A 67,705-nucleotide genomic window follows, 5' to 3' on the forward strand; every position below is an offset into this window, starting at 1 on the left:
ATTTTGTGCTTTTATGTTGTTATTCTTTTCAATTTTGATTTTCTTTGTTTTTTTTTGTCAACTAGATGCTCTCAGAGATGGACTCGAGGTTAGCAAATACTATGTGTTATGTTCTTTTTTCAATTTTTCTCCATATTTCTTTTTTGCTTTTTAGAAAGTCTAATAGTCTGTTTGGCCAAGCTTTTAAAATTAGTTTATTTTGAGAAATGCTTTTTCTCAAAAATATCATTTTTGTAAGAAACAGTTTGTGCTTGGCTAATTAATTTTAAAAATACTTCTGATCAGTAATTAGTGTTTGAACAAGTTTTTAAAAAGTGATTCTAAGAGTATTTTTCTTTAAAGTGCTTTCCAGAAAAGTACTTTTGGAGAGAAACTATTTTTTTCTAGCTTCCCTAAAATTGCTTATGCATCTATACAAAAGTATTTTTTTTATTCTAAAAACTTGGTCAAACACTTTAACTTTGAAAAAAAAAAATCGTTTATGCTTATTAACAAGTTAATTCTATTTTTTGTGTATCTATACTGTAAAATTTCATTTCCTTGGTGGAAAAAAATATTTTAAACTAAATGCAGGGATTAATGTTTATACCTTTATTTTAATAATTTACGACAATCTTTTATTTTTTATTTTTCTTCAGTTAAATATATGATTTTTGTATATATATTTGCCAGGTGATATAGCATATTCCGTAAGAATCCAATATATCTTTTTCCTCTTTTTTGTTTTTGGCTTTTCCTTTTTATTTTTTGCCATGTATCATATTTTGAAATGTCAGTATCTGTTGCACCTCTTTGGAAGCATTGTGACCTTTCAAGTCCATAACCTCCTATTTTGTTTGTTCTTTCTTTATTTCCGTATGTTTTTGCATGTTTATATGTTTTAACAGAAAGAAGATGAGGTATACAAAAAATCAGACTATTCAGTTATCATCACATCAGGTAAGATCCGAGACTCTTAAGTCTTAAGGTCTAGGGGTTTTTCATAAAAGTATGTTTCTTTTAATAATATCACAATTAAATGTTGTACTAAGTGTGACTTTTCATGTACTTATCTCTTGAACAGAAGTTCTATTACAGAACAAATGTTGATTTAGGGGCTATGGCTTTCAATTTTCACTGGTTAATACCGTCCCAATATTTTTAACCTCTTTTTTATATAATCTTTTCTTTCTAGCTAATACTTTGTTATTGTGAGGATGCTGTACTTCTTCCTCTTTCTGTCCATGGACACATATGGTCCTACTTTTCTTTCTTTTTTCTATTGAGGCGATAAAGAAATGTCGTTAAATATTTTTTATGTCCTTGCATGTGCTGAATATTATACTTGCTATCACTAAATATATGATAATTTTTGAAGCTACGTTTCGCCTTTGATGGAAATGTTGAAATTGCAAGAAGCGAACATTTTAGAAAATTTTCAGAGAATTGGAAGAAAAAAATTGAAAGAGGTACGTAGGCATGAAGATGAAAATTAAAGTTTCTAATTTGGGAGTAACCGTAAGAGGGAGAGAGTAAAGGGGGTGAAAGAATAGCTGAAGTAACAGTAGGAGAGAGGGACAAGAAGAGGAAAAAGCAAAAGGAATACGTAGGAGACAGCGGTAGTAATGGATTATCCGCAATGGAAGGTTATTTAGATTTTAAAGGATGAAAAATTGAGAGAGGGATCAAGGGAAAAAAAGAAAGAAAAACGAAATTAAATAAAGAAACACGTGAAAAGAAAACGAATACATACAACAAATATATTATTTTAGGGGGCAGAACAGTTTTGTTTTCTTTGTTTTAGTTTCTTTAATTTTATTATCTCATGCTTTTTATAATTTTTATAGAAGAAATTTTAGGAACATTAAATTCTATGCTATTTAATAAAAGAGTGAAATAAAATACTTCTACTTAATATATACTCAAGCTCAAGTATGAAAATTATGTATCAAAACCACATACATATATTATATAAAAAATAAAGATCTTTTTATATTTTTATGATTTTTAGATAAAATATAATAATGAAAGGTCCACTATTTATAGGCTCTAATTCTAATAATATTTGTTTACAATTGCGACTTCATCAATATTTAGAATTAATATTTTTATGTATATACGTGAATTTTTTTCTCATTTTTTTTGGCAAAATTCATATAAAAAAGTTTCTAAATTGACTAATGTACCGCGCGAAGCGCGGAGATATTCCCTAGTAACCAAATAGAATGAAAGGCTTTAAACTTGAAGCATTCATGAGTCATTTTTATACTCTATATATACTAGTAATATTATATAATATTTAAACAACTACAATGTGCTCTAAATATATAATATTTATACAATAAATATGTGATATATTTTATATAATAAAATTTAATATTATGAATATACGTCGTATATATTTATCATATTGAGAAAAAGAATTATATACTATGTATATCCAAATAAATAATATTTTATACTAATAATATTTAATTTGTACTTCATAATATACTAATTAAATAAATAAATATTAATGTGTTATACAAACTATATAATATGTATAATAGGTAAATATTATAAAGATCACTTATTCATCGGAGATCTTTACAGAAATAACATGTTATATTCATTATTTATTTTTTTCTAGTCATATACATAATGTGGTTAGATAGGCGAATATTTGGGTTAAATCTTTTTCTCTTCCTTAGTACAAGCAACAAAGAACTCTGGAGCTTAGAAATGCTTGGTTCTATTGCTCGTATGAGGTGAATGGGGTCAATATGCTAAATTTGCTCAATATATATTTGGACTTAGGGCCTTAGAGGAGTTTGCAAAGGAAGTGCATAAACAACCATTTATAGGAATACTATTAGGGATTAGCCAGTACTTATTTTATTCAAAAAAATTGAACTAAAAATCATGATTTCAGGACAATTCAGGACATTCGTTTCCTACAAAATTAAGAAGAATTAACCCAAATAGCCGCACACCCAACCATTTAAACTAAAAATAACAGTGAAGGTATAATATATTCATAATTTATGTATTATATATATATATATATATATATGTATGTATGTATGTATGTATAATTGTGTATAATTAATATATAATTTATGTATATGGCTAAAAAAGTAAACAATAAATATGACAGGCTAGTTGTGTAAAAACCCCAAAAAGTAAAACTAAAAAACTGAAATTCAAGACATATTAGCTAACTAACAACCCTTCTACGGGCAAATGCACATATAGCCATTTTCAGAAATGCTATTAAGATATTAGTCAGTGTGAGCACGTGATTTTCGCTCAACTTAAAAATACTCCTACAAAATTCAAAAAGAATAGATTTTTCTAATTATGTTAACTTTATAGAATTTTTAGGAATTCCTTGTCAATTGTTGTTTGCGTTTAGTTGCATATTTAATATATTTAAATCATAAGAAAATGCTGCAAAAATATCAAAAATTAATTCATTGCATTTTAGGTTTTTATTTGCATTTTTAGAATTTAAGTTGTTTATTAATTGCATTATTAAACAAAAATCACAAAAATGGTCATTTTCAATATTTAGTTTTTAGTTTTAAAATTAATATTTTTCTTTCTTGAGTTTTAAGTTAATTAATTATTCTAATATTACAAATAGATAATTAATTTAATTCTACAGATTAGATTTGATTTAGGAGTTGGTTTAGGGTTTTAATTAATTTTATAGGATTTTAAAATCAAGGAAAGAGGGGAAAAAAAGAAAAGGAAAGAAAGATGGTCTTTGGTTCCGGATTTGGGCCAAACAATTGTCTAAGCCCAAAATTCCCTAATTCTCCCAAACCAACCCCAGCCCAATCTCCATATCCTTACCCGATCCGGTTCCTCCACACCCAACCGACCCCATTTTCACTACCAAATGATCCCAGCTGTTGATCAATTATGATCTAACGGCTGGGAACTGAATTCCCTTCTCCCTTCTAATTTTCGGAATACCCTCCCCTAACCCTCAAAACTCTTCACAGACCATTCCCTCTCATCTCTCTCACCCATGGTCGTCTCTGCCGCCGGAAATTTCCCCACGACGGCGAACAGTCCCCAAACTTCCCCAAATTAACACCCTATACTCCTCTGTTCATCCTCAATCCAAATATACCTTCAACTTTTCAAAAGAACCACCCAAAATCCTCGAATTTTAGATCTAAAAAGGGCCAGAAACCCTAGCTTCCTCCCCTTCTGATTTTTCGAGTTTCAAAGACCCGTTTTGACTCGAAACTTATGCTAATCGATTATTTTTGGCAAGAACAGTCGATTAGTGCAATTTTCGTATCATTTCGGAGATGTTCAAACACCATGGTTGGCCAAACATTTTGTCAGAAAATTTTCCTTGCTTTGTTTAGGTAATTTTCCGTTTTCTTTTCTATTGCTTCATGAGTTTTAATTTGTTCTTCTTACTTGTTAGCATATTAGGATTTAATGTCATTTGATTCTATGTGTGCATGATTCAATTAATAGTTAATTGCATGATTTAGGATTAATATCTTTTTTTTTTTTATCATTTTCGCTTGGTTTTTTGTTTTGACCGGATCGATACCTAAATCTGGTCAAACTAATTTTTGCTCGCATGCTTTAATTAGGTGCATAATCAGTTAATTACATGTTGAATTAGTTAATTACGTAAAATAGGTTAAAAGTTGAATATTACTTGTTGTGCTGTAATTTTTAATTTATCTGAGTTTTTGTGATAGTTGTTTGTAATTACTTAAATTCAGGTGTCTAAAAGAAATAGGAAAACGAAGAAATCTGTTTTGTTTGGTTGGAAATACATTAAAATGGGGAAAATGTTTAAAGGCTGGGGTAAGAATAGAAAGTTAAAAAGGTTCTGGAAATAAAAGAAGCTTCTAGAAACAAGGACAACTGTCCCAATCTATTAAGAAAAGAGATGGGAGTGAGAGGAAATATCCAAAAATTGGATAGCTGTCCATTTTTTGTTTAGAAAGATGTCTTTTTCCCTAAAATTTAAGGGCTGGCAGATTCCTTTAAATCTCTCTCATTCCCTATCATGAGGACATGCTCACATTCTATTAAAAAAGGGATTCCTCCTCTCGTTCTCGCACGGATTGTACACAAGAAAACCCTCAGAAATACATAGACTCATTCTCTTGATTGCCTTTCTGTTTTCCTTCAAAGCTAGAAATTGAAAGAAAAAAAAAAAGATTTCCAGGCTGATTTTCCCTTCCATTTTATACTGTTCCACTCCATGCTGCTGGGACTTTTGATTTGAGTTTGAAGCTATTTTGTTTTGGTCTTCTGCTGCTGTTCATTGCTAGTTGGGTCTTCAATTTTCACTTTTGCTTTGTCAAGTCCATTGGTTCCTCTACTAGGTATGTAGGACTATTTCCCTGTAACAACTTGTTGAATATGGAATTGATGAATGAACTGTTGACTTCATGGCTATACCTAAGCATGTGTGTTCATTGTGTTTTAGTTATTAGATCCACTTATCCTTGTTGAAAAGTTGTGTGTTTAAGTTAAAATCTAGATTGGAATCATCTTTTCCTTTGAGAAAACTCAAATTGCTGATCCTGTGTTTACTTGACTGTTAATTGGCTCTGCTTTAAGTATAACTCAGAACTGAAATGTTGTCACCTAGTTTAAGATTCCCTCAGTATTGTTTCTGTTAAGTTATTACTTGATTATGGCCTGCAAAGTATCTATGAGGCTCTTTGAAATCATCAGTCTTCAAAGTTCGACCACCAGTTGGCTAAATTTGACGATTGAGAGGCTTCAGGCAGTATTGAAATGCATCAGTTGATAATCTTGCCTTCCTATGAGCATTGAGGAGGAATCTGTAAATCAAATAGAGGCATTTTCATATTTTTCTTTAACTATTAAGTTTGTATGTGATAGGGATAGCCAATGAGATGTATTAACTGATATTCTGTCTTTTGCTACCATCAGTCTATAATTTTGCAAATATCATTTTTGTTGTGGTTGAGTTTGCACTTTCCACAACCCTTTGTTATATGTTCATTTTTTTTAAAGGCAGCAGTATTTACTGATTTCTAAGAATGTATGAAATTGGACTTTGAACTCTAATGTTGCTATCATTGTTTGATTGCTTTTCTATTGTCGCTGGATTTGTGAAAACTGTGATTGATTATGGACTAGTGGGCCATTTATTCCCAGATACTGAACCCAATAGCAAGATAGCTGTAGTTAAAACAAAAGAGTGCACGTGATCTATAAAGTGGGCTTTAGGCTGGCCCAAATGCACTGGCCTGCTCCAACGCTCTCTTTATTGATTAAAGTAGCAGAAGGCCATTTTCAATCTCAACAATAATGTCTAGGCCTTTTAAGCATAATAACTTTGCATACTAATCATCCAACAATTGACCATAAAAGATGAAAAGGTGCACCAACAGTAGTATCGCCTTTCGCAAACAAAAAGTTTGGTTTCATTAATTTAAAAGAGCAGATTCATATCCTCGCTGTCCCCACCGGTTTTTTTGTTAATATACCTCACAGTAGTCTTGAAATGGTTTGGCTAATTTACAAATTTACGTAGAAATGCTTTTAAGCACGCATTTAATCTGTTTTCATAATTGTGTACACGTTCGCGTGATATGATTGCGATTCCTAAAATAATCTCAAAGTTAGGAAGTATAATGAATACTGTTAGAGTGCTTTAGGCACAATTTTAATTAATCCATTATCGTGATTATGTACACGTTTACAAGACATAGTTATGATTTCCAAAATAAATTAAGGTACGCGTTCGCGATACTTTGGTAAACGATCTTGAAATTAATAAAGTGTGACTAATTGTGTACACGTTTGCGTGACATGATTTTAGCGCCCCAAACAAAGCGGATTTACACATGTAATTTGTTCCAAAGATTAAATCCATAAACACCATATTAAAAGCGATAAAAATGGTAAATATACATAGGTTCTTAAAGCATGTAATCAAACAATTTAATTAAGCCAGGAGCAACCACGCTAAAATCACAAAATTCGGGAATGTCTAACACCTTCTCCTGGGTTAATAGAATTCTTACCCGGTCTTTTGATTTTCGCTGACTTTAAACAGAGTCAAATTTCTTCGATTTGAGATTTAAAATAAACCGGTGACTTGGGACACCATAAAATTATTCCAAGTGGCGACTCTGAATAAATAAGTAATCTCATTTTGACAAATGTCACTTTAATTGGAAAAACTCCCTATCCCTTGGGGAAAAGAGGCATGACAGCTTTGGTGACTCTGCTGGGGATCGAACCCAGAATCCCTGGTTCAGGGTTTAGAATTCGAGCTATGCTTGACTTTATTGTTTGTTGATATTACTGTGTTTGTGGAGCTAATGTGCTAATTGCCGCATATTTACTGCTTTGATATTATTTGAATTATATTAAATTGTCTTCTTACGCCTCCCTTCTGAGTCTTCTAAAAATATGGTGCACACATACGCGTGGCCCACTTTTTTGTTAGAGGTCGTACCAAATAGAACGAGTATGGATCAACAACTAGGCCAGGTAGACTTTCGTGCTCCCGGTACATTGTCCCTACCTCGGCTCGAGTTGTCCGCTCGGTTAAGCCATGTATAGAACACACCCCCAGGTTTAAACCTATAATAGCATAGCCTCATGACGGATCCCTAGTAGGAACTTTTGCTTGCATCACGTGCATTTGACTTAGGGGACTTAACACAGGGATTGAGTCCGTCTAGGATAGTTGTACCCAAAATAAAAGACCATCCTCATACATCTTACGTGCTATTTGTTCATTTATTTGTTTCGCCTTGCATGTTGATCAGCTACGGAAAGAAAAATCAAGAGTGAGGTGAGAGAGAAAAATTCACTCGATTCTGAATACCCCGGTATTTTGAAAATATCCCGAAACTCTGCCGAAATTTTGAGAAAAATGAGTTTTTTTAAAAAATGAGTCATTTCAAAATGAGTTAATGTTTTCTCGGTTATGTCAAAATTGACCGAACTACATAGGTCTGATTCTCATCGGATGTGAGTACGTAGGCAACCTACCTAAAGTTCGGACCCATTTTGCAAAAATAACCAAAAACAAATAAAGTGTGTCCTGGTACTTTGGTCAAAAGAGTAAGCCGACCCAGCTTCGGTTGCGTCTTAAGCCGTTTTTTCCGGAATAGCCTTAGAACATCTTCCAATTGTCGAAGGGCTATTTTTGCAAAAAAACGGACATGTCTGTCTATGAGACGTCACTGTTTTCATAAAGTGTCCTTCCTCGACCTCAAAATTTATTTGAAAGTGTGAAGGGGCTATGGTTGCAAAAATAGCCACCTTTTGCTAATATTGCATAAGTAGCCACCCTCATTTGATTTTTCCTTAGAAAATTTAAAACTTGTTTTACAAAAAGAGTCCACTGGAGTCAACCCTAACCCTAACCATACACAGGTACAAAATGAACACTTTCAAGAATCCGCCGTTAACGGTCGTAGAGTAGGCTCTACTGCAACTTCAAATGTGGTGGTATGACTTAGATAAAGATGTCCAGGATTGGGTAAAAAAAGCATTTGGGCGCCCTTACAGACATTGAGAAAGTCAAACCGGGGAATGATCTAATTAAGGCCTTGGTAACTTTTTGGGATCTTTTCCTATGCCTCTCCGGGAAGTCAAGTACATTTCTGGCACTGAATCAGACTCTGATGCCTCCCGAGAGGGCATATACTCACTTCCCTCAAAATGGGAAGCAGCTTTATCTGCAGCTCAGATGCTCTTCCTCATTTCCCCAATTGATTTCCTAGCTACCGAGGTCAATTTAATCTGTCATCGTCCCCTACCCCGGGAGGACTCTGCTCTACCCTTTTGTTTGTCACTGCCTCCTCTAGATTTAACCATTGCCTGCAAGTAGAATTAGTTGAAAATTATTAGTGCAAATACTAGAATAAGCAATGCAGAATATCAGTTGAAAGTGCAAGAACAAAATAGTAGACCGTGGACCGTGAAAAAAAGGATCACGGCCACGAAGGCTGCACCGCAAAAAATGTATTGCGACCGCGAAGATGTGGGATTCAGAATACCCACTCTCTGATTCAATAGCACCGCGATCACGGAAAAAGGAGCACGGCCGCAGTAGTTGCACCGCGATCACGGAAAAAATCCACCTCGGCCACGGACCCTTGTTTAGACCTCTCTGAACTTAAGCACTACGGACTGTGGAAAAGGCATCGCGGCCGCGAAGAGGTACCGCGGTCCGCGGAAAATGCCACCGCTGACCGCGATTATCAGGACTCAAAAATCTCACATAACACATATGACTACGGACCGCGGAAAATCAACTGTGATCGCGGTAGTCAAATTAGGGCTCAGTAGACCTAGGGTTTCAATTATTCATGCATTTACATAGTTTTAAGCCCCACTAGGTGTTCATCAACCAATTCTAACAATCTAAGTCTAATTTAAATTAACACTAAGGAACCCTAAGTAAAAATTAAAAGAAAAAGGAAGAAGAAAAGATAAAAACTATCAATTAAAAGAAAATAAGTACAAAATTAAAGACAAAGGAATGAGTGGAATTACCAGATGTGAGATGAGTGGTGAAAAATGAAGTCTAGTGCTTGTGTTTGTGCAAACTAGGCGTGGATGAACAATCTTTATGTTGCTTGAGAGTAGAATGATCGAAAAGTGTAAAAGGATTAATGACCGCCTATTTATAGAAATTACCCAGGGGCCCACACAATCTTACGTGCCGCGGCCGCGGTAAATCATAGAGGTCCGCAGTTGTGAAGTTCAGAAGGGCTACACTTTTGAGACCACCGCTGACCGCAAAAAAGGCACCGCAACAACGGTTGAAACTTCAGAGAACCTCCATTTTGGACCTTTTAGCACCGCTGACCGCGATCAAATTTCGCCTCCACGGTAAGGCCACCGCGATCGTGAAAAATAGAGCGCGGTAGCAGTCCAAACTTCAAAGAGTGTCAAATTTTTATTTTCCAGCTTAGTCCTACACTGTATCAAACATCCCTACACACATCTCACAACCAGTTAGTCCAAAAACAAATCCTATACTAAGAAGAAATCCTCCCAAGAAGCGTCTGATTTAACGTCGCGGCATGACGCAGGTTACCATCAATCACTTGAGAGGGATCATTGACACCACGTGGCTGTCATCAAACTTGCCAAGATAGTGCTTGACTCTGTGCCCATTAACCTTGAAGATTTCACCATTTTTGTTTTTCAAATCAAGAGCACCGAACGGAGTCACAAGCACCACCTCCAAAGGTCTACTCCATTTTGACTTAAGCTTTCCCGGAAACAGTCGTAACCGGGAGTTGAACAAGAGAATCAAATCACCCACTTTGAACTCCTTGCCATGAGCATACTTGTCATGTAAGTACTTCATCTTGTCCTTATACAAGGACGAACTGGAGTAGGCATGAAACCGAAACTCATCAAGCTCATTAAGCTGCTCCACCCAGAGATTTTCTGCAATATCCCATTCAAGATTCAACTTTCTCAAGGCCCACATGGACTTGTGCTCTAACTCAACCGGGAGATGGAAAGCTTTTCCAAACACCAACCGGTACGGAGACATACCAATCGGAGTCTTGTAAGAGGTCTTGTAGGCCCACAAAACATCATCCAATTTCTTTGACCAATCGGTCCAATTGTCATTAACCATCTTTGACAATATACTCTTGATCTCCCTGTTGAAGACCTCAACTTGCCCACCAGCTTGAGGATGGTAAGGGGTAGAAACCTTGTGATTGACACCATACTTTGCAAGCAAGGTATCAAATGCCTTATTGCAGAAATGAGACCCTCCATCACTAATGATTGCTCTAGGAGTGCCAAACCGAGTAAAGATACTCTTCTTGAGAAAAGCCACAACACTTCGGGCCTCATTGTTGGGTAAAGCCACGGCCTTAACCCACTTTGAAACATAATCAACGGTCACAAGAATGTATGTGTTGACATAAGAACTTACAAACGGACCCATGAAATCAATGCCCTGCACATCAAAGATGTCAACCTCGAGAATAGTGGTGAGAGGCATCTCATCCTTCTTTGAAATTCCACCTGCTTTTTGACACTCATCACATTTCTTTACAAGCTCACCCACATCCTTGTACAATGTAGGCCAATAAAAACCACAAGTAAGAACCTTTGAAGCTGTCCTCGCCCTACCATGATGACCACCGTAGGGAGAGGAATGACAAGCATCCAGAATACTCATTTGCTCCTCCTCCGGATCACATCTCCGGATCACACCATCATTACAGATTTTGAACAAGTAAGGCTCATCCCAGTAGTAGTCCAAGCTATCCCATTTAAGCTTCTTCCTTTGGTTAGAAGAGAGCTTACACGGAACAATACCGATCACAAGAAAGTTGGCAACATCCGCAAACCAAGGCATGCTATTCACAGATACAGAGAGGAGTTTTTCATCAGGGAATGAATCATTGATTTCGAGGCCATCACAAAGCCTCCCCTCCTCCTCCAAGTGGGACAAGTGGTCTGCCACTTGGTTTTCACACCCTTTCCGGTCCACAATCTCAAGATCAAACTCTTGAAACAATAAGACCCATCTCATCAACCGAGCTTTGGAATCCTTCTTTGTCATCAAGTAGCGAAGTGTTGCATGGTCGGTATGAACTATCACCTTGGCACCCATGAGATAAGGCCTAAATTTCTCCATTGCGAACACAATTGCTAACAACTCTTTGTCCGTCACCGTGTAATTCACTTGAGCATCATTCATTATTTTGCTTGCATAATACACCGGGTGAAACATCTTATTCACTCTTTGACCCAAAATTGCTCCTACCGCAACATCGCTTGCGTCACACATGAGCTCAAAAGGTAATCTCCAATTGGGTGCGGTAATAATGGGAGTGGTTGTCAATTTGCACTTGAGAAGTTCAAAAGCTTTCATACATTCCTCATTGAACACGAAATTGGCATCCTTTTCCAATAACTTGCACAAGGGATTCACTACCTTAGAGAAGTCTTTGATGAATCTTCGGTAGAACCCCACATGCCCAAGAAAACTCCTAACTCCCTTGACTGAAGTAGGAGGTGGAAGCTTTGAGATCACTTCAATTTTAGCCCTGTCCACCTCTATGTCGTTCTTTGAGATCTTATGGCCGATGACAATGCCCTCCTCGACCATAAAGTGGCTTTTTCCCAGTTAAGCACAAGATTGGTCTCTTCAGACCGGGCCAACACCTTGTCAATATTCTTCAAGTATTCATCAAACGATTCACCAACAACACTGAAGTATGAACACCTCCAAAATGTCCTCCACCATGTCGGTGAATATAGCCATCATACACCTCTGTAATGTAGCCAGTGCATTACACAACCCAAATGGCATTTTAGAAAAGGCAAATGTGCCATATAGACACGTGAAGATGGTTTTCTCCTGATCTTCTAGAGCAATCTAAATCTTGTTGTAACATGAGCACCCATCCAGAAAATAGCAGAAGGCATGCCCAGCAAGTCTATCTAGCATCTAGTCAAGAAAGGGCAATGGAAAGTGATCCTTGCGGGTCACTTTATTCAGCTTGCGGGGGTCCATACACACCATCCATCCGGTGATAGTCCTGGTGGGAATTAACTCATTTTGCGCATTGGTAACCACAGTCATACCACCCTTCTTTGGCACATATTACACCAGTGAAGTCCAAGAACTATCCGAGATGGGGTATACAACCCCCATATCCAACCACTTGATCTCCTCCTTTTTGACAACCTCTTGCATAGCCTCATTCAGCCTCCTTTGATGTTCCACAGAGGGCTTGGCATCATCTTCAAGAATAATCTTGTGCATGCAAAAGGCAGGGCTTATCCCCTGGATATCAGCTAGAGTCCATCCAATTGCCTTCTTCCATTTTTGAAGCACTGCATATGTGGCATCTACCTGCACGTTAGTAAGACAAGAGGAAAGAATAACTGGCAAAGTTGAACTAGGGCCTAAGAATTCATACCTAAGGTGTGGAGGCAAAGACTTCAATTCCAACATGGAAGGTTCCTCAATTGAGGGCTTTGTTGGTGGAGTCTTTCTATATTCAAGATCCAAAGAGATTTTAAAGGCTCATAAGAGTAAGAGCCCATTCCATGCAAAGCATTGACACACTCCACCCGACCTTCGTCCTCATTCATATCAAGGTTCAACAACACCGCTTCTAGAGGGCCCTCCACATTGATCATTGCATTAGTATCATCAACTACCACTTCCATGACAAGATCCACAAAAGAGCACACTTCGGTGCTATTTGGCTGCTTCATTGCTTTGCACACATGAAAGACCTCTTTTTCATCACCCACTAGGAAGGTGAGCTCCCTTGCTTCCATATCAACTAAGGCCTTCCCAGTTGCAAGGAAAGGTTTTCCTAATATGATTTGAACCTCATAATCAACCTCGCAGTCCAAGATCATAAAGTCAGCAGGCAAAATGAACTTGTCTACCCGAACAAGAACATCATCGATAATACCCAGCGGCCTCTTCATTGTTCTGTCCTCCATTTGCAACGTCATTGAAGTAGCCCTCGGTTGATTGATACCCAAAGTTTTGAACACGGAGTAAGGCGTCAAATTGATACTTGCTCCTAAATCGCACAATGCCTTAGCAAAATCCGCACTCCCAATGGTACATGGGATGGTGAAAGCGCCGGGATCTTCAAGATTTGGAGCCATCGAGTGCACAATTGCACTTACTTGATGAGTCATTTTGATGGTCTCACAATCTATGGATCTCTTTTTAGTCACCAAGTCTTTCATGAACTTAGCGTAACCCGGCATTTGCTTAAGAGCTTCCACCAAAGGAACATTGATTGATTTGCTCTTCATCATGTCAATAAATTTCCTAAATTGGTTCTCATTCTTTTTCTTCGTAAGAGTTTGAGGGTAAGGTGGATGAGGCCTTGGCAAGGGAGCCTTAGCCTTGGGCACTACCATTTCCTGTATGTCTATTACGTGTTCCCTAGACTGGTTCACGTCATCTTGAGTCTCCACCTCATTATCATGAACATCAATCCTCACTTCTGAATTCACATTCTCTTTACCCACTTGTTCATCAACTAACGGAACATCATCATCTTGTACATCAACCTCATCACTCACAATTTCCTTTTGCTTAGAGGTATTCATATCACCACCTCTACCGCTTCTAGTAATCACCGCCATTACATGCCCGGTGTTGTTCCCACCCTTTGGGTTTACTACCGTATCACTAGGAAGAGCCCCCTTAGGGCGAGTATTCAAAGATTACGAAATCTGGCCAAGTTGAACATCCAAATTTTGGATTAAAGTATTGTGGGATGCCAACTAGGCATCAGAGTCGGTGTTCTTCTTCATCATTTATTCAAACATCATCTCGATTGTCACATCTCCTTTTTACCACCCGAGGGGGATATAAAGGAGTTTTTCCAATTTAAGTGACATTATTCGAAATGGGATTATTTCATTTATTTTTAGAGTTGCCACATGGGATAATTTAGGGTGTCCCAAGTCACCGGTTTATTTTTAAAATCTCAAATCGAGGAAAATTGACTTTATTTAAAAGTCTGCGAAACCAGAAATTCTAAGTAAGGAATTCTGTTAACCCGGGAGAAGGTGTTAGGCATTCCCGGGTTTTGTGCTTCGAGCACGATTGCTTAACTATTAATAATTGGCCTATTATCTGATTTATTACATGTTTTAAACCTATTGTGCATTTTAACTTTATAATCGCTTTTAATTATTTTAACCGCTTCTTAGGATTTATGGAATTATTTCTTGAACAAGTGACGATTGTCATACACTTGTCGTTTTGGAACACACCGCAAACCACGCTACATGAAATGTACCCACAATTCGCGACATGTTTTATTTTATTAAAAGTTCAAAGTTGTTACGGTCGGTTCACATGAAATGCACACCCAGATTTGGGAATTAGGTATCATGACTATGCCACGGAAACCATACCCAGAGTCACGATAATTTATTAAAAATGTGCCAAAAGAAAACTACGAATGTTAAAAAATATTTTTATACTAAGTTATAATACTAATGTGAGGGCCATATGTGATTTAATTGTTGATGGCACACCTCAATTTATTTCTTTTAAAGAATTGTACTCAATTAAAGCAATCTAAAGATGTTCTTATTTAAAACTCATCTGAACTTAATATAAGGCTATATACTCATTGGGTATTTGGTCAAGGCCAAACCAACATTGAAATTGTATTGGGCTCGAAAATCAGCGCATTTGTCCACAACATTGCAACAAACAATTTACATTTTTTATATAGAAGAAACAGAATCCGTAAAGTCTTTAAAAAAAATTCAAACTTTGAAGATTAATATATTTTTTTGCTATTGTGATTTGCAGGATATAAAAAAAGCATGTATTTGCACTATTATTTGCAACGAAACCTTTATAACCGAACTACAATATTGGGTTTGATGCCCAGGCCCAGACTTGTTCAACTAGTTCTAGATTAGCTTTGTTGTAGGTCTTGCCCAAATTATATTCAAAACGTTCTACTGAAATTATACAACGCCAATCATGTGGTTATGACCTTAAGCTAATAATCAAACATAAACGAATTTAAAATTAACGTTCCAACGGTCCATTTTGCTATTTATAGTCCATACATTACAACATGCTCCTAAGTACAACTATGGGTCTAAAAAGAAAAGCAAAAAAGAAAAATTCAATATAAGAAGTAACATTTTTTCCTAACTCTAATTTTTCAGTTGTTGCAAGACCCTTAGAGTCAAACTTTAACTTGTAAGAAATTCAACTATAAAGTTGTTTCCCACAAGCCAAGCCTTCAATTCCAGCTTTGAAATTTCTATGCCTTATTGCCACTCACATACAAAATAACAGAAGTAAAGTACACATTTAAGTATTTGCAGAAATCTATTTACTGGTGTATTTGTAACTAAAGTGACAAAATTAATAGAAGAGGAAGAAGGAAAACCAAATTTCAGCAATCGGAGTTCACATTTTTAGCATAATGTCTTGCCTAAAAATCTCCAAACTTGGACATCTTTTAAAGGAGAAATTACAAATATTAATTACAAAACAAAGGAGTCATGTTGGTGCATTTCCATGTTCAAACAATGAAAACCTACTACATTTATACCAAAGCAGTCAAGTATCACATGGAAGTTCATTCATCACACATATTTTGCAAACTTGCTGATGCTATATTATCTCAAAACAAGTAGTACATGAGAGGAAGTGGGATTAGTACATTGCAGCCGCAAGAAACAAGCACTAAAAGCAAAGATGAAATGCTAATCAAAATTTTGAAGAAAGAGCAGCCAACAAAAACTAAACAGCAACAACGAAAATCAACCCAGAAAAACTCAGAATCAACACTCAAGATGTCCCCAAAATCAGAGTACCAACCTAGAAGTCTAACCAGAAAAAACTGAAGTTTTCAGAGAACCTTTAAGGAATAGAGAATGAGTGAATGCTTTCCTTTTTATAGAGTGTTCAAAGATGGCATCCAAAGGGAATATTCTAACCTAAATTCTGAAATTTCAGAATAGTACAACATCTTTGATAGTTGTATGTCCTTTTTCCCACCCAATTTCAGCATCTTTTGCTAAAAATGAGGGTAGCTGTCATAAATACTAGTACCTTCTGATATTTGCCCTATGTAAAAATTCAGTTTTGCCCTTCAAATTACTAGATATTTCATTTCTAAACCAAATCTGACCTTATTGTAATTTTAGATTACTCATTGACCCCTTCTAGAAGCTTTTGATATCAAAACCCCTATCTCATTTTCCAATTGGCCCCCTTTTAGGTTCTTGTTATTACCTTTTCGGACCCCTAGTTCCCAATTATCAACTAAGGTTTCTACTGAATACTGAATAGCAAACAAGGACATACATCAAACCTCTAAACAAATTAAGACTGCATGGCACATCATGTGGTTACAACCTTAGGGTTAATTAAACAAACTTGTAATCTGGATTAACTAACATGCATTTAAGTAATCTAAGTAGAGAAACTAGTTTAATTAATTTGATTTAACTAGATTAAATGAAGAGAGGTCAACAAAATAACAATACTGTTACCTAGAAAATTATGCAATTAACTTGAACTAAACTTAATTGTAATGCAATAGTCAAGAACAAAGCCAAAAAGGAAAAAAATAAAGATAAACTTGAACCTAAAAATAGTAATGCAGACATAATAACGCATGAGAAGAAACAGAAAAGAAAAGGGAAAAAAGAACAAACGACTCAGTTTATGGGAGATTAAGTAGGTAACTGAGGCGGGTGCATGAGTTGTGCAAGCCTCAGAGCTTTGGCAGGTCAGTAGGTGCTTGGTCGGAGTCCGGCAGGTCTTGAAATAAACCAAAACTAACGCTAATCGATTGTTCTTGTCAAGAACAATCGATTGCCATAAATTTTGGCTCAAATCGAGCCTTTGAAACAGTAAAATCAAAGAGAAATTAATGGTTTAGGGTTTTGGTTTTCTTTCAGAGTTTTAGATCTGAAATTGGAGCAAATGGGTAACGATTTTGGAGAAATCGGTGATAGATATAGGATGAGGAGTTTATGGTGGTTATCTCGTGTTAATTTGGTAGAGTTTAGAGGTGGTCCGCCGCCGTGAGGCGATTTTCGATTGGCGGGCCACGGCGGAGACGGCAGGGGTTAAAGGGGCGGCTAGGGTTTCTCATCTGAAAGTGTTTGAGAGAGGGAATAAACTGGTGTTAGGGGTTTGGGGGTTTGGCTTCAGACAGTTATAAGGGATTTAGGTATGGAGTTGCGAGCCGTTGGATCAAGATAATCCAACGGCTAGGATTAGATAGCGATGAAACAACGCCGTTTTGGTAAGTGGGGAAAATGGACATGGTAAAGGGTATTGGGTTTGGGTCTGAGGCTGTGTCACGACCCTAAACCCAGACCTGGTCGTGATGACGCCTCTCGAGAAGACAAGGCCAGCCGACACACTCCCAATTCATTTTAAGCAATTAAAATAATACAAATTAAGTCTTTAACATAACAATTATCCCAAAAAAAGATGAAATAGTACAGTTGCGGAATAGACATAACCTGACATCGGGGTGTCACCAGTCATGAGCATCTATCATAAGACTACAAGTCTGAAAGAGTCTACACAAACTATTACATAACTAGGACAAAGGAAAGAAATAATGATAAGAAGGAGAGACACTGGGTTGCCAACACCGAGCAGCTACCTAGTGAACTCCGGAGTCTGCTAGAAGCTCTCAACCCTCGCAAGCAGGACCTGAAGTGCCTGAATCTGCACACGGGGTGCAGGGAGTAAAGTGAGTACTCCAACTCAGTGAATAATAATAATAAATGAAGACTGAATGATAAGAAATCACATAAAAGCACATCAACATGCTATAAAAAATCAGTATAAAGCTAGTAAAAACAATGAAACAGTGAAAACATCTAAAGACATCTTAGTTCAGAATAAGCTTCTTTAAAACACCTTTTTAACAGTTAAACAATTAAATGAAAAGCCGCTAAAATAGATAAACACATCAAAACCCGCCCCTTGGGTACAATGTCAATAGAATCCGCCCATCGGGCAATATCATGGAACAACACCAGCCCATCGGGCTATATCTCATATCATAATGGGTACCCGCGCTCACGGGGGGTGTGCAAACTCCGGGATGGGCCCCTTACGGCCCAAGCGTAATATCAAGCCATCTCGTGGCATAATCAGTAGGTTCTCGGCCTCATATCAACAAGCCACCTCGTGGTGTACAATCTCAGACCCTCGGCCTCATAATCATAAATCAGTGTATCTTCACAACACAGGCCCTCGGTCTTACTCAGTCAGAATCTCATAAGCCACTCGGGCAACAGTAAAACATGATGCTCTGCCCAAATTATCATCTAAAATATCATTTAATGGATTAAAAAAGAGTAAACATGGCTGAGTTATGAAAACAGTAGAATATAGCATGACTGAATACAAGTAAAAGTCAAAATAGTGAGGAAATATGAGTAAAATTCCCATAAGGGTCCAAATAGTTGGCACGAGGCCCAAATATGGCATTCAGCCCAAAACATGATGATAGCAAACATTTTTCAATAAAATACGCGGTAAAATAGTCATTCGGGACGGACTAAGTCACAATCCCCAACGGTGCACGACCCCACGCTCATCATCTAGCATGTGCGTCACCTCAATATATCACAACGATGTGTAATCCAGGGTTTCATACCCTCAGGACAACATTTAAAATCATTACTCACCTCAATCCGGTCCAAGCTCTAGCCCGCGACGCTTTTGCCCCTCGAATCGGCCTCAACTCGCGTCGAATCTATCCAAAATCAGAATCACAACATCAAAATATGCTAAGGGAACGAAGCCCATGCGAAAATAATCAATATACAACATAAATCCCGAAATTAACCAAAACCCGACCCCCGGGCCCACGTCTCGGAATTCGAGAAAATTCACATCAATAGATTCTTTATCTACCCACGAGTTCATACATATCAAAAGTCCCAAAATCCAACCACAAATGACCCCTCAAATCCTCAAGTCTAGGTCTCCAATACCAAGCCCTAATTTCCCCAATTTTCTTCCTTAATTTCCACTATTACCATGATTAAACAATGGAAAAGTGATCATAAACCCAAGTAATGAAGCTTAGGGAACTTACCCAACTGATTCTCTTCGATTTTCCCTTAAATTCACTGCCCTGGCTCGCTTCCCGACTTCAAAAATGGAGAACTTAGCAAAATTTCTCGAAGGAAACATTATATACTTTCTGGCCCAGGGATTCCGCACCTGCGGCCCTTTAACCGCTTCTGCGGTCTTGACGACTGCACCTGCGGTCCTTACTTACTTGACCATTTTCCGTATCTACGGTCAAAATACGCACCTGCGCCATCACAGGTGCGCCTCCTCGTTCGCTTCTGCGGTTTCAGCTAGTCTTCTACTTGGCCGCATCTGCGGCTCCCTTTTTGCTTCTGCGAGACCGCACCTGTGGTCCCCTAGCCGCAGGTACGATTATGATAGCAATGGAATATCTTCAGCTGCCAAAACCAAACCAAATTCTTCCGACAACCATCCAAAATCACCCCGAGGCCCCCGGGACCTCAACCAAAAGCACAAACACATCATATACCATCATCCAAAATTATACCAATCTTCAAAACACCTCAAACAATATTAAATCTACCAAATCACATCGAATTTAAGCCAAAGGTTCTAAAATCTTCTAAATTCTGCTTTTGCTCAAAAGGTCTATCAAACCACGTCTGAATCACCTAAAAGTTTGCACACACGTCCCAAACGACATAACAGGCCTACTGCAACTCCCGAAATTCCATTCCGACCCCTATATCAAAATCTCACATATCAACTGGAGAACGCAAAAATACCAATTTCGCCAATTCAAGCCTAAATCTACTCCGGACCTCCAAAACACATTCCGATCACGCTCCTAAGTCTCAAATCACCTCCCAAAGCTATCCGAACCATTGGAACTCACATCTGAGCCCTTTAACACATAAGTCAACATCCGATTGACCTTTCCAACTTAAGCTTCCTCAAAAGAGACTAAGTGTCTCAAACCCTACCAAAACCTCTCCGAACTCGAGCCAACCAACCTGATCACACATAGAACCGATAAAAAAAGTAATAAAAAGCAGAAATGGGGGAAATAGAGCGGTAACTCATGATATGAATGGTCGGGTTGTCACATCCTCCCCCTCTTAAACAAACATTCATCCTTGAACGAGTCAAGAAACATACCTGAAGCCTCAAACAGGTGAGGATATCTGCTCTGCATCTCCTATTCGGTCTCCCAGGTAGCCTCCTCCATGGGCCGACCTCTCCACTGCAATGTACGAAGCCTCTCCTGAATTACCTTCACCTTTTCTAAAGCATTTTGCACCAAGTTTGTCCCCAATAGCCTAGCCTTACCCGGCCCAAACCAACCAACTGGAGATCTACACCGCCTCCTATACAAAGCTTCATATGGAGCCATCTGAATACTCGACTAGTAGCTGTTGTTATAATCAAACTCTGCAAGCGATAGAAACTGATCCCATGACCCTCCAAAATCAATGACACAAGCATGCAACATGTCCTCCAATATCTGAATAATGCGCTCAGACTGCCCGTCCATCTGAGGGTGAAAAGTTGTGCTCAACTCAACCTGAGTACCTAACTCTCGGTGCACAGACCTCCAAAACTGCGAAGTAAACTGAGTGCCCCTATTTGAAATGATATAAACTGGGACACCATGCAAATGAACAATCTCCCGGATATAGATCTCTGCCAACCGCTCTGAAGAATAGGTAGTACACACAGGAATGAAGTGCACGGACTTGGTTAGCCGATCCACAATCACCCAAATAGCATCGAACTTCTTTAAAGTCCGTGGGAGACCAACTACAAAGTCCATGGTGATCCACTCCCACTTCCACTCTGGAATATCCATCTGCTAAAGCAAGCCACCCGATCTCTGATGCTCATATTTCACCTGCTGACAATTGAGACACCGAGCTACAAATCCCACAATGTCTTTCTTTATTCTCCTCCACCAATAATGTTGTCTCAGATCCTGATACATCTTCACGGCACCCGGATGAATAGAATACCGCGAGCTATAGGCCTCCTCTAGAATCAACTCCTGAAGCCCATCCACATTAGGCACACATATATGGCCCTGCATCCTCAACACCCATCATCACCAACAGTCACATCTCTGGCATCATCGTGCTGAACTCTGTCCTTAAGGACAAGCAAATGCGGATCATCATACTGGCGCTCTCTGATGCGATCATATAAGGAAGATCGAGAAATCACACAAGCCAATACCCGACTGGGCTCTGAAATATCCAACCTCACGAACCGATTGGCCAAGGCCTGAACATCAACTGCAAGAGGTCTCTCCCCAACTGGAATATATGCCAAACTCCCCATACTCACTGCCTTTCGGCTCAAGGCATCAGCTACCATATTGGCCTTCCCCGGATGGTACAATATAGTGATATAATAATCCTTTAGCAACTTCAATCATCTCCGCTGCCTCAAATTGAGATCATTCTACTTGAACAGGTGTTGGAGGCTACGATGATCAGTAAATACCTCACAAGACAAACCATACAAATAATGCCTAATTCGATGCGATAGAGGGCTGAATGGGTTATCCAATTCGTCACTCAGTTGGTAGAGGTCAGAAAGGGTGGAGGCATTATCAAGTAAGTCTGTTATAAGTGGTCGTGCTCTCGCTACCGGAAGCTTGGCAGCGATAAAATGCAGTTCCACCCCTAACTGGATTGCAAAAATCTTTAACGCTTGAATAATGGCAGCCAACTCCAAATCATGAACGGGGTAGTTCTTCTCATGGGGCTTCAACTAATGAGAAGCATAAGCAATAACCCTACCCTCCTGCATCAACACACACCCAATACCAACTTTTAAAGCATCACAATACACGGTATATGAACCTGAAGCTGATGGCAAAACTAACACTGGAGCTGTGGTCAAGGCTGTCTTGAGCTTCTGAAAGCTCTCCTCACACTCATCCGACCATACAAATGAAGCACCCTTCTGAGTCAACTTGGCCAATGGCGATGCGATAGATGAGAATCCCTAAACAAACCAGCGGTAATAACCCGCCAAACCGAGAAAGCTGCGAATCTCTGTGGTTGAGGACAGTCTGGGCCAACTCTGAACCGCCTCTATCTTCTTCGGATCAACCTAGATACCCTTGCTGGACACCATGTGCCCCAAGAAAGCCACTGAACTGAGCCAAAACTCACACTTGGAGAACTTTGCATAAAGTTTCTCCTCCCTCAATCTCTACAACATAACTCTCAAATGCTCCACGTGCTCCTCCTGACTACGCGAATACACTAGAATATCATCAATAAAAACTATGACAAACGAGTCGAGATAAGGCCGGAACATGCTGTTTATCAAATGCATGAACTTTTTTGGGGCATTGATCCACCCAAAAGACATCACCAAGAACTCATAATAACTATATCGGGTCCTGAAAGTTGTCTTAAGAATATCCGAGTCCCTGATCTTCAACTGGTGATAACCTGAACGAAGATCAATCTTGGAGAACACTCTCGCTCCCTGAAGCTGGTCGAATAAATCATCAATGCAAGGCAAAGGATACTTGTTCTTAATTGTTACTTTGTTCAACTGCCTATAATCAATGCACATCCTTATAGTACCATCCTTCTTCTTCACAAATAGAATCGGCGCGCCCTAAGATAACACACTAGGCCAAATGAACCCCTTATCAAGGAGTTCCTAAAGCTGCTCATTTAACTCCTTCAACTCCGCTGGTGCCATACGATATGACGGAATAGAAATGGCCTGAGTGCCCGACACCTGGTCAATACCAAAATCAATATCCCTGTCCAGTGGCATGCCCGACAGGTCTGCAGGAAACACATCGGGGAAAATTGCTCACATCTGAAACAGAATCAATACTGGGAGTCTCTACACTAACATCCCTTACAAAGGCTAGATACGAAAGACAACCCTTCTCAACCATACGCTGGACCTTCAAGAATGAAATTACCCGACTGGGAAAATAATCAGTCAAACCTCGCCACTCAATCCGTGGCACACCCAGTATAGCCAATGTCACTGTCTTAACATGACAATCCAAAATAGCACGACACGAAGATAGCCAATCCATGCCAAAAATAACATGGAAGTCTACCATACACAATAACAACAAATCCACTCGGGTCTCCAAACCCCTAATAGTCACCACACACGACCGGTACACACGGTTTACAACAATAGTATCGCCCACCCGAGTAGATACATGAACAGGTGAAACAAGAGACTCATGGGGCGTATCCAAATAACGAGCAAAGTATGATGACACATAAGAAAAGGTGGAACCAGGATCAAATAATACAGAAGCATCTTTGTGGCAGACTAAGACAATACTTGTAATAACAACATCGGAAGCAATAGCATCGGGTCTAGCTGGAAGTGCATAGAAACGGGCTTGATCGCCACCTGATCAACCTCCCCCTCTAGGGCGACCCCTAGCTGACTGACCTTCACCCCTAGCTGGGTGGGTGGGTGGTGGTAAAGTAATTGGCGCTGAGGTCGATGGCTGACTCCTCTGCTGAGATGAACCAGCAAGACGACGAGGACACTACCTCCACATATGACCCATCTTTCCACACTCATAGCAACTCCCGGGTGTTGGAGACGGGGACTAAAGGGAACCCCTAGTACCGGAATGACTAGCAGATGCACCTGGCATAGAAGAGCCCTGAAATGATGAAGCACAGGACAAACTCTGAGCTGAAAGGGCACTAAGTGATGACTGGCCCTGATGAGAACTATGAGAACCATGACCCGATGACGCCCCACGATAACCTGGGCGAGCTGGCTGAGCATGCCTGAATGGACGACCTCTGTCATGCTGAAACTGACCTCTCGAAGGAGAACCACCATAACTACCAGATTCTCAAGGCCTCTTGGCCTCCCTCTTATCTCGCTCCTGACGGCGAACTAACTCAATCTCACGAGCAATGTCAACAACCTCCTCAAAAGTAGCACCAGACACCCTCTCCCTGGTCATAAGAATACAAAGCTGATAAGTGAGGCCATCCACAAACTTCCTAATCCTCTCTCTATCTGTCGGAACCAACCAAATAGCATGACAAGCTAACTCAGAGAACCTCATCTCATACTGCGTCACAGTCATCTTTCCTTGATGCAACCACTCAAACTGCCTACGCAGCTCCTCTCTACGAGACTACGGCACATACTTCTCTAGAAAGAGAACGGAGAATTGCTGCCAGGTAAGGGGTGCTGCACCAACAGGCCTACGCCTCTCATAATCCTCCCACCAAGTGAAGACAGCTCTAGAAAACTGAAAAGTAGTGAAATCAACCCCGTTAGTCTCCAGAATACCCGTTGTGCTAAGAATCCTCTAACACTTATCCAAGAAACACTAGGCATCCTCTCCCTCTACACCACTGAAATTTGGAGGCTGAAGTCTACCAAACCTCTCCAACCTGCGTTGCTCGTCCTCTAGCATGGCAGGAGCTACATAGTCCTGAGTAGCTACAACCGAATAGGCTGGATATGCTCCCGGTGTTTGAAGTCCCTGCATGACCTGCTCAGGTGTGCGAGCGACCGGAGTCTGAGTGCCTCCCCCGACCTGAGAAGTAGCTGCGGCTGTAGTAACTGAGATCACCTGAGCTAGGCCAGTGCATACTAATAGAATCTGAGCCAGGGCCTCCTGAAGCCCCAGAATCACAATGGGCATAGCTGGTGCCTGAGCTGGTGCTGCTGGAGCATCCATAACTGGGACCTGATCCTAAACTAGGTGGCTGGTGGATCTGCAGGTGCCGCCCTAGCTGTTGTGCGGGCCACACCCCTGCCCCTACCGCGACCACGACTGCGTCGTCAACCTCTACTGGCCACAGCTAGTGGTACTGGTGGTCGTCCATCCTGACCGGTAGTGCGTGTCCTTACCATCTGTGAGAGACTAAAATAACATAAGTTTAGTGCTCGGATCAACAGATTCGCACGACAAGAATTTCAAGAATATGAAGTTTTTCCTAAAGGTTCTGCAGCCTCTCAAGGATAAATATAGACGTCTCGGCACCAATCCACGAGACTCTACTAAACCTGCTCATGACCCATGAGACCTATGTAACCTAGACTCTGATACCAACTTGTCACGACCATAAACCCAGACCCTGTCGTGATGGAACCTCTTGTGAAGACAAGGCCAGCCGACACACTCCCAATTCATTTTAAGCATTTAAAATAATACAAATTAAGTCTTTAACATAACAATAATTCCAAAATAAGATGAAACAGTACAGTTGTAGAATAGACATAACTCGACATCGAGGTGTCTCCAGTCATGAGCATCTATCATAAAACTACAAGTCTGAAAGAGTCTACACAAACTATTACATAACTAGGACAAGGGAAAGAAATAATGATAAGAGTGAGAGACACTGGGCTGCGAACGCCGAGCAGCTACCTAGTGAACTTCGGAGTCTGCTAGAAGCTCTCAACCCTTGCAAGCAGGATCTGAAGCGCCTGAATATGCACACGGGGTGCAAGGAGTAAAGTAAGTACTCCAACTCAGTGAGTAATAATAATAAATGAAGACTGAACGATAAGAAATCACGTAAAAGCACATCAACATGCTATAAAGAAGCAGTATAAAGCTAGTAAAAACAATGAAAACATCTAAAGACACCTTAGTTCAGAATAAGCTTCTTTAAAACACCTTTTTAACAGTCAAACAATTAAATGAAAACCAGCTAGAACAGATAAGCACATCAAAATCCACCCCTCGGGCACAATGTCAATAGAATCCGCCCCTCGGGCAATATCATGGAACAACACCAGCCCCTCGGGCTATATCTCACATCACAATGGGTACCCGCGCTCACTAGGGGTGTGCAAACTCTGGGAGGGGCCCCTTACGGCCCAAGCGCAATATCAAGCCATCTTGTGATATAATCAGTAAGCTCTCGTCCTCATATCAATAAGCCACCCCGTGGCATACAATCTCAGGCCCTCGGCCTCATAATCATAAATCAGTGTATCCTCACAACACAGGCCCTCAGCCTTACTCAGTCAAAATCTCATAAGCCACTCGGGCAATAGTAAAACATAATGCTCAGCCCAAATTATCGTTAAAGTATCATTTAATGGATTAAAACAGAGTAAACATGGTTGAGTTATGAAAACAGTAGAATATAGCATGACTGAGTACAAATAAAAGTCAAAATAATGAGGAAATATCAGTAAAAATCCCATAAGGGTCCAAATAGTTGGCACGATGCCCAAATATGGCATTCAGCCCAAATATGATGATAGCAAATAGTTTTCAATCAAATACGCGGTAAAATAGTCATTTGGGAGTGACTAAGTCACAATCCCCAACGGTGCATGACCTCACGCTCGCCATCTAGCGTGTGCGTCACCTCAATATATTACAACGATATGTAATCCGGGGTTTCATACCCTCAGGATAATATTTAAAATCATTACTCACATCAATCCGGTTCTAGCTCTAGCCTGTGACGCCTTTGCCCCTCGAATCGACCTCAACTCGCGTCGAATCTATCCAAAATCAGAATCACAATATCAAAATATGCTAAGGGAATGAAGCCCATGAAAAAATAATCAATTTACAACATAATTCCCGAAATTAACCAAAACCCGACCCCCGAGCCCACGTCTCGGAATTCAAAAAAATTCACATCAATAGATTCCTTATCTTCCCATGAGTTCATACATATCAAAAGTTCCAAAATCTGATCACAAATGGCCCCTCAAATCCTCAAGTCTAGGTCTCTAATACCAAGCCCTAGTTTCCCCAATTTTCTTCCTTAATTTCCACTATTACCATGATTAAACAATGGAAAAGCGATCATAAACCCAAGTAATGAAGCTTAGGGAACTTACCCAACTGATTCTTTTCGATTTTCCCTTGAATTCACTGCCCTAGCTCGCTTCCCGACTTCAAAAAAATGGAGAACATTATATACTTTCTGGCCCAGGGATTCCACACCTGCGGCCCTTTAACCGCTTCTGCAGTCCCGCTTCTGTGGTCCCGCTTCTGCGGCCTTGACCACCGCACCTGTGGTCCTCACTCACTTAACCATTTTCCGCATCTGCGGTTAAAATATTGCACCTGCACCATCGCAGGTGCGCCTCGTCGTTCGCTTTTGTAGTTTCATCTAACCTTCTACTTGGCCACATCTGCGGCTCCCTTTTTGCTTCTGTGAGACTGCACATGCGGTCCCCTAGCCGCAGGTGCTATTATGACAGCAATGGAACATCTTCAGCTGCCAAAACCAAACAAAATTCTTCCGTCAACCATCCGAAATCACCCCGAGGCCCCCGGGACCTCAACCAAAAGCACAAACACATCATATACCACAATCCAAACTTATATCAATCTTCAAAACACCTTAAACAACATTGAATCTACCAAATCACATCGAATTCAAGCCTAAGGTTCCAAAATCTTCCAAATTCCGCTTTCGATCAAAAAGTCTATCAAACCACGTCCGAATGACCTGAAATTTTGCACACATGTCCCAAACGACATAACCTACTGTAATTCCCTGAATTCCATTCCGACCCCTATATCAAAATCTCACCTATCAACCGAAAAATGCAAAAATACCAATTTCGCCAATTCAAGCCTAAATCTACTCCGGACCTCCAAAACACATTCTGATCACGCTTCTAAGTCTCAAATCACCTCCCTAAGCTATCTGAACCATTGGGATTCACATCTGAGCCCTTTAACACATAAATCAACATCCGGTTGACTTTTCCAATTTAAGTTTCCTCAAAAGAGACTAAGTGTCCCAAACCCTACCAAACCGCTCCGAACCCGAGCCAACCAACCCGATCACACATATAACCGATAAACAAAGCAATAAGAAGCAAAAATAGGGGAAATAGAGCGGTAACTCATGAGACGACTGGCCGGGTCGTCACAGGCTAACTTGGGGTGACATTTGGGCTTAGCATCAATTTTGGCCCAATTGAATTTAAAACCAGCCTTTTTTCAATTTCCTTTTTTTTTCTTTTCTTTCTTTAATTAATTAAAAACCTAAATTAAATTTTAAATTAACTTAAATTGTAAAATTAAGCTAATTAACTAACTATAATATTTATAAAAATTAGTTGATCCTAAATTTAAAAAAAAAAATTAATAATCCAAAATTAAAAGCTAAGAATGTAAAAATGAGCTATTTTTTGTGATTTTCATTTTTAATAAAGCAATTAATTAATTAATTAATTAATACTTAAATTTTAACACAAAATCTAAATGCAATGCATGATATTTTTGGTATTTTTCATGATTTTAATAAAAATAAACATGCCCAGAAATGCAAACAATTAACGAAAAATCCTACAAAAATGGCAAATAATTGGAAAATTCTATTTTCTATGATTATATAGGAGTAATACATATAGGGCAAAACTCACATGCTCACAACTACCCCACTTTGCTCGAAAACACGAAGGGTTTTCGGGAAAAAATAAAATGAGCAATTACGAGCGATTTTTGCTCGTTTGAAACTCCATGGGAGGCATCTTTTGAAAAAGTCTGACTGAACCTGGCTTCGGAGGTTGCCTACATATCCTTGGTTATAAAGGAACCAGGTCAGTGTAGTTCTGCAAGTTTTGGTAGTTGGGACTACCGGGAAACTGCGATTTCACTGTTGTTGTTGCTGTTTCTGTTTGTTGAGCTTCTTATTACATCAAAATAAAAAATGAAAAGCTAAACTAGCTAAGTCGATTAACTGCGAGTTACAAGATTCCTATCTATAAACCTTCTAAAGCTTGATCTCGAGTCTTGGCTGATTCTTCCTGCAGACTTTGATCTGAATCTTGATACTCGTTAGCTACAAACACTGGTACGTTCTTCTTCAGTTTTTCGGATCAAGGCGGGACATACAAAGCTCGTAACTTCAATCGTATCTTGAGCAGGCCACATCTTTTCTCCGCTTCTGCACTTGAAGTTCACTTCTTTTCTTGTTTTTTCTTTTCTTTTATTCTGGATTGAGACTTCTTCTTTTGGTTATCTCGAACCCTGTGTTTGGAGGTACAACCTACTCAGACACCAAAACAAACAAACAAACGAAATTTTTCTGCCCCAGTTTTCACTAGGAAAATTTTGTGAGTTATTTTAACAAAATCTAAATTCCACCTAATGATTAACCTGTGTGGGTCTTGGCCTTTTCCATCTTATTTTTTCTTTATGGACACTTGACTTTAATTTCCTTTATTTTCAAACGTTTGGACTCTGGAGCATCAACCAACATGGCCAGTCGAGATCGACTTGATGCACCTGCCGATGCTGGGTGCTTTTTCTTGAATTTTAGCTTTCTGTCAGACAAAACCCTGTAAAACCAATCTTGCCATCTTTTCATTGCATTAGTTTCTGAAGGGAACTAGACCGAAAGGGATTCAAGAAAAAGTAAACAACGGACAGGATAATGAATTTAAACGAGAAGTGTCCCTTTCGGGGAAAGGAAAGAAGGACTTATCTGGAGTGCATGTAGACTTCAGTAGACATGATATGCTTCTTGGACTAGATACCCGATCTACGCAACCATCCAACTCTCGTAAACCGATCATTGATTCATACCTCAAAACCGACAAACCTTGCCAGGACTTTGTTAGTGCTGATGGTTGTAAGGAATTCCTTTTTTGATCAGTGGCGCCCTTTGTGGGTTTTCACCAACTGACCCTTCACATTTCTCTTCTCATCATCGCCTTATAGTGCTCTTTGTGAGTTTTCACTAACAAAACTCTCTCATTTTTAATTTCTCTGCTCACCATCGCCATACGATGACCGTGTGGGTTTTCACCAATAAGACTCTCTCATTTTATTTCTCTCAATTAATTGTATTAGATCCAACAACCTCCCATTGGTAACTTCTTTACCGATTGATCCGAAGGACTTTGAACATGATTTAGGGTAAAAAGAGTTTGGATTGAATTACAACTTTGGAACCCTTCAGGCGAACTGTCACCAAACCACCATAAATTTTGCCCCAGTTTCAACTTTGGGGGAATGTGGATTTTTTCGTCTTGGTGTGACTGAACCCAGAGAGAGGCTTCCTACGTATCCTTTTAGAATCAAGTCAAACGTAGTTCAGGGAAACTTGGTTTTTTTTTCTTTCTTTTTTTAGCAAACATTTTCGGGTTCCAAAGAGGGTAATCAAAGAAAGGTAACCGGCTCAAAGGGTTAGCAAAGGGTTAAAGTATTTGGGTAGTGAGAATGAAAGCCTTCATCAACCAACTAGAGAATCTTTGTATCGCAGAATGGTTAAACGTAATACCTTTTGACTGCGTCCGCATTGACAGTTGTTTCCGGGTCATTCCCTTCAATGTCTCCCAAGTACAATGCCCCTTTTGACAACAATTTTCTTATAATGTACGGACCCTTCCAGTTTGGAGCAAAACTTTCCTTTTGCTTCCTTGTGATGCGGGAGAATACGTCTCAAAACAAGTTGCCCCACCTCAAATTCCTAGGCCGCACTTTTTTGTTGTAGGCACATGTCATTCTTTGTTGATACAACTGTCTGTGGCACACTACGGCCATTCGTTTTTCATAAATAAGGGTTAACTGTTCTAGACGGGTCTTGACCCATTCATTATCCTCAATCTCAGCTTCAACGATGATTCGAAAGGACGAAATTTCCACTTCTGCGGGTATTACGACTTCAGTGCCATAAACCAATAAGTAAGGTGTTGCCCCAACTGATGTGCGCACAGTTGTGCGATATCCCAACAATGCAAAAGGTAACTTTTATGCCATTGTCTAGAACTTTGAATCATTTTTCTAAGAATTTTCTTGATGTTTTTGTTTGCTTCTTCAACAGCACCATTAGCCTTGGGCCGATAAGGGGTAGAATTCCGATGCGTGATCTTAAATTATTCGCATACTTCCCTCACCAAATGATGATTCAAATTTGCCGCATTGTCTGTAATGATAGTTTTAGGAATACCAAATGACAGATGACGTTGGAATGCACGAAATCTACCACTGCTTCTTGGTGACGGTTTTGAGAGTGACTGCTTCAACCCACTTTGTGAAGTAGTCAATGGAAACTAAAATGAATCTGTGCCCATTTGAAGCTTTCGGCTCGATTGGCCCAATGACATCTATAACCCAAGCAACAAACGGCCATGGTGCTGACATAGGGTTTAATTCTGAAGGCGATGCATGAATCAGGTCACGATGTACTGACACTGATGACACTTTCGGACAAAACTAAAGCAATCCTTTTCCATAGTCATCCATTAATAACCTGACCGAAGGATTTTCTTTACAAGGACGTATCCGTTCATGTGGGGTCCATACACTCCTGCATGCACTTCATTCATGATTCTTCCGGCCTCTTGGAGATCCACACATCTTAAAAGGTTCAGATCTGGAGTCCTTTTGTACAAGACTTCTCCACTCAAGAAGAAACCACTGGCAAGCCTTCTAATGGTTCTCTTTTAGTCTCTATTAGCTTGCTCGGGATATTCCTTTGTTTTCAAGAATCTTTTGATATCATGATACCATGGCTGGACATTTGGTTCCACCTCAAATGTATTATAATAACCATGTCTTTCTCGGATTTGGATTTCTAATGGGTCAATGCGGACATTGCTTGGATACGGCAACATCGAGGCTAAAGTAGCTAGTGCATCAACTAACTCATTGTGAAACCGAGGAATGTACCTGAACTCGATGGATTGAATCACTTGCTAAGATCCTCGACATGTTGCTTGTATGGAATAAGCTTGACATCCCGAGTTTCTCATTCACCTTGAGCTTGTCGAATAATCAAGTCGGAATCCCCCATGATTAGAAACTCCTCGACATCTTGATGGATTGCCATGTTCATGCCCATAATGCAGGCTTCATACTCGGCAGTGTTGTTTTGTGCAGAAAAATCTAAGCTGGGTTGTGTCCGGATAGTGCTAACCAGTGGGTGAAATCAAAATTGCCCCAATCCTGACACCTTTTGCATTAATAGTTCCATCGAAGAACATTTTCCAAGCATTGGTGTCTTCTGGAATTACCTCAACTGAATTTACTTCATCATCCGGAAAGTAAGTAATCAAAGGCTGATATTCATCATCAACATGATTCTCAGCTAAGTGATCCGCCAAAGCTTGAGCTTTCATTGCCATGCGGGTGAAATAGACTATGTCGAACTAGGTGAGCAGGATTTGCCATTTTGCTAACCTTCCCGTGGGCATCGGCTTTTGGAATATGTACTTCAAAGGATCCAATTTGGTTATGAGGTAGGTGGTGTAGGCCAACAAGTAATGCCTAAGCTTCTGAGCGACCCAAGTTAGGGCACAACAAGTTCTTTCCAACAAAGTGTATTTGGCTTCATAACTAGTGAACTTCATGCTCAAATAGTATATGCCTTGTTCTTTCTGCCCGGTCACATCGTGCTACCTGATAACACATCCAAAATAATTCTCCAATACTATCAAGTACAAAAACAAAGGCCTTCCCGGCTCAGGTGGAACCAACACTGGCGGATTCGACAAATATTCTTTGATTTTGTCGAAAGCTTCCTGACACTCATCTGTCCATCTAATCGCCGCATCTTTCTTCAACAACTTAAAGATGGGATCACACGTGGAAGTCAACTGAGCAATGAATCTGCTGATGTAATTCAACCCATCCAACAGACTCATAACCTCTTTCTTGGTTCTCGGAGGAGGCAAATCCTGAATAGACTTTATCTTTCTTGGATCTAGCTCAATGCCCCTCCGACTGACTACAAACCCCAAAAGTTTCCCAGATGGTACTCCAAATGCACACTTAGCTAGATTTAACTTCAAGTCATACTTACATAGACTCAAATAACTTTCTCAGATCTTGCACATGGTCATCTTGTGTTCTTGATTTAATGATCATATCATCCACATACATCTCAATTTCCTAGTGCATCATGTCATGGAAAATAGCATTCATAGCTCTCATGTAAGTTGCCCCGGCGTTCTTCAAACCGAACGGCATGACCCTATAACAATAAGTACCCTAAGGTGTGGTGAAGGCCATCTTTTCTGCATCCTCTTCATCCATCAGGACTTGATGATACCCAACATAACAATCTACGAAAGACTGTATCTCATGTTTGACATAGTTGTCACCAAAGATGTGGATGTTTGGTAATGGAAAGTTGTCCTTGGGGCTCTCTTTGTTCAAATCCAGATAGTCAAATACACACTCGGGTTTTCCCATCTTTCTTTGGCACTGGGACCATATTAGCCAACCATGTGGTGTATCGGACCACTCTGATCACACCCGTTTTTAGCTGTTTGGTGACTTCTTCTTTAATTTTATCACTGATATCCGTTTTAAACTTTCTCTGCTTTTGTTGGACAGGGGGATAACGGGGTAAGTTGGAAATTTGTGCACCACTAAATCAACACTCAGTCCTGGCATATCATCATAGGACCAAGCAAACATGTCTTTGAATTCAAACAAAAGTTGGATCAATGCATCCTAGTTCTTTCATCAGTGTGAATGCTTATCATGGTTTCCTGGATCTCTTCCGAACTACCCAAATTAACTGGCTCAGTTTCATTTAAGTTTGGCTTAGGCTTATTCTCATATTGTTCCAATTCTCGGTTTATTTCCCTAAAAGTCTCATCTTCATCATATTCTGGTCCTTGGTTTATTATTTCACAGTTAGATAGCGTGTTAGGATCTGGTCATGAAGTCTGCAAGCATGTCATGTTATTTAAGTCCGCATTATTAGAACTGAAAGAAGAAATAAGAAAAATAACAAAATTAGAAAGAATAAAGAAAGAGATTTATAGACGATGAAATATTGACTTCATTTCATTGAATTTAAAGATAAAAGGGTTTACATTGGAATTTTAAAGACAATAAACTAAAGACATTTGAGTTACACCCTGAAATAACTCGGAATGCAGAAACGATGGCAAGACTGAACTACCGGGATTCCCGTCTGACTGGGAACGGAGTAGCCTTCCAATTTTGAAGATTGGACCCTATATACTGCACCTCAACAGTGCTTGAGCCTTCACTCGGCTGGACCATATAAGCCTTATATAACATTTGCCTTATTGCCCCACAGATGTCCTCAATTTCTTCGGCCTTGAAGGCTTCATCTTCTTCCTCTATGTACCTTGGTTTAACAAAAGTTCTGGTGAGATGCGGGACCGGCTGAGGTAGAACCCACCCATCGTTCTTACGTTCTTTAGCCCATTTCACATCGGCTTCTGTAGCTTGGAAACCGACACCAAAGAAGTTCTCACTGCAGCCAAGGTGATGGGCTCCGTAATGCCTTGCAAAGATGCCTCGAACCCTTTCCCGGGCTTGTATCCATGCCTGATCATCTCACTGGAAACCATGATTGATGCGTTGGACAAGAAGGGTTGAGGACGCGGGGTTCCTTCCTCACATTGGTCTGCGACCACAATCTCAAAAGCTTGGTAGACTATGTGCTAGCTACCTTCTTTAGCCTCCAGACATGGGACTGACGTGTCCTTGTAAATTGATTGCTCATCTTCTCCATGAACCACTATTTCTTGGTCTTTATGTTCAAACTTAACCATCTGGTGGAGAGTAGAATGTACGGCCCCTACCGTATGGATCCAAGGCCTTTCTAGGAGAAAATTATAGGATGTGTCCATGTCCAAGACCTGAAATGTCACTTCAAAATCCACAGGGCCGATAGTTAAGATCAAATCAATCTCCCATATTGTGTCTCTCTTGACATCATCAAAAGCACGTACACAAACATTGTTAGGCCTGATTCTCTCAATCCCACTTTCCATTCTTTGCAAAGTTGAGAGATGGCAGATGTCAACCCCAGATCCATCATCCAGCATGACTCTTTTCACGTAGTATCCTTCACACTTAATAGTCAAATGAAGAGCTTTGTTGTGGGTAGCCCCTTCCGTAGGAAAGTCATTTTGGCTGAATGAGATCCGGTTGACTTTAAAAAATCGTTCTGCCATTCTTTCCAATTGTTCAACAGTGGTCTCGACCGGAACATATGCCTCATTAAGGGTTTTTATCAGCACTTTTTGATGTTCACTCGAGCTTATGAGTAGAGACAAAAGTGAGACCTGGGAAGGAGACTTTCGGAGTTGGTCAATTACATCGTAGTCTACAGTTTTCATCTTTCGGAAGAATTCCTCTACCTCTTCGGCACTGACTGGCTTTTTAAGTGGAAAACGCTTCTGTTTGGCATTGTTCACTTCTTCCAGATTGAGGTACTTCTCAGACGGGTTTGTTTCATTCACTTCCCCCATGATTTCTTTTCCCTTGTACATCACTACCGCTTTGTTGTAGTTTTGGGGGACGATAGTGGGATTTTTCATGGGCTTCTGTGATGCGCGACTGATAACCACGGGCTTAGTCAGCCTGGGTGAAATTACCGGCCCCCACGCCACATAAATCCCCTTTGGTACGTACATCCTTGGTACCGTCAGTGTGACCTTGTTTTGCTTAAACCTTTTGGGGGAACTCAACACAAACCGTTCTTTCCTGGGTGCCCTGGGAACATATAGAATGGCATCTTTGGGAAGTACTGCCCCGGTCTTGGTTTCCACAACCTCTTTTACGCTTTGAGGAATGGGATTGTTTTTCTTATCATCCTTAGCTTGATTTGCTGCCATTTTGGGCTTCTTTTCAACATCGGCAATAGCAATGATAGCTTTCAAAGCCGGGTCAAACTCTTTGTCTTCACAGATCATCCCAATAACTGGCCCGTTGTTGTGAGCTGGTAATGGGTTGTTGGTTACATTGGGGACCTCTTCATCCTTTAGCACGTTTTTGTTCTATTAGGTTTTCAACTGCCCTTTTTAGGGTCCAACAATCCTCAGTGTCGTGCCCTTATGCCCCTGAATGATAGGCACATCGGGTGTCGTGTCGGTAGGAGGGAGATTCTGGATTTTGCCTGTTTGGAGGTACGGGCTGCAACAAACCCATTTGGACCAACTTTGGGAAGAGGCTGGAATATGATTCACCAATGGGCGTGAAGTTTTTCATCTGGGTGGCTCACAGGCACGGGCATTATATGGAAAGTTGTTCTGTAGGGGACGAGGATTGTATAAAGCTTGGTGAGGAGGGTTATTTCTGGGAGGTGGAGCTCGGTTCTGGTTATACTGTTATTGTGGCCGAGCGTACGACTAGGCATTCATCACTGCATAGGGCTAAAGATTCATGGCGTATGCTGCATCTTGGTGAGGGTAATAATATTGCGGGGTGTTTGAGGAGGAACCGAAGTAACCTCGGGGTTGATGGGGGTTTCTCAGACCTGAGGCCATCATTGCCACTTCTTCTTTCTTTTTCTGGTTTGCTGCGCCCCTGACCCGCTCCGGATTGCTTGAGAAGTAGCTCTTATAGCCGTCTGGCTTAGGATGCGACCCGTTTTCAAACCATTCTCTACCATTTCCCCAATCTTTATGGCTTCCGCAAATAACTTGCTCATAGCGGACATCATATATTGGAAGTAATCATCCTCTTAGGCTTGCAGGAAGACACTGACCATCTCGGTCTCATCCATTGGGGGTTTTACCCTGGCAGCTTGTTCACGCCACTTGATGGCGTACTTTTGGAAGCTCTCTGAAGACTTTTTCTTGAAATTAGACAAAGAGTTTCTATCCGGAGCTATGTACACGTTGTACTGGAACTGTCTGACAAAGTCTCGGGCCAAGTCATCCCATATGTGCCAGCGGGAGATGTCTTTGTCCATATACCATTCGGACGTAATTTCAACTAGACTCTCCCCGAAGTAAGCCATTAGGAGCTCTTCGTTTCTGCCCGTTCCCCTCAACTGATTGCAATACATCTTCAGGTGAGCTATAGGTCCCCATGTCCATCATACTTTTCAAACATGGGAGTCTTAAAACCGATGGGCAGATGAACATGCGGGAACATGCATAAGTCAGCATAGAAGACACTTTTCTGACCACTCAGGCCGTGTATGTTCTTGAGACTTTGTTCTATGCTTTTCATTTTCCGAGTGATCTCATCTTGCTCGGGATTCTTTACAGTTCTCTTTTGTCTCATAGTAAATTCATACCGAGGTTGTTGAGGGTAAGAGTTTGTGGTAAAATGAGCCATGTCTGATGGAAATGGTGGTATTTGGAAAGTAAAGGATGACGGCTCAAAGCTTGGCCTGGGCAATGCTGGTTGTACCGTAGCTGAGGTTGGTGGTGCAGTGAATATGTTAGAAGCCACTCCCGATATCAGTGCTTGGGGGAGAACCTCAGAAGGCATTCCGGCGAAGTGGGCTGACATGGTGGGGTATCCAAGTGGGGTGTTTGGGTAATTTATAGGGATGTTGGAGGTTCCACTTGTTCTGGGAATCAGCTCAGGAAAACTTGGTATTGCGCTAGGTGACTCTCTACCGTTAGACCAAGCGTCCCACATTTCTAATATGCGGAGATGCAGTGCCATGTTCTCTTCAGCAGTTGCTGACTCTGACGTCGGAAAAACCAACAATGGGTTGTCCTCTAGGATGGGAATTGTTGGTAGATGACTCTCTGACGACATTTTGACACTTCCCTTTGATCTTGTAAAGTGAGGGTGCGAAGCCAGGTTACCACAAAACCAACCACCTTAAAAACAAAACCTGGTCTCAAAGCATACACAACAAACCGATTAGTTTGAGACAATTAACACATAGGGTATCGCAGTTGGAGAATGCAATGCACCTAAACAGTTAAATGTGTTTCTACATGTCTTGCAATGGTTACGTATCTCATCCCGGATTTTGTTTATCTCCTAGGTCTTTGCATCTTTCTTTTCCTTTCGGTGCTTTTCATTATTTGCTCTCTTTTCTTTGTACTCTCTTTCTTGTATTGTTTTCTTTCTTATTCCTATTTTCTGGTTTTCTTTTTTCTGGTTTTCTCTTTTCGTCATTTTCTCTCTTATTTGAGTTATTTAAAACCATGACATGATCCGATGGGGATTGCCTACATATCATGATGCCGCGTAAATCAGATCATCACGTAGTACAAGGGATAAATGTGAAGTAAAAGAAATAAACAATTTTTTTGGGGGGGGGGGGTTTCAAATTTTCATTAAAAAAACTTCTAGTTTTTCTCTATTGCAAAGACTCGATCATACATACTTAAGAACTTGGAAAACTAAAACAGACTTAAAACAGACTCTAAAAGGGAACTGAAATACAGACTCTAAAAGAACATAAGTGCTTCCAAAACTACTCCAGGGGCCCGCAGGACATCAGTCGGTCACGCCACGAGCCTGCGTGCAAGATCTACTTGGAGACGATCCAGGTCATCCATTATCTGGTGAACAAAGTTCATCACTACGGCGAAGAAGGTGGATCTAGTCATGTCCTCACACTCATGGCATTTCATGACGATGTAGTCAGCAATTCCTCTAATCCTCTCTCTAATGATTCCTTTCTCTTGGAGCAGGCACCAAATTTGTTGAGATCTAGCTTCCAAAACTTGGGTGTCATTATGGCTTTGCTCCTGCAATTGTTGCATATCCTCTTCTAGGAGAGACATAAGTGCATAACAATGCTCCCTCTCTGCCTTAAAGTTCTTTGTTTGTTTAGCCATTTCATTCTAAATGGTAGTTAGCTTTTTATTCAGGTTTGCGACTTCTCTATCATATTTCCCTTTTAATTGTTGAACAAACTCTGCCCGTCCCTCTGCGTTCTTCGCCAACTGTGCCCGTGCTCTTTCCAGAATACCTTCGGATTTTTCCAAATCATTCTCATACTCACATATTTTCCTCCTAAGACCATTTATGAGTTTTTCATCCATTCAGCTCCTTTTTGGATTCTCAGCAGCTATCTTCATTCTTTGGATCTGGGCTGGAAGGGCTTTGTTTTCTTGGGCTAGCTTTTTCTTCTCCCTTCATCAGCAGCAGTCTGTACACTACTATTAAATTTAAAATCTCTGATTTGCTCCTCCAATTTGCTTATCATGGCCCTGTAGCCTTTCTCTTTTGCTAACCAATCCCATTGTTCTTGCGCCCCATCAGTGAACTGTTGGATGTGGGGCCTTTTGGCGGGCCGTTCAGGCTCTTGATAGACTTGAACCCTTTTTCCATACCAGGCCGTGTAACCAGGCTCCAACTCACCCTTGGACAAATCCCGTACCGAGTCTATGGCTCCAGGAACCTACACTGATGCCAAATCCGGCGAACCTTATCTTCCGAGAATGCAACTTTCGGACCTAGTTCAATGACTTGTCGACTCAAATCTTCATCATGAGGGACAGTTTGGTACCTGCCTAGCTGGCGCAGAACCCTGTGTGGCACATACGGTTGAATACTCCGAAGACCCATTAATAGAAGAAAACATACTTCGGCCGATATATAAACGACTTCAGTGACCGGGAGCCAACCGAATGTCCACTCAATTTTGCTTGCAGTCAAAGAACTCAAATGTGCGAACCATGCCTCTGTACCTTATAGAAACTCATGACCCTCCACCCGGTTTTCATGTTCTTCATTGCAGTTAGGACCAGTCATACCATAGTTCATGTACCCCGGATGATGGCAAAGGTGTTCTTCCATCCAAAGCTGTAAAAGCATGTTGCAACCCTCAAAAAAATTCCCCCCCCCCCACTCGGCAAACAAAAGCTCTATAAATCTCTGTTAGAATCATCGGTACAATAGTGCCATTAGCCTTTTTAATCATGAAGTAAGCCATTCCTACGAGCCCCAACTCTATATGTCCATCCTTCCTCGGGCAAATTAGGGTGCCTAAAAATGCCACTACAAAGGCCAGTCCCCGACGTGCTTCCCATTTACCTTTATTCCCTGGATGACTTAGACCGGTATCTGGATCCTAAAAAACATAGGGATCCCCATAACGACGGTACAGGAAGTAGAATGTGCAAAATCCCTCAGCCAAATTTCCATCTTTGACTTCCCGACTGATACTCAGAAGGTCCAGAAACTTGTGAGGAGTCACCGCTCTTGGTGCCACTGGGTACCAGTTCCTAAGATTCCCACTAAGACCAACATAGCCCGCTATTTCCTCAAGTGTAGGGATTAGCTCAAAATCCGAGAAATGGAACACATTATGGTCGGGTCCCAAAAAGGTATTAAAGCTTCAATTATATCCAACCTCCGTTTAATCTTCAAAACACCAATGAGACCGCCCAAAGCTTTTATTGCAGCACCTCTGCTGACCTCCCCTAAGTCATTCCACCATATATGAATTTCTAGCGGGATTTTCTCTAGAACTTTGAAAGGTTCATTTTCAATAGTGCTCATCCTGCACATTTGTTTAAAGTGATCGGTTAAAAGACCATGATTTATTTTGACTCAAAAGAAGATTATCATTTTTTCAAGATTGCAATTCAAAACAAAAACATCTTTGCAAATACGACCCTTCAGCACCTTAGGAAAGAAGATTTTAGGGTTGTGTTTGCTAAGTGGCCAAAAATTTTAAAAAATCATAGGTGGCTATTTTGCAAAAACAGCCTTCTAGCGCCCTTTTTGGACATTTTGGCTATTTAGACAAAAACGGGATCACCTAACTTTATTTATGACAAAAACAACAACATTTCAAAAAAAAATTATTTTGCAAAAATGGGGTTGGACCCGGTGAGAGTTGCCTACGTATCCCACATCTGGTGAGAATCAAACTTGCGTAGTTCGGGAAATTTTGACGCAACAGAAAAACATGAAATATAATTTGAAACAAATTTCCTTTTTCTCTTTTCCTTTTCTTTTTTTTCAAACTTTTGGCAGAGTTTCGGTATATTTTGGACACCAAATTTTCAAAGACGGGTTGTTATCTCTCTCATTCCTCAATTTGATTTTTTCCAACTTTTCTCGCTTATTATAGAAGCCGGTCAATATGCAATCCGAAGAAAATAAATGTACAAGTAGAAAGTAAAATGCATCAGGATGGTCTTTTTCTTATTTTGGGTACACCCGTCCTAGACAGACCCAACCCCTGTGTTGAGTCCCCAAAGTCAAATACGCGTGATTCAAACAAGCGTTGCTACTAGGGATCCGGTATGAGGCTATGTTATTCTAGGTTTAAAAAACCTGGGTGTATTGTTTTAGACCTGGCTTACCCGATCGGACAGCTCGAGCCGAGGGGGTGCAGCATACCGGGAATACAGAAGCTTCACCGGCTTTGCAACTTGCCCGAACCTCATTCTAAAATTGGGATAGGACTCTAACAGAAAAGAAGTCACATGAAGTGCACACTTCCTAGATGATTTAGAAGACTCAGAGAGAGGAGGGTTTCGTAATAATTTATATACAGTTCAAACAATATCAAAGCGGTAAAAAGCGACATTTAGCACATTAGGCTCAACCATGTACAAATCAGATAATAAATAAAGCCTATAACAGTTATTCTAAGCTCGAATTCTTGAACCCCGAACCGAAAGTTCTGGGTTATGATCCTCAGCAGAGTCGCCAGAGCTGTCACACCTCCTTTTTACCACCCGAGGGGGATTTAAGAGAGTTTTTTTCAATTTAAGTGACATTATTCGAAATGGGATTATTTTATTTATTTTTAGAGTGGCCACTTGGGATAATTTAAGGTGACCCAAGTCACCGGTTTATTTTTAAAATCCCAAATCGAGGAAAATTGACTTTATTTAAAAGTCTGCGAAACCAGAAATTCTAAGTAAGGAATTTTGTTAACCCGAGAGAAGGTGTTAGGCATTTCCGGGTTCTGTGGTTCGAGCACAGTTGCTTAACTATTAATAATTTGCCTATTATCTGATTTATTACATGTTTTAATCCTATTGTGCATTTTAACTTTATAACTGCTTTAAATTATTTTAACCACTTCTTAGGATTTATGGAATTATTTCTTGAACAAGTGATGATTGTCATACACTTGCCGTTTTGGAACACACCGCAAACCACGCTACATGAAATGCACCCGCGATTCGCGACATATTTTATTTTATTAAAAGTTCGAAGCTGTTACGATCGGTCACATGAAATGCACACCCAGATTTGGGAATTAGATATCATGACTATGCCATGGGAACCGTACCCATTGCCACGATACTTTATTATAAACGTGCCTAAAGCAAACTACGAATGTTAAAAAATGGTTTTATACTAAGTTATATTACTAATGTGAGGGCCATAGATGAATTAATTGTAGATGACACACCTCAATTTATTTCTTTTAAAAAATTGTACTCAATTAAAGCAATCCAAAAATGTTCTTATTTAAAACTCATCTGAATTTAATATAAGGCTATATACTCATCGGGTATTTGGTCAATGCCAAACCAACATTGAAATTATATTGGGCTCGGAAATCAGCCCAAAGATGAAGGAGATTTAAGGGCCTTGACTGGTCTGATTTTTGCACAAGTCTGGCCCACGTTGGGCTTATAATAGGCAGGCCTAGACACTAATTATTTTCTAGTTGGGCCTATCCACCTCTACATCTGAACTATCCATACTTAGCGCATTTTCTACAACATTGCAACAAACAATTTGTATTTTTTATATAGAAGAAACAGAATCTGTAAAGTCTTTAAAAAAATTCAAACTTTGAAGATTAATTTATTTTTATTTTTTTTGCTATTGTGATTTGCATGATAAAAAAAGTATGTATTTGCACTATTGTTCACAACGAAACCTTTATAACTGAACTACAATATGGGGTTTGATGCCCAGGCCCAGACTTGTTCAACTAATTCTAGATTGGCCTTGTTGCAAGTCTGACCCAGATTATATTCAAACAGTTCTACTAAAATTATACAACGTTAATCCTCTGGTTATGACCTTAAGCTAATAATCAAACATAAACGAATTTAAAATTAATGTTCCAATAGTCCATTTTGCTATTGATAGTCCATACATTACAACATGCTCCTAAGTACAACTATGGGTCTAAAAAAAAGCAAAAAAGAAAAATTCAATATAAGAAGTAAATAACTCTAATTTTTCAGCTGTTGCAAGACCCTTAGAGCCAAACTTTAACTTGTAAGAAATTCAACTATAAATTATTTCCCACAAGCCAAGCCTTAAATTCCAGCTTTGAAATTTCTATGCCTTATTGTCACTCACATACAAAACAACAGAAGTAAAGTACACATTTAAGTATTTGCATAAATACATTTGCTGGTGTATCTGTAACTAAAGTGACAAAATTAACAGAAGAGGAAAAAGGAAAACCAAATTTCAGCAATCAAAGTTCATATTTTTAGCATAAGGTCTTGCCTAAAAATCTCCAAACTTGAACATCTTTTAAAGGAGGAATTACAAACATTAATAAACAAAATAAAGGAGTCATGTTGGTGCATTTCCATGTTCAAACAATGAAAACCTACTAAATTTATACCAAAACAGTCAAGTATCACATGGAAGCTCATTCATCACACATATTTTGCAAACTTGCTAATATTATATTATCTCAAAACAAGCAGTACATGAGAGGAAGTGGGATTAGTACCTTGCAGTAGCAAGAAACAAGCAGTAAAAGCAAAGATGAAATGCTAATCAAAACATTAAAGAAGGAGCAGCCAATAAAAACCAAACAGCAACAATGAAAATCAACCCAGAAAAACTCAGAATCAACACTCAAGATGTCCCCAAAATCAGAGTACCAACCTACAAGTCTAACCAGAAAAAACTGAAGTTTTCAGAGAATCTATAAAAAAGAATTCTCTTTGTTTTCAGAACCTTTTAGTGCAAAAAATGCTGATGATTGTGTGTGAGAATGAGTGAATGTTTTTCTTTTTATAGAGTGTTCAAAGATGGTATCCAAAAGGAATATTCTAACCTAAATTCTGAAATTTCAGAATAGTACAGCATCTTTGATAGCTGAATGTCCTTTTTCCCACCCAATTTGAGCATTTTTTGCTAAAACTGAGGGCAGTTGTCCCAAATACTAGAACCTTCTAATATTTACCCTATGTAAAAATCCAGTTTTACCCTTTTAATTACTAGATATTTCATTTCTAAACCAAATCTGACCCTATTGTGATTTTAGATTACTCATCAACCCCTTCTAGAAGCTTCTGATATCAAAACCCCTATCTTATTTCCCAATTGGCCCCCTTTTAGGTTCATGTTATTACCTTTTCAGACTCCTAATTCCCAATTATCAACTAAGGTTTCTACTGAATACTGAATAGCAAACAAGGATACACATCAAACCTCTAAACAAATCAAGACTGCATGACACATCATGTGGTTACAACCTTAGGGTTAATTAAACAAACTTGTAATCTGGATTAACTAACATGCATTTGAGTAATCTAAGTACAGAAACTAGTTTAATTAAGTTGATTTAACTAGATTAAATGAAGAGAGGTCAACTAAATAACAATGATGTTAACTAGAAAATTATGCAATTAACTTGAACTAAACTTTATTGTAATGCAGTAGTCAAGAACAAAGCCAAAAAGGAAAAAAATAAAAATAAACTTGAACCTAAAAATAATAATGCAGACATAATAACGCATGAGAAGAAATAGAAAAGAAAAGGGAAAGAAGAACAAACGACTGAGTTTATGGGAGATTAAGTAAGTAATTGAGGCGGGTGCATGAGTTGTGCAAGCCTCAGAGCTTTGGCGGGCCAGTAGGTGCTTGGTCGGAGTCCGACATGTCTTGAAATAAACCAAAAATAATGCTAATCGATTGTTCTTGTCAAGAACAATCAATTGCCATAAACTTTGGCTCAAATCGAGCCTTTGAAACCGTAAAATCAAAGAGAAAGGGATGGTTTAGGGTTTTGGTTTTCTTTCAGAGTTTTAGATCTGAAATTGGAGCAAATGGGTAACGATTTTGGAGAAATCGGTGATAGATATAGGATGAGGAGGTTATGGTGGTTATCTGGTATTAATTTGGTAGAGTTTGGAGGTGGTCCGCCGCCGTGAGGCAATTTCCGGTCGGCAGACCACGACGGAGAAGGCGGGGGTTAAAGGGGAGGCTAGGGTTTCTCATCTGAGAGTGTTTGAGAGAGGGAATGAACTGGTGTTAGGGGTTTGGGGGTTTGTCTTCAGACAGTTATAAGGGATTTAGGTATGTAGTTGCGAGCTGTTGGATCAAGAGAATCCAACGGCTGGGATCAGATGGAGATGAAACGGCGCCGTTTTGGTAAGTGGGGAAAATGGATCGGGTAAAGGGTATTGGGTTTGGGTCTGAGGCTAACTTGGGGTAAGATTTGGGCTTAGCATCAATTTTGACCCAATTGAATTTAAAACCAGCCTTTTTTCAATTTCCTTTTTCTTTTTTTTTTGTTTTTTTCTTTCTTTAATTAATTAAAACCTAAATTAAATTTCTAAATTAATTTAAATTATAAAATTAAGCTAATTAACTAACTATAATATTTATAAAAATTAGTTGATCCTAAATTAAAAAAGAAAAATTAATAATCCAAAATGAAAAGCTAAGAATGTAAAAATGAGCCATTTTTGTGATTTTCATTTTTAATAAAGCAATTAATTAATTAATTAATCCTGAAATGTGAACACAAAATCTAAATACAATGCATGATATTTTTGGTATTTTTCATGATTTTAATAAAGGTAAACATGCCTAAAAATGCAAACAATTAACGAAAAATCCTATAAAAATGGCAAATAATTGGAAAAATCTATTTTCTTTGATTTTATAGGAGTATTTCATATAGGGCAAAAATCACACACTCACATCAATCCGTCCCATATCATTGTTTGACGAGCTAGGACTTTGGGACGAAAATGGAGGTGGGTTGTTTGGTTGTTGATACATCGGAGGCCTTTGAAAGCCTTGCCCCTAATTCCCTTGATTGCCATTATTCCAACCCCCTTGATTTTTGTTTCCTCCCCAATTGTTGTTGTCTCCACTCCAGTTGCCTTGGTTGTTCTGGTTGTTGTTCCCCCAATTGATATTGCCTTGTTGGTTTTGATTCCCCCAATTTCCTTGGGATCTCCACTGTTGTTGTTGGTTATGAGCATTGCCCCTTTGTCCTTGGTAATTGTTCACGTACTGCACTTCTTCATTTTGCTTATCATATCCCTCATCTTGATTGAAACCCCCACTACCTTGGTCATATTGATCCGGACTACCTTGACCTTATTGACCTCTTTGTCGCCTCTTGTTGACCAACGTGTTAACACCTTCCATAGCATTTACTTGTCTCGGCACTTGAACTTGTTGCAATTGAGCTTTTGCCAACTGGTTCATTGTTGTAGTTAACTCTGCTATTGCATGTCCATGATCATAGAGCTCTTTGTGCAAGTGGATGACAGTGGGGTCACCCTATGGCACATTGGCTCGACTTTGCCAAGCTGAGGAAGTATTCGCCATCTCATCCAATATCTCTCACGCCTCATTGTAAGGTGTGTTCATAAAATTTCCCCCTGCTAGCTGGTTCACTACACACTAATTGGTCGTGCTAATGCCACAGTAAAATGTCCGTTGAATCATTGATTTGGTTATGTCATTGTTCGGACATTCGTTCACCATTGTCCGATATCTCTCCCATATCTCATGAAATTGTTCATTAGGTTCCTGTTTGAAGGCCAAAATCTTATCTTTTAAAGTCGCCATATGCCCTGGCGAGAAAAATTTGGCTATAAACTTGTCGCCATATGCCATGTTTGTTACTTCTAATTTAATACTAATGATGCACAAAATTAAACTAAGTAAATATTTTTGTAAGGTTTTCTAAATGGGTAAAGAGGCACTAGGGAAGTGACTTATTCCTAGGTGAATATCTAACGGAATATAAAACTTAAGATAATAACGTTATAGCTGGGATCATGATATAGCCAATGCACGAAGATACTGACTCTATACCTCTTGGTAGTTTGAGTGACTTTGCCCTAATTGGCTTTCTCAAGCCCAATTGGGTGTTCAATTTGTGCAAGCAATATTGGCTCAAATCGGGTATTACTATCTCTAGGTTTAACCCTTTAATTGGGGCTATCAATCTCTTGAATACACCTCAATTCCTTGTTGGCCTGAAATTCCTAGACTTAGTCCCTTTTTCTCAAGAAGAGCCTAAGTCAAAAAGGCACAAATTAGTGTGTACAACCACTAATTCAACATAGAAAGCATAAATCATGACAAATATCAATTACTCATAAACATCTAAGCCCTAAAATAAGAGACCCATTGAATGCCCACACTAGGGTTGAGCCACAACCCTAGCTAATGGGTTTAGCTACTTATATTAAAGAAGAAATCATAGATTGAGATGAAGAATAATCCATAAAAATTAATTACAAGATAAAAGTATAAGATTAATTGTTACACAAGCTACAAAATTACTCTAAAAGGAAAATACAGCGGTTTCACGTGCTCACTACTTATAAGATGACCTAAAATTTGAAAAAGAAGTATTTAAACACAGCTAAATTTTTCGAACAAAAATGCCCCTGACGGAGGTACCGCTGACAGTAAAAAGTAGACCGTTGCAGCTGTGCGGCTACCGCGGTCGCATAAAATCAACCGCGAACCGCGGTCTTCTAGTTTTAGCTTCAATTTTTACTCTCTGAATCTCTTCTCCGTGGACCGCGGTAAAAGGACTGCTGTCACGGTGGAGGCACCGCTGCCGCATAAAAGCACCGCGGTCAGCGGTGACTTAGGAAGTCCATAATTGCATCTCTCTGAATCTTTCCACCGTGGACCGCAATAAAAGGACCGCTATCACGGTAGGTCCTCTGCGTCCACAGCTGGTTTTCCGCTATAGCTATCAGTTGACTTGGCTTTGAACTTGTGCATGTTTCACTTCTTTTTGAGTTGATTATGACATCCTTGTCTCTTTTTGACCAAATACTGCAAACAAGCACAACAAGTTAGCTTTTGGAAATACTTGTATACACTTTTAATCAAAAACTCAAGCAAAAAGGAGCATAAAATAGACTAGAATCCCTAGTTATCAGCAAACGCTCACTTGGAGAACGAGGGAATTCATTTCAAGTTTTAAGTCAGTCGCAAGCGCTCACCTAGAGAACTAGGGAATTCATTTCAAGTTTTAAGTTAGTGGCAGGAGCCCATCTGGAGAACGAGAGAATTTATTTCAAGTTCACGTAATTGGCAGACGCCCACCTGGAGAATAAGTGAAGTCATTTTAGAATTCGCTTCAAGTTTCAAATCAACGGTAGGAACCCGCCTGAAGAATAGGGTCAATTCAAGTTGGAGGTAGCAGAAGCTCACCTCAAGAATACGAGTCGACAGTTCGAGATGCACAAGAGAACTGTAGAAGATTCAAGATCAAGTTTCTGAAGACCTATAGATAGGAATCTTGTAACTCATAGTTTATAGACTTGCTTAGTTTCTTTTCATTTTAATTTTGGTGTAATAAGGAGTTCAACAAGTGGTAGCAGCAGTAACAATAGTGAAATCACAGCTTCTCGGTAATCCTAGCTACCAAAATTTTCCGAACTACACTAATCTGATTCCTTTACAACCAAGGATATATAGGCAACCTCCGAACCAAGGTTCGGTCAAACTTTTTTAAAACGCTTCTCATGGAATATTCAAACGGGCAAAAATTGCTCGTCTTTGCTCACTTTATCTTTGCCCGAAAATTCTTCGTGTTTCTGGGCAAAGAGTGGCAGTTGTGAGCACGTGGTTTTTGAACGACTTAAAAATACTCCTACAAAATTCAAAAAGAATGGATTTTTCTAATTATGTTAACTTTATAGAATTTTTAGGAATTCCTTGTCAATTGTTGTTTGCGTTTAGTTGCATATTTAATATATTTAAATCACAAGAAATACTACAAAATGTCAAAAATTTCATGCATTGAATTTTAGGTTTTTATTTGAATTTTTAGGATTTAAGTTGTTTATTAATTGCATTATTAAACAAAAATTATAAAAAATAGTCATTTTCAATATTTATCTTTTAGTTTTAAAATTAGTATTTTCCTTTCTTGAGTTTTAAGTTAATTAATTATTCTAATGTTAGAAATAGATAATAATTTAATTCTACACATTAGATTTGATTTAGGAGTTGGTTTAGGTTTTTAATTAATTTTATAGGATTTTAAAATCAAGGAAAAAGTGAAAAAAAGGAAAGAAAAATGTTTGGTTCCGGATTTGGGCCAAACAATTGTCTAAACCCAAAATTTCCTAATTCTCCCAAACCAACCCCAGCCCAATCTCCATATCCTTACCCGATCCGGTTCCCCCACACCCAAACGACCTAGTTTTCCCTACCAAATGATCCCAGCCATTGATCAATTATGATCTAACAGTTGGGAACTAAACTCCCTTCTCCCTTTTAATTGTCGGAATACCCTCCCCCAAACCCCCAAAACTCTTCACAGACCCTTCCCTCTCATCTCTCTCACCCATGGTCATCTCCGCCGCCGGAAATCTTGGAACAAGGGGATGCAGGGTATTTTATGAGCCAAAAATCATTTACATACATCTAGTGGAATGTCTCTCAATTGAAAATAAAAATTCTTTGTTCAAAAACATCTTCATGACTTCAACCCTAAAATTTAAATAAGGGAGTTATTTTCTTTAACTGGGTCATTCTTCCCGGCTAGAAGGGTGCAATGGTATCTTTATCTTTAACCTGAGATGATAACAAAAATACAATTTTTAGAACAAATAAGGTATAATGATTTATAGCACAAAGTACAACATCTTCAAATCGTTACGAGAAAAAGGAGGGCTAAGTGCACAAACAACCATTTTTAGGGCTGCTATTAGAAATTAGCCAATACTTATTTTTTCTGAAATTTTGAACTAAAACTTTCAGTGGCCGTTTGGACATAAGAATTGTAAAATTTCGAAAAAAAGTGGAAAAAATAAATTCAAGTGAAAATGATATATAAAAGTGTTTGGATATGAATATAATTTTGGGTTATTTTTGAATTTTTGTGAGAGATCTGAAGTGAAAACTTGGAAAATAGCATTTTGGAGTTTTTCAAATTTTTGAAATTTTTTGAAATTCATCTTCAAGTGAAAATCAAAATTTTTGTAGCACACATGTTGCAAGTAGGGTACTCAAGGCCTCTGTAGCCCACACTAGTCTGTGACTATGAGCCTGCTGCTCTAAAATTTTTGTTTTTCTTGTTAAACTTGGACATCTGAACTAGTGAACTAGCTGAAGATGGAGTAGGTCCGGATTTTGATTTCCAGAAGAACTGGCGATTGCCTCCTGCTTGAGATCCCCCATGGCTGAAATTTCCTGAAAACTTAGCTTTCTCGCTAAATTCCCTTTCCTTCTCTCTCTGTAGCTGCTCTTCTTCCTTCAACCTGTCTTCGTTCCCTTGAACAAAGGCAACCATCTTAGTAATGGCCATGTCATTGTTCTGAGCAGATATATTAGTATTAGCAAACAAGTCATTTGAAACCCCAAAACAAACTGCCTAACTCTGGCACTCATATCACATACCATTTCCGGAGCATACTTAGCCAGAGAGACGAACTTGAGGTAGTACTATTCACACTCATATCATTCTGTCTGAGTCTCTCAAACTCCAAAGCCTTAGCTTCCAAGACCTCAATGGGTAGAAAATGCTAAAGAAACGAATATGCAAACTCTTTCCAAGTTGCAGGAGCTGCATCCTCCTCTCAGGACTCTTCCCATGTTTCATAGCAAGTGTTGGCAACATCCTTCAGCTGGTACGCAGCAAGCTCTGCTGCCTCAGTGTCTGTAGCATGCATCATTCAAAATATCTTCTGAACCTCATCAATGAAGTTTTGCGGATCCTCATCCTTTTTGGACCCTGTGAAAACTGGAGGTTTCATGTAGTGGAATTCCTAGACCTGGAACTACCCGTCTCATGAACAACACTTGTTCCCTACCTTTGAGCCTGATTAGCAATAATCTGGGTGAGCAACTGGATAGCTCCCCTGACATCCATGTCTGAAGCACTGGGCACTGAGCCTGATGCAACCGCCTGGGCCGGAGTGTCCTCCTTCTGAGCAACATTAGTCGTAGCCCATTGGCTAGTAGCCGAGGCCCTCCTAGTATACTTTCTTTTTGCAAGCATTTTTCTGAAATACACAATTCGCACGAGTTAGAAATATTCCTGAAAGCATAGCTCTAACTGCACGATCTAGAGTACAAAAGAAATGGAACAATCCTAGATGTCTTGGTGGTTAAGCCAAATAGCAATCATAGCCACTAACCTCGACCGAATTGGGAAAGCAGGAGGTAGAAGAAGAAGAGGATGATTTTCTAACCCCTCGAACCTTTATTGTTCCCGAAGACTCCGATGCCACCAAATCAACAGTCAAAGAGCTGGAACAGGTTATACTAATTGAGTATCTACCAGAGCAAAAGTGTAATACCCCAGGCTTTAGACAGAGTCCCACATCGACAAAACACAAGAGGAATGTTGGGTATATAAGTTAACAAGCCTTAGACCCTAGTGACACGTTTTAAACCCGTGAGGGCCCAGGCTCATAACGGACAATATCACTAGCGGGCTGGGCTGTTATAGATGGTATTAGAGCCACTTTTCTTTCAGCCTTGCCGATGGTGGGTCAGAGTTCAACTGAGTTTAGGCAAATTTCGATTAGGCGGGGAAAACTCAGTATTGAGTCTAGGAAAATCCCATGTGGTGGGGCAAACCTCAGTGAGGATGCTGAGTCCATAAGAGGGGGTGTATGAAATACCCCAGGCTTTAAACAGAGTCCCACATCGGCAAAACACAAGAGGGATGTTGGGTATATAAATTAACAAGCCTTAGACCCTAGTGACACATTTTAAACTCGTGAAGGCTCAGGATCAAAGCAGAGAATATCACTAGCGGGCTGGACTATTATAGAAAGGTATACCTAACGAAGTTAACCCCCAAACTCCGGAAAAATTGCTATAAGTTTGGGTTGTTGATTGTTAATTATTGGTTAAGGGTGTTGTTTACCTTATGGGTGATGAAGAATGATGTTGATTATAACTATATGAGACTTTAGAATTTATCTAGGAGCAATAGAAAGTGTTATTGGGTGTAGAAATACCATTAATAAGGACTATGAAGCTTTATTCTCACCAAACGGGCCGGAGATCACGACGTAAATTTCGGTCGGTGGTTAGACAGTTGTAAAATATGATTTCCTACTATAATTAGAAGTGTACCTTGTTTAGGACTCCCCTATTATATAAAGGGGGATCCCATTCATTTGTAACCCACTGTTCACTGATAAGAAAATATACGCGCATTACTCTCTTGCTATTTTATTTACTGTTTTTTAGAGTTGTTTTATCATTTATCCCCATCATCATACCTTGAGACTGTCACATGTCGAGGTCGAGATTTAGCTTACACATTGGTTTGATCTACTTTATTCTTTAATTTATCTATTTATGTAATGACCTGATCGGTCGTTTTGAGCATTTGCACTTTGCTCGCCAGTTATCGGGCATGACTAGCCCCGTATGATATATTATGAACTATGTAAATCATCGGTTTTGGTTTTCAAGAAGAACAATTCTCAGCTTGAAGCTTTAAATTTGAAAGGTTTGACCAAGTTTTGACTTTTTAGTATTCGATCTTGGATTTGAATTTCTATGATTTGGTTAGCTCCGTTAGGTGATTTTGGACTTGGGAGCGTGTCCGGAATGTATTTTGGAGGTATGTGGTAGATTTAGGCTCGAATTGGCGAAATTGGAAATTTGGCATTTTCCAGTCGGCAGTGGAAATTTTGATATCACGGTCTGAATGGAATTCCGAAAATTGGATTAGGTCCGTTGTGTCATTTGTGACGTGTGTGCAAAATTTCAGGTCATTCGGATGAGATTTGGTAGACTTTTTGATCGAATTCGGAATTCGAAAGTTTTGGAATTCTTAGGCTTGAATCTGAGGGTGATTCGATATTTTGATGTTGTTTTGAGCATTCTAATGATTGGAACAAGTTTGAATAATATTATGGGGTGTGTTGGCATATTTGGTCGGGGTCCCATAAGGCTCGGATAAGTTTTGGAAGAGTTTTTGGAAGATTTTGCCGTTTTGAGCATAAGCATGTAATGATTCAAAGGTCCATTTTTAGTTCTAGAGATTGAAATTTAATTTCGAGACTTCCAAAATTTTGATAATGAATTATAGGAGTGATCTGGAAAGTTTGGTCTAATTTTATCAAGTCGCGATTGGGTTTTTGACGCGAAAAATGAGTTAGTTGTTTAACAAGCAAAATGGGTATCGCATTGAGCAAATGAGCTCCGAATTGAGTTTCGATTGAAGGGCTATGTTCATATTATTATTTGTGACTCACGGGAACAAGAATCATAGAGTTCCGAGTTCGTATGACGGAGTTAGAGCCTTTTTGGTGAAAATAAATATTGCTGGTGCAACAGGATCTGGTGCGCACCTTTAGCGACCAGATTTAGCACTTTTAGCGACGGGAATGGGGCTTTTAGCAACAAGAATCGTGTCTTATTGAGTTGTCTTATTTTATTAGCTCATTCCCACATTTTGGACGAAAAGAACGCGGCTTGGGGCGATTTTTGAGCGAGAAATCATGGGAAATCTTGAGGTAAGTCACTTGTGATCATTTCTACTCCATAATATTGAATTATCATCGAATAATCCGACTAGATTACATGTTTTTGAGGTGAAAATTGGAGATTTGGACCTAGGGATTTGAAAATAAGATTTGAAGATTTGGAGGCCGAATTGTTATCGGAATTTAGTAATTTTGGTGTGGTTGGACTCGTGGTTGAATGGGATGTTGGATTTTGTGATTTTTATCGGATTTCAAGACGTGGGCCCAGGGGTCGGGTTTTGCCAATTTCAGGATTTTTGATATAATTTGATACTTTTCGCTTGGGCTTTGTTCCTTTAGCGTATGTTGATGATAATATACTGATTTTGGTTAGATTTGGAGCATTTGGAGGCCAATTCGAGAGGCAAAGGCATCGCGGGCTAGAGTTTGGACCGGTTTGAGGTAAGTAATGATTGTAAATGTTTGTCCTGAGGGTATGAAATCCCGGATTTCACATCGTTGTTCTACTTTGAGGTGACGCACGCTGGGTGACGAGCGTGGGGTCGTGCACTGTTGGGGATTGTGACTTAGTCCATCCTGTATGACTGTTAAGTTGCATATTTGATTGAAAACTGTTTGATATCATTGTGTTTTGAAAATTATTACCATCTTTTGGACTGAATGCCACATTTGGGCTTCGTGCTAACTGTTTTGGACCCTTAGGGGAATTTTATTACTATTCCTTACTATTTTGACTTCATATTTGTACTCAGTCATGTTGAATTCTACTGTTTTCATAACTCATCCATATTTACTCCGTTTTGATATGTTAAATAATATTTTGGGCTAAGCATCATGTTTTACTGTTGATCGAGTGGCTTGAGTGATTTCTGACTGAGTGAGGTCGAGGGCCTGTGTTGTGATACTATGGGATCGGGCTGCGCGCCGCAGCAGTGTTGTACTAATTCATGATTATGAGGCCGAGGGACTGATTTGTTACGCCACGAGGTGGCTTGATATGAGGCCGAGAACCTGTTTGATTATGCCATGAGATGGCTTGTTATTGTGCTTGGGCTGTAAGGAGCCCCTCCCGGAGTCTGTACACCCCCAGTGAGTGCGGGTACCCAGTGTGAGTGATATGTTGTAGCCCGAGGGGCTGTTGTTATTTCATATTGATGCCCGAGGGGCGGTTCTTGATTCATGTTATGCCTGAGGGGCTGATAAGGAGTGATTGTGAGGTAGCCCAAGGGGCTAGTTCTGTTGATATTGTGCCCGAGGGGCAGTTTATGATACATGTTTTGCCCGAGGGGTCGTTTACGTTTTTATCATTTTTGCTCATTGTTTTTATCACTCGTTTGAAACTATTGAAAGTTGTTTTAAGAGGGTTTTACTGAAACTGAGCTTGATATACGAAGAAAATGACTTATGTACTACTTTGGAAATGTACTGCATTGTTGTAGCGTTATGCTGTGTTTTACGTGTATTCTTACTGCTCAGCTTTCATTTACTTTTATTACTTACTGAGTTGGCATACTCACATTACTCCCTGCACCTTGTGTGCAGATTCAGGAAATTCTAAACCTAATAGCGGGTGTTGATTGCTCAGTGGCAGAGTCATCGGAGTTAGCAAGCTAGTTGTCCGACGTTCGCAGCACTGCTTTTCTCCCTCTTGTCTTCCTTATATTGTATTTAGGATATTTTTAGACTCTTCGTTGTATTCAGACCTTAGTAGATGCTCGTGACTTATGACACCCTGATGTCGGGCTTGTGTATTTATTCCGCACTGTTCATTTAGACTTTCATTATAAAATATTTGATTAATTAAAGGCTTAAAATGACTGTTATTGATTAAATGGTTAATTTCAGGAGTTGTGTTAGCTGGCCTAGTTTCACAATAGGTGTCATCACGACCAGGTCAGTTTTAGGGTCGTGACAAGTTAGTATCAGAGCCTAGGTTACTTAGGTCTCACAAGTCATGAGCAGGTTTAGTAGAGTCTCGCGGATCGTGCAGAGACGTCTGTACTTATCCTTGGGAGGCTGCAAAACCTTTAGGAAATCCCACATTCTTAAATTTTTATCGTGCGCCATTGATTCAGCTTGAAATGTAACTCTTGAAATTCCTTCCACACGTTCGTATGTGCGCATGAGTGCTCGATATCAGCTGTGCATTGACGACTTGTGATTCCCTAAATGAGAGGCGAAATGTTATCTCTGTGTGTTGATGTGGGCCATTCTGGAGGACCTGGGCTAGGTTTTGTCTATGGCTCGAGTGCCGAGATTTCGATTATGTGAGCCCATGCATTTGGGACTTATATGTTTGTTTGTGTCCTTATTGGTGGGGTTTTGTGAATGGATGACTATGTGGTGAGTATGATGTGACTGTGAGATGTGTTCATATGATTTGGATGTGACGAAGAGGGTCTGCTTGAGGGTAGAAAGTACTATTTGGTGCTTGATTTCCATCTTGATTTGATGTATAGCCTCGAGTTATGGGTGTGTTGAAGGATCTTTTCATGGTTTTTAGTTGGGGAATGAAGTAGATTTCATATCATGATATGAGTTCAGACTGAGGAAGGTTAAGTGACTGCATGATGTTTATGACGATGGAAGGGTATAAAGATATGTTAGTTTGAGACGAAGCATACGGTTTATCTCCTGCGGGGTGTCTTGAGGGCGTGTGATCCCTATGTTGTTTTGTAGCGAGTCCTCCTTTACCAGTGAATTATATGTGTTGTAAATTGAGTTTGGATCACGTATGAGAGTTGTCTTGACTGTTACGAGGGTGAATGCGAGATTTGCAAATGATTTGAGGTACTAGATGGTTTATGTTGCACGAGCTTATGAAGGATTTAGTTCAATCTCACTATGGTATTATGGCAGTAATAAAGTATGGACATTGTGAGTTTTTATGTGTTTTGACATATGGCTTTGAGCTAAGTGGGGGAGTCCGCTATTGATAAGTTGATTGCGCGGCTAAGTATTTTATCAGTTTCAGTTTGAGGTATACTGGCAAATCAGTTGTGGCTTACAGGGGTTGAGCTCAAGGATGGTTCGAGCAAAGGAAATTTTAATAAAGGTTATGTTATGCTTAATGGGTGTATGAGAATCACGAAATGATTTGAGTTGTTATTGGTAGAGGATGTACGGTGCATAGAGGAGGAATTTATTTGGTTGCGTTAAGGTGGGGTTACTTCCGTAGGCATTGCGGTTCTAATGAGGCACAGGTCGTTCGATTAATTTGATCAGTCTAATTGAGGTTTGAGCAGAGTGGATAATTCTCGAGAATGGTTCTAATGGATTCAAGATGTATATGTAACAATTGGGGGATCTTCAGGATGTGTATTTGGCTAGAAACTAAGGTTTACATTGGAGGGTGTCAAGACTTGTGGCATTTCTATATCATTATGGATTCTACATATCAGTATCATGAAGGTGAAGGTAATGGCTTTAGATTCGCATGAAGTCTCTTCAGGGTAAGTATTTTGAAAGTGGTGCTTGTGGGGATATTTGAGAGAGTATTCAGCGGCTTATAAGCCTTAGATGGTGTGGTTTTATGCTGGATCTCGTGTGGTGAGTCTAGGTTAAGGATTGCAGTATTATGGCAAGGAGAAGTATTAATTCGAAGGTAATTCAGAAGGAACTTGGATAAATAAGAAAAATTAGTTGTAGGTCGGATCAGCATGGTAGGATACGATTAGTTCTTTGGGTGCTTATGAGATAATGAGTTTCTACAGGTACTTCGTGGCAATGCTCTTAGGTTTTGATGGCTTGCGTAGCTTGGTTGAGTTAGAAGGAGTCAGTCCTGTTGGTTTGGTTTTGTGCAAAGCAGATTCGGAGGGTTCTTGATGATTTCTACTACGGTTAGAGGTGTACATTTCTACTGGCATGGGGAGCATGGGATGTATAGTGATTTTCTCCTAGATGGGATCAAATGGAAAAGTTCTTGGCTGGTTGAGTACGTAGTTTCTTATAGCTCGGAGTGAATTATGAAGTTCTCATATTTATCATAGGATGGCATGGTATATGCGGTATGTTGTGTAGGGTTGAGATTTGCATGTGTGAGGTCACGGTTCAGTTCTGGAAGGAAGGTCATAAATTCTTAGGCAGCATGGATAGTTTCAGACGACTAGGTAAATGATATCACTAATTTGTGCGGCTTGATGAGGGCATACGTTTCAGAAAAGGGCAATGTGATTGAGTTAATAATACATCATTAGTATCGCGGCTCTCTCTTGTTGGATCGACTATTGATATTCGAGTTTTCTTGGTGGCACAGAAGAATTCTTAGAGTATATCTCGTGGAATGATTGGGTATTAGAGGTGTGGTATGTATTCGGACGATGAAATTGGGATCGGATATGGTGATTCGTGTGCTATATGGGTTTGGAAACTGGGAGTTCTCATAAAAAGGTTATGTTGTGGTTATGGGTCGCGTATATTAGCCTTGTGTGGTGAATATCGGGGTTTGGAGACCCGAGTGGATCCTTTGTGGCTTGGTATGTTAGATTTTGACGTGATATTGGGTATAGACTGATTGTCTCCGTATAGTGTTATTCTAGACTGTTGCGCTAAGACAACGACGTTGGCTATGCCAGGGATGCCATGGATGGAGTGGCGAGGTTCGATGGGTTATGTTCTCAGTAGGGTGATTTCATTGTTGAAGACCCAGCTGATGGTTAGGAAGAGTTGTCTTTCTTATTTGGCCTTTGTGAGGGATGTCGGTGTAGAGACTCCTACCATTGATTCGGTTCTGGTGATGAAGGACTTTTCTGGGTGTGTTTTCTGCTGCCGGACATGTCGTCGGGCAGGGTTGTTGATTTCGGTATTGATAGGGTGCCGAACACCGTATCGTATGGCACCGGCGGAGTTAAAGGAGTTGAAGGAGCAGCTTTAGGGACTCCTTGATAAGGGGTTCATTGGTAGGTCAATGTGGATATGTATTCTAACTTGAGTCGACTTAGTTGACTCCGAGTGTATTGTTAAGGGATGTGCCATTCGATTGTCATTGAGCTTATTTGTGTTCTGGAGTGATCTATGAGTTACCTTCTGTGTTGCGAGGAGTTGTGATTGTTGGTTATATGCACATATGGTGCTTTTTTTATTTGGGCTTTATAGCGGAATTTGAGTGAGACGGATATTTAGGTGTTGCATGATTGATTGTGCATTGGATATATTCTTTCGGGCTAGCATGGCATTGCATCATTCACTTCTCCATGGTTTTGATGATTTACTTTTGGTACTAGTCATCAAATTGCGCATGGTTGATGATTTTGAGCATGGTGACTTGAGGTGTCTCATGTGGACCAGTGTTTGGATAGGGTCGCCCATTGCAACGAAGTTATGTAGAGGTATGAACCTGCGTGTTAGATTAATGTGTTCTAGTTTTACGAAGGGTTATGGGTTCTCAGCATTGTGTTGTGGTGGGACTAGTGAGCTTGCGGTACAACTCTCTCATTTGAGTCATTTTTCCATGATTTGAGTACATTTGGACTATTGCTTATTGGTGCACGAGTCGCACGGATTGTGGCTTTAGATTGTATCGATGTGTCATGTCACTAGAGTAGTTGTGTTAGATGAGATGAGGTCATTGAGATCTAGAATGAATACTATCGAATTCGATTTTAGCATGTTGGAAGAATAATATCGGGATTCGGCTTAAAAATATACTATGGTCCTTGCCGAAGGAGAGGGAGCTCCATGACTGGTTGATCTGAGGAATGGTTATGACTTTCTGCGCGTTTCATTCATCATTGGCAGTATACGAAAGTGTTGAAATGAGGCTTTGGTTTGATAAGAGGTTTATTACCGGAATTGGGTTGTTTGAGCAGCTGCTGTGATTAGAAGTTATCGCCATGAGTGTTTGAGCTATGCGGTATATCATGTGATTTTCATCTTGGATTGCGGTTATGGCTTGATAAGTTTGTAGATGTGAGATTCTGATCTTATAGACAATTTCGGAAGTGGAAAATTGGTTCTAAGGTTATGGGCTATGGTGAATTGTGAAATTTCAGTTATGTTGTGTTATCAGACCTATATGGGATAGGGTGACATGGGATCACCCCCTGGTATGTGCATGGTAAAGTTACCTAGCGATTTGATGGTTTTTGAAACAACTCTGGGCACGTTCGAGGATGAACGTATGTTTAAGTTGGGGAGGATGTATCGATCCGATCAGTCGTTTTGAGCATTTGCACTTCTTTCGCTGGTTCTCGGGCAATTACTAGCCCCGTATGATGTATTATGACCTATGTAAATCGACGGTTTTGGTTTTCAAGATAATCGGAATAGATTTGGAAGAACAATTCTCAGCTTGAAGCTTTAAATTTGAAAGGTTTGGCCAAGTTTTGACTTTTTAGTATTCGATCTCGGATTTGAATTTCTATGATTTGGTTAGCTCCGTTAGGTGATTTTGGACTTGGGAGCGTATCCAGAATGTATTTTGGAGGTCCGTGGTAGATTTAGGCTTGAATTGGCGAAATTGGAAATTTGGCGTTTTCCAGTCGACAGTGAAAATTTTGATATCGGGGTCGGAATGGAAATCCGGAAATTGGATTAGGTCCGTTGTGTCATTTGTGACGTGTGTGCAAAAGTTCAGGTCATTCGGACGAGATTTGATAGACTTTTTGATCGAATTCAGAATTCGAAAGTTTTGAAATTCTTAGGCTTGAATCCGAGGGTGATTCGATGTTTGATGTTGTTTTGAGCATTCCAAAGGTTGGAATAAGTTTGAATGATGTTATGGGTGTGTTGGCATATTTGAATAAGTTTGGAAGATTTTTCCGTTTTGAGCATAAGTATGTAATGATTCAAAGGTCCATTTTTAGTTCTAGAGATTAAAATTTGATTTCGAGACTTCCAGAATTTTGATAATGAATTATAGTAGTCATATGAAAAGTTTGGTCTAATTTCAACAAGTCGCGATTGGGTTTTTGACATGAAACATGAGTTAGTTGTTTAACGAGCGAAATGGGTATCGCATTGAGCAAATGAGCTCCGAATTGAGTTTCGATTGAAGGGCTATGTTCGTATTATTATTTGTGACTCATAGGAACAAGAATCATCGAATTCCGAGTTCGTATGGTGGAGTTAGAGCCTTTTTTAGTGAAAATAAATATTGCTGGTGCAACAGGATCTGGTGCGCACCTTTAGCGACCATATTTAGCACTTTTAGTGATGGGAATGGGGCTTGTAGCGATCAGAATCGTGTTTTATTGAGTTGTCTTATTTTTTTAGCTCATTCCCACATTTTTGGATGAAAAGAACGTAGCTTGGGGCGATTTTTGAGCGAGAAGTCATGGAATCATGAGGTAAGTCACTTGTGATCATTTTTACTCCATAATATTGAATTATCATCGAATAATCCGACTAGATTACATGTTTTTGAGGTGTAAATTGGAGATTTGGACCTAAGGATTTGAAAATAAGATTTGAAGATTTGGAGGCCGAATTGTTATCGGAATTTAGTAATTTTGGTATGGTTGGACTCGTGGTTGAATGGGTTGTCGGATTTTATGATTTTTATCAGATTCCAAGACGTGGGTCCGGGGGTCGGGTTTGCCAATTTCAGGATTTTTGATATAATTTGATAATTTTCGCTTGGGCTTTGTTCCTTTAGCGTATGTTGATGATAATATACTGATTTTGGTTAGATTTGGAGCATTTGGAGGCCGATTCGAGAGGCAAAGGCATCGCGGGCTAGAGTTTGGACCGGTTTAAGGTAAGTAATGATTGTAAATGTTTGTCCTGAGGGTATGAAATCTCGGATTTCACATCGTTGTGCTACTTTGAGGTGACACACACGCTGGATGACGAGCGTGGGGTCGTGCACTGTTGGAGATTGTGACTTAGTCCGTCCTGTATGACTGTTAAGTTGCATATTTGATTGAAAACTGTTTGATATCATTGTGTTTTGGAAATTATTACCATGTTTTGGACTGAATGCCATATTTGGGCTTCGTGCCAACTGTTTTGGACCCTTAGGGAATTTTTATTACTATTCCTCACTATTTTGACTTCATATTTGTACTCGGTGATGTTGTATTCTACTATTTTCATAACTCATCCATATTTACTCCGTTTTGATATGTTAAATGATATTTTAGGCTGAGCAACATGTTTTAGTGTTGCCTGAGTGGCTTGAGGGATTTCTGGCTGAGTGAGGTCGAGGGCCTGTGTTGTGAGAATACTGTGGGATCGGGCTGCGTGCCGCAGCAGTGTTGTACTGATTCATGATTATGAGGCCGAGGGCCTGATTTGTTACGCCACGAGGTGGCTTGATATGAGTCCGAGAGCCTGTTTGATTATGCCACAAGATGGCTTGTTATTGCGCTTAAACTGTAAGGAGCCCCTCCCGGAGTCTATATACCCCCAGTGAACGTGGGTACCTAGTGTGAGTGATATGCTGTAGCCCGAGGGGCTGTTGTTGTTTCATATTGATGTCCGGGGGGCGGTTCTTGTTTCATGTTATGCCCGAGGGGCTGATTACGAGTGATTGTGAGGTAGTTCGAGGGGTTGGTTCTGTTGATATTGTGCCCGAGGGACAGTTTATGGTACATATTTTGCCCGAGAGGCCGTTTACGTTTCTATCGTTCTTACTCATTGTTTTTATCACTCGTTTGAAACTATTGAAAGTTGTTTTAAGAGGGTTTTACTGAAACTGAGCTTGATTTACGAAGAAAATGACTTATGTACTATTTTGGAAATGTACTGCATTGCTGTAGCGTTATGTTGTGTTTTACGTGTTTTATTACTGCTCAGCTTTCATTTACTTTTATTACGTACTGAGTTGGCGTACTCACATTACTCCCTGCACCTTGTGTGTAAATACAGAAAATTCTTAACCCGATAGTGGGTGTTGATTGCTCAGTGGCAGAGTCATCGGAGTTAGCAATGTAGTTGTCCGACGTTCGCAACACTGCTTTTCTCCCTCTTGTCTTCCTTATATTGTATTTAGGATATTTTTAGACTCTTCGTTATATTCAGACCTTAGTAGATGCTCGTGACTTGTGACACCTTGATGTCGAGCTTGTGTATTTATTCCGCACTATTCATTTAAACTTTCATTATAAAATATTTGATTAATTAAAGGCTTAAAAATGCCTGTTATTGATTAAATGGTTAATTTCAGGAGTTGTGTCGGCTGGCCTAGTTTCACGATAGGCGCCATCACGACAGGGTCGGTTTTAGGATCGTGACAATTTAATTCCTTGTTTATCAATTGACATTGAATTAAATTACATATCCTTAAAACCACAATACAAATTTAATTGTTACTCGAATTTTAGGGTAAACACTACGTTCATAATCATACTTATGAACAAGTCTTTTAATTTTAAATGGGGTGACTACTTAGAAATCTGATGTGGCGTATTAAAATAGTTGACGTCTTTTAATTAGTGAGCTTTCCACGTCAGTTGCGCTTAATAACACGCGCTTCACTTAATATTACACCTGGTCGAGTTTTGAGCTAGTTGTGCCTAATAGGTATGATTATGAACATAGTATTGTGTTCAACTGGAATAAAGCTAAGTTCAAGTGTCTAAATGGGATTTTCTGGTAACTTTAAGGGTCCGTATAAAAAAGTAGTACCCTGGGCTTGATTTTTTAGGGGAAACAAGTAGGCTGATTTTTGGTTCTCAAAGTAAACTATGATTTGTCTTCAATTTAACTGTACGTTAAAATTTATCTAAATATACATTAATTTTTATCAATTAGTGATTTAACTAACGCATATAATAATTTTACAACTTGAAAAAATAGGTACTGTAACAACTAAAATTTCATTCCTGAAAATAATAATCAAGACAAGAAATATAGCGACAAAAAAAAAGTGTTTGTATTTCAATAATATACGCGGGTTACAATCTTTGAACAATCTTAAGTTTAAAAGATGTAATCCTCTGATTCTTCTCCTCACGACCGTCAATTTGAGAGCTTCGCTTGTTCTTGAATTGATGGACCACTTGTTGTTGGGATTTGACCACGAATGCGGAGCTAGGCTTTGATCACAAACGTGGAGGATGGAAAACTTGCGGCTCACCCCTTGGAGACAACGACTTCTTGCTATGCGGAAGACTTGTGAATCACCACTGTGGAGGAGAGCTTCAATACCTTTTTCCTGTTCCTTTGGCCTTATGGAGACCCCCTATTTATAGTTGTAGGGGAGGGAACTTGTAATAAACACATATCTTTTTCCTCCAATTTGATTGGCCAACTCGAGTCATCAAACCTATCACTAAAGCTATGTGATAAGCTTGCACATAATTGGTTGAACCATGTCATTTGTATATTTGGCGACATTTGATTGGTCCTTACATTTGACTTGGCATGTACATCACTTATGCGCATGGCATGATTTTAGTGACCCTTGATTTGACTTGGCGTGCCATGTCATTTGACACGTGGCATGATTTGGGCTTATCATTTGAAGTCCAACAAGATGAACTAGCCCCATTAACTCGGGCTCTTAATTAAATCCATATACACATATTAGATTTAAATAATAAATTCAATTATTCTAGCCCGTAATCATTGTTTGAGCTGACACGTCTTTGAATTTATCATGTGGTCCAAATAATTTAATGGACTCAAACTCAAATAAAATTCAATCGTTTACAAATGCCCCTACTTCAAGTTGCGTCGGTTTGTAGACTTGTCAAACTTTTACGGCGAGACTTGAAGTACTAATATTGACAAACTTTTATTTTGTCTGAACCTCAAACTTGACTCCTTGTAAGCCCTTTCCTATTTTGGAAATACAACCTTGTGAATTTACAACATATAGTATTTGGATCGAATTGATTTGGCATTTCGAATTTGCCTTGCGATATTCCAGCCCAATAACTTCATACTTGAGCCCATCAATACTATAGAAAGTCGTTCTCCACTTGAAATTGGAAAATGAAAAGCCGCGTTCTTTTATTTTTTTTTCAAACTTTCAATTGGTATTCCATTTTCTTGGTTTTCCTGTCCATATATTTTAGGACTCATGCCAACGAAAACTCCCTTTTCTTTTAGGAACAAGAGAGAGCATTATTTTTTTTTCTTTTCAATTTGTCTTCTTTTAGGACCCAACTTTTCTTGTCCAGAAATTTTAGGACATAAACTCCTCAATCCTGAAATTTGAGTTCTTCTCAAAGAGTGACAGCTCAATGAAACCAAGTTGGAAACGAATCAAAGACTACCTTCTGGGGTCTATAAAAGGACTCATTCCGATGCATTATATTTACACCAACTCTTCGAGTCTTTCCTTATTGTCTTTGTGACAGAACTTTCCTGACAGCTTGGAGAACTTGCAAGAGAAAATTTATAACTTGTTGTAGGAGCACCTGAATCTTAAACAGTTTGTGGAGCAGACTCACGGAGCCTCGACATATCCGAAAATCACGATCACATAGCTCGTAGATTTGTTCAGGTAATCTCTTCGAAATCAGGTTCTTACTTCGAATCCGCTGATGGTTTCAGAATCGCGCGTCGTCACGAGAAACTTAATAACTTTTTGAAGGGATACCGAAATCACAAACGGTTTGCGGCACTGGAAAGTAGACTCGTGGAGCTTCGACATATCTGAAAATCACGACCAGAAAGCTAATAGATTTATCCAGGTAATATTCTGAAATTCAGAGTTGAGATACTGCTATATTGCATCTCCAGATTTGCGCTCGCTAACTAGATAGTTTGTATCTTGACGTAGGAAGCCCGAAATCAAGCACTTCTTGATCCTTTGAAGACTAAACTTCAGAGACTACTTTTACACCAAATACTAACACTTCAATTCATCGTGTGTTGGTTTCTATGATTTCTTTTAGAGTTAGCTGCAGGATCTGATTTTTTTATTTCAGTTTTGCACATGCTTCACAAATTTTAATCTTCTTCCTCGATTCATTTCGTGCAGCGTATACAACCTTGACTTCCGACAATCAAGATGCAATTTCATGACCATAATAAGCTGCACCCTCATCTTGAAATCACGAGCGACGAGCAAAATCAGTCCGATAAGGTTCTCTCCTTGGCAGTTCATCCTCCAGTGATCGGTTCCTTCCCTCTTGTTAGAAAGCTGCCTGCCGCATCTCTTCATCTTACAGAATGGTGGACAAGGGAGGCCAAAGATGTTATGAGCGAATTTTCGGGCGAGGTCACTAATATGAAAGTCCCTATTTTGAGGTCCGCAATTCATCGAGAAGTCACGCCGTCTGAATTTTCTCATCGTGATGGATGCTTCCACATTTGGAATGTTTCCCCTTCTGGCTTTGGCAAGGTTCGCTACACACCCGGCTACTGGGAGTGGGTAGAAGATGTGATCCCCCACCACAAAAGTTTTTTGGAAGATCTGAAGGTCTACGATGCCATATACGCTTTATTGTTTACGTACGATTATAACGACAACGTGCTTCAGGCCTTTTGTGAGCTTTGGCGTCCTTCCACCAACACACTTGCTACCTTCATTGGAGAATTATCTATATCTTTATGGGACCTGCGAACCATTGGAGGCCTTCCCGTGCATGGGTCCTTTTATGACGAAGTAGTTCCTTCGGCGAAGGAGTTGGCAGAAATGGACCATCAAGCGAAGCCATTCCTCCCAGAAAGCTGCTTATACTTGTTTTCAGCGTTCCACAGACTTGCAAAAAGGGAATTTCATGAGGTCTCCGTCCGTGATTGGGTGGGGTTCTAGTTTATAGGGCCGAGCATGTATGTTGAGCCTCCGCAAAAGACGTCGAAGGTGCGGACCACCAAGCCGAGGCAGAATTATAATCCTTCGGGACGTATAGACAAAATCTTCCTACCACGAACAGACGAGGAGAATGCCCCCTTTATCGAGCTAGGTGTGGAGGAGTCTCTTATAAATGAGACTAACTTGGCGGCTTTCCTTGCATGTTGGCTTGGTAAGTTTGTGCTTCCAAATAAGAAGGTTGACCACGTTCGTGCTAGTGTTTTCAAAGTTGCAAGCTTAATGGCTCATGGAGTAAAATTCTCTTTAGTTATCCCGGTCCTTGCTAGCATATATCGTGGCTTGAGGGAGATCTTCACTTCCAACGACCTAATTGCAAGTGATGTAATTTTTCCCATACACTATGTGTATGGCTGGATGGGAGAGTATTTTCATATCCACCATCGTGTTAATCACACGCACCGAAGTTTACCCTTATGCAAAATTTCAGGCGAGAAAATGGCTAAATATTTCAACCTTTCTGATGCTCGAAGGTTGTTCCAACGTGATGATGCCCGTCAACTCCTTTCTGATGCTCGAAGGTTGAAATTCCTTCCGTGTTGGTCCGAGCTGATTCCTGAAGTTAATCTTTAAGTCAGATTTCAGACCAAAATTCCTTTTGGATTAGTTGCAGTAGTTTCTTGAATTTGTTCTAACTGCAGTAACTTTACAGGTTTGCATACTTTTAGCGTAGAACATCATACCCCGAGCTAGGAGTGTCGGAATTCTGATCTGTCTGTGCTGTTAGGAAGTAAACTTAGAGACCTTCAACATGTATGCATTTCATATTAGGACTCCTTCAGGGCTATCAATAGAAAATTCTCCAAGTCGACCTTACTGCAGTAAACTTTCCAATTCGCGTATTTTTAGCGAGAAACAATGTATCTTGAGCTAGAGTAATCGGAATTGAAATCCGTTTTCACCGTTAGAAAGCAAACTCAGGGGCTTACAACTCATACGATTTTCATAGCAAAACTCCTTTCGGTTTGTCAACAAAAAATTTTTGAACTTGGTCTAACCGCAGTAAACTTTCCGATTCGCGTACTTTTAGCGAAAAAAAATGTATCTTGAGCTAGGAGAATCAGAATTGAAATCTGTTTGCTCTGTTAGAAAGTACACTCAGAGTACAACTCATACGATTTACATAGAAAAACTCCTTTCGAGCTGTCAACAGAAAATTCTTGAAGTTGGCCTAACTGCAGTAAACTTTCAAACTCGTGTACTTTCTTTTGTAT

The 67,705-nt window shown here is 39.6% G+C and overlaps 2 protein-coding genes and 1 long non-coding RNA gene across 3 annotated transcripts; 1 reads left to right on the forward strand and 2 right to left on the reverse strand.

The window, feature by feature from the left end:
* Window positions 1-3,955: 3,955 nt before the first annotated feature.
* LOC104232228 (uncharacterized) lies at window positions 3,956-5,970 on the forward strand. The gene is made up of 2 exons (XR_712297.2): window positions 3,956-4,343; window positions 5,683-5,970. It is a non-coding gene; the product is annotated as an uncharacterized lncRNA (long non-coding RNA).
* A 25,487-nt stretch (window positions 5,971-31,457) lies between these two features.
* LOC138881679 (uncharacterized) lies at window positions 31,458-32,602 on the reverse strand. The gene is made up of 2 exons (XM_070161929.1): window positions 32,395-32,602; window positions 31,458-31,630 (listed from the first exon to the last, which is right to left on the reverse strand). The coding sequence occupies exons 1-2, from the start codon at window positions 32,600-32,602 to the stop codon at window positions 31,458-31,460; spliced, it is 381 nt and encodes a 126-aa protein (XP_070018030.1).
* Window positions 32,603-32,872: 270 nt separating this feature from the next.
* Window positions 32,873-37,257, reverse strand: LOC138881680 (uncharacterized). Its single transcript, XM_070161930.1, has 5 exons — window positions 36,955-37,257; window positions 34,941-36,226; window positions 34,461-34,713; window positions 33,280-33,368; window positions 32,873-33,086 (listed from the first exon to the last, which is right to left on the reverse strand). Exons 1-5 carry the CDS (start codon window positions 37,255-37,257, stop codon window positions 32,873-32,875), a joined length of 2,145 nt encoding a protein of 714 aa, XP_070018031.1.
* Between the last annotated feature and the right edge of the window lie 30,448 nt (window positions 37,258-67,705).

Source organism: Nicotiana sylvestris, chromosome 11, assembly GCF_000393655.2.
Source record: "Nicotiana sylvestris chromosome 11, ASM39365v2, whole genome shotgun sequence".
Classification (NCBI taxonomy): domain Eukaryota; kingdom Viridiplantae; phylum Streptophyta; class Magnoliopsida; order Solanales; family Solanaceae; genus Nicotiana; species Nicotiana sylvestris.

Bases quoted from the DNA above. Each gene is read 5' to 3' on its own strand.
- LOC138881679 (XM_070161929.1), bottom strand. From the start codon at position 32,602: ATGGCAATGAAAGCTCAAGCTTTGGCGGATCACTTAGCTGAGAATCAT. The intron at 31,631-32,394 runs GTTAGCACTATC...CATCGCCTTCAG, and splicing joins AATTTTGATTTCACCCACTG to AATTAAACCCTATGTCAGCA.
- LOC138881680 (XM_070161930.1), bottom strand. From the start codon at position 37,257: ATGTATTGCAATCAGTTGAGGGGAACGGGCAGAAACGAAGAGCTCCTA. The intron at 34,714-34,940 runs GTCAGTCCCATG...CCTTGGCTGCAG, and splicing joins CAATCAATTTACAAGGACAC to TGAGAACTTCTTTGGTGTCG. The intron at 33,087-33,279 runs GTAAGTATGACT...TTACATCAGCAG, and splicing joins AGAAAGTTATTTGAGTCTAT to ATTCATTGCTCAGTTGACTT.